The 72,089-nt window shown below is 31.3% G+C and overlaps 3 protein-coding genes, 4 non-coding genes and 1 pseudogene across 12 annotated transcripts in view; all 8 read right to left on the bottom strand.

The window, feature by feature from the left end:
• Positions 1-5,780, bottom strand: part of LOC105125878 (ATP-dependent Clp protease ATP-binding subunit clpX-like, mitochondrial) — a 7,423-nt gene extending 1,643 nt beyond the window's left edge. Inside the window, exons 1-11 of one of the 3 annotated variants that reach the window (XR_842307.1) lie at positions 4,818-5,780; positions 4,231-4,292; positions 3,215-3,333; positions 2,558-2,637; positions 2,037-2,087; positions 1,382-1,456; positions 1,195-1,272; positions 922-978; positions 654-724; positions 449-548; positions 208-312 (exon numbers count right to left, since the gene is read on the bottom strand). Coding sequence is in view for 2 of the 3 variants with exons in the window: in XM_011026531.1 (XP_011024833.1) it covers positions 208-312; positions 449-548; positions 654-724; positions 922-978; positions 1,195-1,272; positions 1,382-1,456; positions 2,037-2,087; positions 2,558-2,637; positions 3,215-3,333; positions 4,231-4,292; positions 4,818-5,351 (1,332 nt within the window). In the remaining variant the exon portion in view is untranslated. The remainder of the gene's footprint in view (positions 1-207; positions 313-448; positions 549-653; positions 725-921; positions 979-1,194; positions 1,273-1,381; positions 1,457-2,036; positions 2,088-2,557; positions 2,638-3,214; positions 3,334-4,230; positions 4,293-4,817) is intronic. The other 2 variants (XM_011026532.1, XM_011026531.1) reach the window with 2 other exon arrangements.
• Positions 5,781-19,826: 14,046 nt separating this feature from the next.
• LOC105125879 (uncharacterized) lies at positions 19,827-24,646 on the bottom strand (annotated as a pseudogene).
• A 1,656-nt stretch (positions 24,647-26,302) lies between these two features.
• On the bottom strand, positions 26,303-26,373 carry TRNAG-GCC (transfer RNA glycine (anticodon GCC)). Its single transcript has one exon. It is a non-coding gene; the product is annotated as a tRNA-Gly (tRNA).
• A 2,935-nt stretch (positions 26,374-29,308) lies between these two features.
• Positions 29,309-29,379, bottom strand: TRNAG-GCC (transfer RNA glycine (anticodon GCC)). The gene has a single exon. It is a non-coding gene; the product is annotated as a tRNA-Gly (tRNA).
• Positions 29,380-29,607: 228 nt separating this feature from the next.
• TRNAG-GCC (transfer RNA glycine (anticodon GCC)) lies at positions 29,608-29,678 on the bottom strand. Its single transcript has one exon. It is a non-coding gene; the product is annotated as a tRNA-Gly (tRNA).
• A 1,704-nt stretch (positions 29,679-31,382) lies between these two features.
• Positions 31,383-31,453, bottom strand: TRNAG-GCC (transfer RNA glycine (anticodon GCC)). Its single transcript has one exon. It is a non-coding gene; the product is annotated as a tRNA-Gly (tRNA).
• A 177-nt stretch (positions 31,454-31,630) lies between these two features.
• Positions 31,631-38,143, bottom strand: LOC105125880 (protein DEFECTIVE IN MERISTEM SILENCING 3). Its single transcript, XM_011026533.1, has 8 exons — positions 37,984-38,143; positions 36,561-36,677; positions 36,048-36,162; positions 35,282-35,519; positions 34,451-34,642; positions 34,046-34,366; positions 32,734-32,959; positions 31,631-32,204 (listed from the first exon to the last, which is right to left on the bottom strand). The coding sequence occupies exons 1-8, from the start codon at positions 38,008-38,010 to the stop codon at positions 32,178-32,180; spliced, it is 1,263 nt and encodes a 420-aa protein (XP_011024835.1). The 5' UTR covers positions 38,011-38,143; the 3' UTR covers positions 31,631-32,177.
• An 861-nt stretch (positions 38,144-39,004) lies between these two features.
• Positions 39,005-58,374, bottom strand: GMI1 (gamma-irradiation and mitomycin c induced 1). 4 transcript variants are annotated; one of them, XM_011026535.1, is made up of 37 exons: positions 58,091-58,370; positions 56,971-57,395; positions 56,816-56,848; positions 56,625-56,711; positions 56,477-56,532; positions 55,962-56,045; positions 55,179-55,251; positions 54,768-54,823; positions 54,572-54,677; positions 54,389-54,457; positions 54,186-54,272; positions 52,827-52,877; positions 52,229-52,364; positions 51,958-52,019; positions 51,759-51,887; positions 50,246-50,336; positions 50,082-50,116; positions 47,875-47,950; positions 47,598-47,777; positions 47,233-47,391; positions 47,062-47,083; positions 46,821-46,935; positions 46,576-46,692; positions 46,092-46,415; positions 45,888-45,994; positions 45,519-45,696; positions 45,297-45,405; positions 45,090-45,184; positions 43,784-43,882; positions 42,425-42,491; positions 41,667-41,752; positions 41,153-41,575; positions 40,818-40,932; positions 40,407-40,617; positions 40,195-40,320; positions 39,702-40,028; positions 39,005-39,361 (listed from the first exon to the last, which is right to left on the bottom strand). In XM_011026535.1, exons 1-37 carry the CDS (start codon positions 58,137-58,139, stop codon positions 39,118-39,120), a joined length of 4,809 nt encoding a protein of 1,602 aa, XP_011024837.1. In that variant the 5' UTR covers positions 58,140-58,370; the 3' UTR covers positions 39,005-39,117. The 4 variants fall into 4 exon arrangements, with proteins under 4 accessions (XP_011024837.1, XP_011024838.1, XP_011024839.1 ...); XM_011026536.1 differs by having other exon boundaries at positions 58,022-58,369; XM_011026537.1 differs by having other exon boundaries at positions 57,883-58,369.
• Between the last annotated feature and the right edge of the window lie 13,715 nt (positions 58,375-72,089).

Below are 72,089 nucleotides of genomic sequence, written 5' to 3' on the forward strand. Positions count from 1 at the left end.
GAGCATATGTAGACCAAAGTGCATCAATTACTTTGTTTCCACCAAACCACTGTAAATGTGGGAAATGGAAAAGAGCAAGTCTAAGCTTCTTATCCATGATATCAAACAATTTCAAACCTCTCCATGATTCCAACAGAAACCTAGCATCATTAAAGAGAACAAACATGTGTTGATTTATTAGACAAGGAACATTTCAACAATATATACCTGGACAAGTTGATCCTCAGTGAGAGCTGATAAACTGACGAGGATAGGAAATCTTCCAACAAATTCAGGTATCAAACCATATGAAACAAGATCACTGCTTTCAGCCTGGCAAAGATTTCAGTTCAAACAATATGCAAGTATCTAAAAGCAGTTAGTAGCAAACACAAACAGTGGCAGTTGCATAAGAGACAAAAGGGGGGCCATCAAAGCTGTTGCTAATTGAAGACCAGTTTTCACTTACAGTCTCCAATAAAGATGATGTCAAGGCAGCGCTCGTAACACCACCTGTCCTCATGTTTGCACGTACTGGTGCACCGAACCCAATCGATGAATCTTGGCGCCTGCAAGGATGTCATAAATATTTACTTACATTTCCCTTTTCAAAAAAAGGATTCATATTTTACCACATGAAGATAGAGGAGGGGGGGGGTGTATGGATGTAAAACCTTTCAGATATGGTCTTCTCCAAATCAATGAAGGCACCCCCACATATGAAAAGAATATCCTTTGTGTCGATCTATTAAAAAAATTGATCATAAGAGATTAAGAAAAATTGCAATTGCAGCAGCTGACTTTTCATGGTCACACTACGACTTGACTGTGTCCATAGTTGTCAGGAAATTTTGAGAATAGCAAAACATGTCCATGGATATTATTATGCGGATAATTTGCAAGCCAGTTAGAAGCATGTGTTACAAACCACATAGTATCTACCTGAATGTTGTCTCCCCTAGGATGCTTTCGAGCTTCCTTATCTGGAACATTGACTACCTAGATCAGGAAAAAAAAAACATGGCTGTAAACATATGGTTGGAAAAAAATAACCAAATAGAAGTTAACAATTCAATAAGCTAATCCTTCCGTGCATAACTAAGGGTACAGATGGATCATCTAGCTATGTCAGTAGCAATGGTAATAGAATTTAGCCAGCAGAGATATTAAGTAATTCATAATCATTCTTCTCCAACAACTTTTGGCAGCACTTACTGTTCCTTCAAGCATTTTCAATAATGCTTGCTGTACACCCTCCCCCGACACATCTCTACTGATGTTAACACTCTCAGCCTGCATATTGAAAAGACAGGAGATGCAGAGATAATGTTAGAAGGGGAATGCAATTTTTGAAGAAAAGAAATAAAGATGAAAGTAGTGATGGTAAAATGGTGGACATAACCTTTTTTGTGATCTTGTCAACTTCATCAATGTAAATGATGCCTTGCTGAGCAGCTGCCACGTTATGGTCAGCAGCCTGAGATACACAGAAAAGAAGGGAAAAGTTGAGGCTTGTTCATTCACAATAGGCAAGATAATAATTCAGTGTCCAACTTGTGCAGCAGAACCATGATTATTGGTACAGCGGCCCCACTGAAAATTGGAACAAGCCAAGCCAAAAGAGTTTATAATTGTCACATGTCAACTATATCCTAATGTGCATTTATAAGTTCTAAGCAGAATTTTTAGTTGCCAGGGATCTAAGGACCATAAACAATGAAATGATTGCTCATATGAACACTGCTCAATTTTTCCCTCTCCCTATGAAGAAAAAAACCAGTTAATAAACGAAAATAAACTCAGTCTCTGTCTCAGGCAAAACCAAAACCATATACCGCAACAGCTTATCATATATCACACTAAATCAGGAAATCATAAGATACCAGTTCATAAGTTTTGAGAGAATAGGCTAAGAATCTAAGACAAGCTATGGAAGCAACAAGTTAATGAATGACAATTAAAATGGCACTGGATATATATCATAGAGAAGAGTAAGAGCTTTTCCCATGTAGAAAAGTGCTTGAAGCAGAATATAAATAAGATTTGTGAGAACTCACTGTCAGTAGTTTGTATAAAATGGACTCCACATCTTCCCCAACATATCCTGCCTGCACATAAAATTTCATGGTAACTTAAAATCAGCTTCCCTAACAACATTTTCTAACATGCATACATCAGAAACCAAAATTTACCGAAGAATTGCAGTGATAAAACATATCAATTAATCACATTCCAATTTCTTTTTTCTTAAAAAAAGAGGAAGAGGGGGGGGCATCTAAGAAGAGAAACCCATGTGCAAGCATCTTATTTCAGATGCAATATGATCATCTTTGTCCCTCTCAAGAAACGTGGCCATTTGATTTCAAACCATCAATATCAACGTGATTTTTTGCATCTTTACCAATCCATAAAAGTAAATGCTGAGGCAAAATACACAGCAGTGCACAACTAATATAGATGCGAGTTGGGTAAATGAATTGACTTTTAAATAAAATCCAATTGAAGGTGAGAGAAAACAATAAGCGATAAAGTTCATAATAGGTCAACAACAATAAAGTAATGAAAATCACCAACTTGCCTGAGTCAAAGTAGTTGCATCTGCAATAACAAAAGGAACATTCACAAACCGTGCCAAGGTTTTGGCAAGTAATGTCTTCCCTGTCCTTGAAATGACATAAGAAACAGTGAAGTGAGAACAGTAACTAACAGTTTCTAAAACAATCAATTTAACAGATATTCTATTCCACACCAAAATTTATATTTAGGATGAAAAAAGACCAAAAGAACGTTGAAGGAAGCAGTACTAATTCTTCTGCAATAAGAGAGGAGTGGGGAAAGAGGCCATAGAAGCATCAATTTTTTCTAATGTCCACAGTCAAGTCTTTGGCGTAAATTGAAATAAAAATTAAAACATCACAAAGATTAGCACAAGTAAAACTTTGACACAAGGTTCCATGACCAGACTAATCATCACTAGCTATTCTATCAAAACAAAATCATCAACAACTAGGGACGTTTATCCATGCATGAGGGACCAACATCTGTAACAGATTATCAGTCAATTCAACACAGCATATTAAGAGAAGAAGCATCTAAAGAAGAACGCTGAAAAAAAATAATATCATAGCATAAGGACAACTCTAGAGAGCTAGGTTATTCTTGGGACCTTGTTACTAGTACCATTTAAAAGTAACTACATCATCGAACAATCAGAAAAAGGACAATGAAAAATTACCTGAACCTGTTGGACCCATTAGAAGAATGTTACTTTTCTCAAGTTCAACTTCCTCCTCATCCATGGTTTCTGCTTTTTCATTGCCTGAATCTATGTTGCACCTAGCTTCCCAAGTTGTACTAAGCATGTTAAAACAGACAACTCTCACAATAAGCATAATGAATAACAGCATTGCAACTCATGCCTGCACAAAACATGAACTAGCTATTGAATATTGACCCCATGATCCAGTAGACTTTCCAGCAATCTCTGAGAAACAAAACAATGTCCCCAAAGAGGATAATCAAGTTTACTAGCTTATTATATGGCGAAGGGTACGGTGCATTCCATGCCCAATGGACAAGAGAAGTACAGACAAACCATTACTGTGACTGGGAAAGGGAAGAAAGGATTCACCAATGCCACTTCTTTTGAGTGAATAGAAAAGAAGAAAGACAAGAAAAGGTACCAAAAGAAAGTCACTCAATCGACAATATTAATAAGACATGTTGAATACTCTAGCAGTTTGCATGCACACTGATATATTAACCTTATCAGCAGGACATCCAAAAAAAAAGGAAAACGAAAGAAAAAGGTTGTACTTTCATATCGAATAATTCCTTTCCATTCTCCCTCCTTTCTCAAACAAAAAAGAGGAAAAAGAAAAAAGAAAAAGAAAAGGGTGTATTTTCAATCGAATAAAAAACCTCTGCTGTAATTACAGTTCAATGCTATTCACTGGCTCTGGAGCTAAGTATGAAACTAAGGCCAAAATATTATGTGGTTTCAAAGACATCAAAAGAAACACTTTTGCAGCTATAAATATGGTGAACCACCAGAACATTTAGCCAGAGATGAAGTTCCATGGCATGACTGTGATTTGTGTTCAATTGCTTATTAGTAAATCAAAAGCCATTGCATTTTTGAATGGGCAATTAGTGCCTGACATATGATCAATAGGTTTTCTTTTCAAGTTATGCATATGGAAAAGGAAGAAAACAATGGAACAACATTTACTACTAAGGAATAAAACTGACCATTTTTTAACAGACTGTACATAGATCCTCTTGTAGTGATTGTAAACAGCAACAGAGAGCACCTGTTCACGATACAAAATTAGAAAAAATGAGTAGAAAGGCAGATAGACAACACTAATATGAAACAAGATGACAAGCAAGCAAAACAGAGCATAAGGATTGTCCATGTATGGCTGCATGCCTAAACTCCTATGAAAAATAAAGAAAACTCAAAATAAAGACAGTTTTTCTTTCTTCACTTCAAAAAGATACGCCAATTATGAATACATTATGCTTCTATAGCCATCCTCCGATAAAAGGCCATATCAAAAAATTCCATTAAAGCAATGAAGCATGTCCATTGTTTTGTTTTTCTTCAGCATCTAATAATATTACAAAATATTACATTCAAAACAAGAATTATGAACAATTTAGGCAATCTAAAGACAGCCTCTTCCTTCTGAAACTGATCCAAATTATAATGCTGGCCACGATAACCAAAACTATGATGACACTAATTGGTAAGCTACTTCCATTGCATCTAAAAGCAAAAATCACTCTAAACACAATAAGTAGCCAAATGCCAAACCACAATAAACAAACCCCACCTTCTTAGCTCTCTGTTGTCCAATGACAAACTTATCAAGTGCCTTACAAATGTCCTTAGGCGTTGGAAAGCTACTCCCCAAATTTGATCCACCCCAAGACCCATCCTTTGAACCAGACCCACCTCTACTCCCTACCTTAAAATTCACTCCTCCATCAGTCACCCTTAATTTTGCAACACCATCACCAGGTGGTTCCCGCACCTCTGGTGGGTCGCCATAACCAGACCCATCACCACCATTATATCTCACTTTCTGATTCCAATTCCTATCAAAGTCTTTACTTGAATTACCGCTACTTCTCATATTTTCCAACAATTGAGTACCCTTTTCAACAAACTCCCCGCAAAGCGAAACAGGCTTGAAAGAAGAGAAGTGATGAGGAGTATTTGCAAAATGGTCATCCCATTTTGTAGTTTTGCTAGCACAGTGAGCACTAGACAAGCGACTTCCCACATGCATGTAATTGAACATAAAGTATCTGAATTGAGAAGCAGTTTCTTTGGTGGGTTTGCCTCTAACTGCAGCAACGGCCATGGTGGTCGAATTTCCCCAGGAAAGCGAGGGAAATTTAAGCTAAAGAGAGTGGAAAAGGTTTAGGGTTCATGAATCAAGATTGAAAATTTGCAGATGGATGTTGGATAATTGGGTATGAATTGAAGTGTGTATGTTTTAGATTTTCAAGTTATCAAGCATTTTTGGAGGATTTTGTTGAAGAGAGAAATTAAGGGAGACAGGGAGAGGAAAATTAGGGTTTGTAGAGTGGTAAGGATTGGAAATTGAAAGAGGTTTTTGGATAATTTGGTGTGAATTAAAATGGGTATGTCTAAGATCTTTTGGGTATCTTGTCTCGTTGGAGATTTTTATTTTCACTTTTATTGAGAATTATAGGTGGAGAATTTTTGTAGTAATATAAAGGAATTGAAAGAGAAATAGAGAATTTTAAGGAAATATCTGGTGAGACCAAAAAGTTTCAAGAAAATCCACAGTTTCAACCTTAACAAAGAAAAAAGAAAAATCTTCAAATTCAAGGATAGGGTATAGATTTGGAGATTGGCCCACTGGGCGTCCGGTTCAACCACAGGAGAATACGCATTGAAGATTGTTATCTTCTGCATTAGAGGACTTGCATACAGCGAACTTCCCTTTACAAATGATGCCTTTGGGCTCTCATGTCTGTGTTTGATGAGCTGCCCTCTCATTCTTTATACCAGTTGGCCTCATTGTTTTCTCACCAGCATCATTACCGTAAATGGCTTAGCCAAGCAATCCTTGATTACTACTACCTGCAAGACTTTTCTTGCTCTCTGACCCCTTTGGATTGCCTGGCTTGTGTTTTGGAACAATCCCCTCTCGACTAAGGCCGGTGGCCTCGCCATTTTCACCTTCATTTCCATGCATAACTTTACCAGGCAATGCTTCGTTACCATCTGCAAGATTTTTCTTCCTGTTATCACCTTTGGTTGGACACGCCTAGACTTTATTCGCCTCTCCACTGCGGCCAGTGGCTTCAAAGGGAATATTTGATCTTCTTCACCTGATAGAGCAGTCACCCTATTTTCTGAACCCATCACTATACTAGTAGGCCTCGGTGTTCTCTATCAGCATCTTTAGCATGCAAGGTTTCTCCAGGCAATCCCTGACTACCACCAGCAAGAGTATTTTTGCTCTTTGCTCCCTTTGGATTGCCTGGCTTATGTTTTGGAACAATCCCCTCTCCACTACGGCCAGTGGCCTCACCAGTCAATGCTTTATCTTTTTCTTCGAAAAGAGCAGCTACTGCATTTACTAAACCCAACAACCCAACAGCATTCTCACCATGATTGGCATGCATAACCTCACCAGGCAAAGCCTGATTGCCACCTCCAGGATTTTTCTTCTTGTACACCGAGCCCTTTGGTTGGCCACACCTGGACCTTGTGATATCATTTGCCTCTCCACTATGGCCAGTAGCCTCACCAGGCAATACTTGATCCTCTTCAGCTGAAAGATCAATCACCCTATTTTCTGAACCCATTAGACTAACAATATCCTTGCCATCATTACCATTCATAACTTCACCAGGAAATTCCTGGTAACCACCAGCAGGATTTTTCTTCTCCACTGAGCTCTATGGTCGGCCAAGTGGCCTAGGCTTTTCTAATTTCATTCCCCTCTCCGCTATGGCCTGTGACCTCAATGAACAATAACCTTTCTTCTTCACGTAAAGGAGCAGCCATCCTATCATCTAAAATCACCTGCCTAGTTATGTTGTCAACATTTTTGTTTCTATCCACAACATCACCAGGCAATTCCTGACAATCACCTGTTGGCTTGTTTTTCGAGCCCTTTGGTCGGCCAAGCCTAGGCTTTACAATTTCCTTCCCCTCTCCACTAACACCGGTGGCTTCACTAGGAAATTTCTTATCCTTTCACCCAAAAGAGCAGCTATCACGTTCCCTAAATCCATCAGCCTAGTTTTGTTGCCCGCACCTCCATAGCTCCTGGCAATATTGCCAGCAATGTCCATACTATCAACATTAAGATTTTTTTTCTTGTTGTTCCTCAATCCCTTCACGGTGCTGTGCTTGTCCTTGGGCTTTATAAGTGAGTTCCTCTCTTCACCACTATTAGTGGTCTTACTACACGATGCCCTACCTCCGTCAAAAAGAGCATGCAGTTGTCCCATTCTCCAAACCCATCAGCCTAAGTACATCATCAGCCCCTTCATTGCTACCCATGATGTCACCGGGAAATTGTTGGATATTACCAGCAAGATCTTTCTGCTTATTTTGAGTCCTTTAGTCACCCTTGATTATGCTTAGGGTTTTTTCATCATTCAGTCAATATTCTCATCAAGCATTGCCCTTGCCCCGTTATTTTTCATACGCATTGAACCAGTAGTCTTGTTGCCACTATCAATAACACATTGATTTGTCCTCTGCGCTTCTGCGAGAGCTGTCCTCTCATTCTCCAAACCCATTGGTCTTGTAGTTAATAAACCACTAACAATAGAACCTTTGGTTTCACCAGTCATTTCTCTTTTCTCACCTGGAACATCTCTATGGTTCCCTTTTCTTTTCTTTTCTTTTTTTGGATCCCTTTGGTCTCCCGCGCCTTTTTGGTGTAACAGCTTCAGTTCCACCCTTGTTACCAGCAGAAGTTTCGGCGTCCTCCGCACCTGCAAGAGTAGTTCTCTCGCTCTCCAATGCTACAGGGGTAGCAACCCCAATGCCAGCATCATTATTGCCAAGAAATCACCAGTCAAGCTCTGATTTGCTTCAGGGGCAACATCTCTTTGCTTCCCTGAGCCGTTTGGTCGACCCCGCTTTGCCTTTGGCTGAACAATCTCATTTCCAGCTGATCCCTCAAAACGATGTCCATTGAAACCAGTGGCCTCACTGGACATCTCCTTTTTTCAATCATCCCAACATCACTACTATTGATTATCACAATATCACCACCTGGGTATGTCTTAGATTTTTGGGTTATCTTGTCTCGGTGGAGATTTTTATTTTCACATTTCTTGAGAATTATAGGTGGAGAATTTTAGCAGTAATATAAAGTGATTAAAAGAGGAAATAGAGAATCTTAAGGAAATATCTGGTGAGACCAAAAGTTTCAAGAAAATCCAACGTTTCAACCTTAACAAAGAGAAAAGAAAAATCTTCAAATTCAAGGATGGGGTATAGATATGGAGATTGGCCCGCTGGGCGTCCGGTTCAACCACAGAGTTTGGATGCAATTTATTATCAACTTTATGCTAAAAGAGTGGCAAATAATCTGTAAATATTATTTGCATGATCTCTTGCTTGTTAACAACAAAACAAAATCCGTGTAGATTACAATGTACAAGGACACTTGCATTTCGACAGTGAATGCTAGCAAACAATGGAGCACCTAGTTTTAGGGCAGTGTTGGTCTGGTGACCTGGTCCTGACTCCAGAGTCCAAACACTGCTTGCTGTCTGAACTGTGAGGTGACAAAACATACACCAATACAATCCCTGACTATACTTTTCTTCTGGTTAAGACCAAAAGATCAATTTATCCAGGTGAGTGGCTCGGTGAACGCTGTTGTAAGGTGTAACAGTAATAGTTTGCTGCATCTGTGCAGATCATGTGGCGTGTTTGTTTATATACGTGTGTGTATTTGCGTGCACGCATGACAAATGGTTCCATGGTCTAGTGATCAGGACATTGGACTCGATACGAGAGAACTCAATATAACCTCCATCAACTTATCCTGATAAAACATTCTATTTAGTTTCCTTAAACCATGGGAAAACAGTGAAGCAAACCAGAGTTTACACAAAAATTCTTTCTGGGAAGGAAAACGCATACTGTCAATGCTGTTATCGTATATAACTTTAAGACTCTGTTAATATTTACCTTTTCATGAATAGAGACTAAATATTAGAAATGAGTTGGATTCCATTTATAACAAATACTTCCATGCGTGTATGTGTGTGTGTGTGTGTATGAACATAACAAATACTTCCATGCGTGTGTGTGTGTATGAATTGATGGGACAGGTTCCAAAACAAAGTTCTTTGTATCTGTTTTCTCTACGTTTTCTAAGTATCTTGACATGGTATCAAGAGCATGTTACTAGATTATATGTCCTTCACGATTTTTTTTTCTCCTACTCGGGAGAGCTTCCTTGTGGGTTCTTTATACTCGGTACTATCTTAGTCAATTTTTGGAGACCCTGCTTTTCAGTTCAGCAACCAGGATTTCGTCAACTTCCGTGCCGTTTTTGGGTTCTATTCTTATTTCAGTGGCTTTTGGATTTCTGCATTTTTTTTTATGGTTCAGATGGGCTGTTTCAGCTCATTTTTTTTTATGGTTGGGTATCACTTTCCAGTACGATCTGTTCAGCATTCTGATTAAGGGTGAATAAAGAAATAAAAAATAGATTAAATCGAAAAAACAAAAAAAAAATAACTAAAAAAATTGAACCGTAAAAAAAATTTGATTAAACAGATTAAAATTTTTTAAAATCCATCGGTTCGGTATAAGCTTGAAACCAAAAAAATCGAACCGAACCGAACCAATTCAATTTAAAAAAAATATTATAAAAACCCCTACTAAATTTTTAACCCTAACACTCCCTCTCTTTTTACATCGCACCCGCCACCCCTCCCCCCCCCCCCCCCCCCCCCCCCCACCACTATTATTATTATTGTTGTTGTTTTTGTTGTTTTTGTTGTATTATTGTTATCCACACAACTCTCAAATCTCAATCTCTCATACCCTTGTCTATCACTAATGATCAGATCTAGACTTCTAGCTATCTAACAAAACTTCAACAAAGCTTCAATCTTGATCTTCAAATTTAACAACTCAGGGATTAGTTTAGTGTATGCTTCAAATCTTCATCTTCAAGGCTTCAATGTTTGTTTTCTCTCATCGCGGTTTTGTGTCCTTTTTTTTTTAAGGTTGACGCATCTCTTGCTGTAATTCCTGCTAAGGCTGAGAAGAAAGATTAAAGCTTTGTACATCATGAGTTACTGTGCTCCGTTGTTTACATAGAGCTCTTTACTTTAAAAGTCTATTTTTTGTTTAACTTTTATGTTGATCGTATGTTAGATGGGCAGGGTTCAAGCACACTGATTTTGACACCCCATGGTCCTTCATATTAGCTTTAGTTGCAGTTGTTCTACTCGTCCTCATTATGATACAAGCCTTATTTGCTTTCTATGGATGTTACCGTCCTCCTAAGCAATAATCATATTATGTTGTTCTAACTTGCAAATTGTATAATTGGAATGCACTGAGCGATGAGAAACCATTCTCCTTGCAACTCTTTGCTGTCTTACTAGAACTCTATAGTCTGCAGTCCCATAATAGTTTTCATGAAGCTTATGGTGACAGATTTGTTGTTTATTGAGTAATTAGGCTTTTGAAATTGTGGGGTTTGTAGGGAAGAACAAGAGGGAAGCTGGAGAAGCTATAGAGAAGATTGTTAAAAAAAACCCGGTCGGTTTAAATATAGGTTTTTCCGGTTTTTATGTTAAAAAACCGAACCAAAACCGATCGGTTTTAACAGATTCCGGTTCAAATTTTTTAGTTTTTCAAAATTTTATTTTGGTTATTTTTTCAGGTAAAAGCTGAACCGAACCGAAAATAATCACCCCTAATTTCGATAAGTTATTTCCTTTTGGCATTGTCATGACCCGAATCCCGGGTCTGTGACCGGCAACGCAGAAGCAGTGTCCAAAAGGACACCTCACCTACGCTAAGTCTTAGAACAGACATATCAAAAGAACAAGTTATTCAAAAATACATAGCATTTCATAATCTTCAGAAATATTATATTATTCAAAACTAATGAAACCAAAGGATAGTTCAAAACTCTTCATCAGTAATTAAAACAAAAACAATAATCTATAATACTTATTACATTATCAAAATCCAAACTTAATTAAAACAGAGTAATAGTGGAGTGTCTAGACATCGAATCAAAACTAAAAGGAAAGCTTCACAAAATAAGCAAGGCATACCGACCAAAACTAAAGAAGTAGGAACACCCAGCACCACTTGCTATCATAAACTAAGAACCTGAGATAATATTAAGAATGAAGGGTGAGTTCAACCAGCCCAGTGAGGGAATAATATTTAATATATATTTTAGATATTTGAGATATTAATAGTTTACAAGACGATATATCTTGATACACACACACACACACACACTAAACATATTATCATAACGTAGTGGAATATATGTCAGAGATCAGATGATACTTGAAGGTGACCACTGTAGGATGATCAGTTGCCATAAACTGATGCCTCTCTCACCAAATAATTATATAGAATACTATATGTACATAGACTAACTACTCTCCATTAACATGGAGTTACTGATAAGTTCTATATCAAAGCATAATAGATATTCAAAGAATCATCAACAAAACGTATATCATAGCGAATAGAATTTAGTTTGACAGATTGTGAGTGCAAATGCAAGAATAAATGAGTTTTGGGAAATAAAGTAACATATATAAATATTCAAGAGATTAAGTAATCGTACTCATCATATAATCAATATACATATTTATTTATATTATATGCATATTAAAGATTATCTCACTCACCCGGAAGAATATAGATTAAAAGGAATATCAGATGAAAGACCCGAAAGACCTATTAAGGATCACTAGAGGAACCTATAATAAATATATGAAATATACTCAAAAGCAACTCAAAACAACACAAATAAAATATTCCAATGCATAACATAAAACCAGGTTTAATCTCCTAGGTTTAGGGACTAAAACGACAATTATCCAAAATATGGACCAAAATAAAATTTGATCATCTTCAACTTCAAGACCATTCTATCTGGATTTTCCAACAAGGTTAAAATGAATTTCTTAACCTATAAAAATTAATTTAAACAAATCAACTCATAAATCCTTATTTTCAACAACATATTAATTAATCACCTAATATCAAACCCTTAATAATCATAAATCAATCTTAATAATATAAACTTTCAATCCTTATAAACCCTAATATCTTCTATAATCATTTCATAAACAAATTATAATCTAAAATAATATGAAAGAGAACCACTTACTTGCTACTTCCACCTTTCTTGAACTAAAAACTCAAGATAAAAAAAACTAAACTCTTTGGTTTGAGAAGGGAAGGGTCACGACGGCTACAGGAATTAGAAGAGAGGAAAGAAACTCTCTTGTAACTCTTTCTTAAATACTTAGGTTAACTTAGGTTGGGTTTGGGCTAACTTGGACTTAGGTTTGGGCCAACAGTTTGGGTCTTACAGGCACCTCTATTGTTATTCTCGTGTGTGATTGTTTTCCTTCACTACATCATTATGTCATATGATAAAGTTGACTTATTTCATATTCGGTTTCATATTCGATTTACTAGTAAAAACTATTCTGCTAAGAAGTTTCAATTTAAATTATTTGTTAAAGACAAAGAATTGTAGGGTTATATTGATGGGAGTACTCCCACATCTTAAGAGATTGAGGCTTTTTCTAAATGGAAAATCAAGGATGCTCAGGTTATGGCTTGGATTCTTAGCTCAGTTGAGCCTCACCTTATTTTCAATCTGAGGCATTATACAACTGCTGCCATCATGTGGAATTATCTAAATCAAGTTTGCAATCAAGACAACACGACTTGGCATTTCAATTAGAGTATGAGATAACAAATTTTACATAAAAAAGTCTCTCCATTAAGGAATATTTTTCTAGTTTTTAAAATCTTTGGGTTGATTATTCAGACATTAGTTATGCCATTGTTCTCGTTGCAGCTCTATCAATTATTTAAGCAGTGCATGACATAAGCAAGAGAGATCAATTTTTGATGAAGCTTTGTTCTGATTTTGAAACTACACGTTCTAATCTGATAAATTATCATCATGTACCATCTCTGGATACCTGTTTAAGTGAACTACTTCATGAGGAGCAGCGTATTGTCACTCAAACTGTCATGGAACATCAGATTAATGTTAATGTTGAAGATTATGAAGAAATCAAGGCAGATTTGAATTTGATCTGAATATGATTTATGAGAAATGAATATAGAAAGCCATATTTCTTTCCCATAAATCAGGTCTAAATAATAACACCTATTTATGTGTAGTTAATAGCCTTCCTAATATAGATTTGTAGATGTTGTATATAATCAGGAATATATTCTGAAATAAGATACAGAAGTAAGAATTCAACAGTTCTCCATATGGTATCAGAGCTCTAATCTGAGCCTATTCTTTTTTTTTCTTTTCTGAACCTATCTCTCTCTAGATTTGGAATTTTTTATCTTATCTTTCAATTTATTATGAAAATCCTAGTAGCAAACTTGTCCAGATCTGAAAAAAAACATGTTTGAAAACACTACAAAAAAAACCATATCAGGTGAATTCCAGAATTTACAGTCATCCTACCGACTGAATGGAAGAAACTAGCTGAAGTGGTCACAGATAGTAAAAACCTTTCTCAAAAGAAAGGGGAAGATTAATAATTTGATGGACAATCCTCTTAGTCTAAAAAACCCAAAGTTTACACTATAGGATGAAAAAAACTCCATAATTATATCATGGTTATGAAACTCTATTATGCTAGAAGTCTATGGGCTTTATATGTTTCTGGTTACAGCAAAAGATAAATGGGATGCAGTGAGACAGACCTACTCTAAAGTGAAGGATGTTGCGTTAAGCTATGAGATTAAGATGAAGTTTTCAATGACCAAACAAGGTAATATGATGGCTATTGAATAGTACAATACCATGAAAAATTTTTTTTCTAGCTGGAGTTGGACTATTATTAGGATTTTAAGATACAGTGTAGTGATAATGTTGTGATTTTAAAGAATTATGTAGAAAAAAAAAAGGATCTTTGAATTTCTTGCAAGACTTAATATAGAATTTGATCAAATGCGAGTCCAAATACTTGGAAAGGAATCTTTACCCTCACTCAATGAGGTATTCTCAGTAATAAGGGCTGAAGAAGGAAGGAGAACTATGATGTTAGATGCACTAAATACTAAAGGATCTGTCATATTGATAACTAATAGCAGAAACATGGGTGATGTCATCAATGGTGCAGAAGTTGGGAAGATTGAAGGAAAAAAATTCCCTAAAGATGATTTGTTTTGTAACTATTGCAAGAAGACAGGTCATACAAAGGTGACTTGCTAGAAACTCCATGAAAAACCACTAAAGATAGGGCGTAATGGAGGATACAAATGGAATCAATCAAGAGGACATGCATATTTAACAAATTCAGATGAGACAACCTATGAGTCTAGCATCTTAGAAGTGGGGGGATTCAACAAAGAAGAGATTAAGCGCCTAAGAACCCTACTCAACACCATAGAGAAACTATATGGGTCATGCTCTCTTGCTAAAAATAGTAAAATTCTAATTTCTCATGCATTTAGTGCCTTAATCAAGGACCATTCCAATATCTTGGTCATAGACTCAGGTGCAACAGACCATATGACTCATTCTGCAGGTTCATTCAAATCATATCAACTTTGTCCTAGCAGCAAGAAAATCACAGTTATTGATGGATCTCTAATCATGATAGCAAGACAGGGAACAATCCCTCTTAATCACTTATTGAACCTTAAACAAATGTTACATGTACTTAACTTTACTACAAATCTGTTATCCATTCAAAAACTAATCAAAGACATAAATTATAGTATAATTTTCTTCCTTAATCACTGCATATTTCAGGACTTAGCTACGGGGAAGATGATTGGGCAAGCTAGAGTCAAGGATGGGTTGTACATGCTTGGAATGCAAGGCAATAGTAGTAACTCTCACCCTCTATCATTTATTTCTGTCAATTCTAATAAAGATGATGTTTGGAACCATCATCATCGTTTAGGACATCTTTCATTTAAGACTCTTAGTCACATGTTTCCATCCTTATTTAAAAATCTTAATGTGGAACAATTTCATTGTGAAATTTGTGAGTTTGCAAAGCATCATAGAGTTTCTTTTCCTATAAGTGATTCAAGATCTATGTCTCCATTCCATATAATTCATTCTGACATATGGGGTTCATATAATGTTCCTAATATTTCAGGAGCAAAGGGATTTGTAACATTTATTGATGATTGTACCCGAATGACTTGAGTTTATCTTCTTAAAAGAAAAACTCATGTAAGTCACATCTCTCCAAACTTTACCAAAATGATAAAGAATTAATTTGGGGTTAGCATTAAGGGGATTAGAACTAATAATGCTAGGGCTATGGACTATTTTAATAAGATCCTATCACAATACTTTGAAAAGGAAGGGATTATTCATCAATCATCTTGTGTTAATACTCCTCAACAAAATGGGTTAGCTGGAAGAAAAAACAGACATCTTCTCAAAACTACTCGAGCATTACTTTTTCAACATCAAGTTCCAAAACACTATTGGGGAGAAGTTGTTTTAACATCTATATATTTGATAAATAGAATACCTTCAAGAGTTATTGGTTTCAAAAGTCCTTTAAACTATTTACCAGAATTATTTCCAAAGAATAATTTTTATTCTAAAATTCCCCCAAAAATTTTTAATTCTAAAATTCCCCCAAGAATTTTTAGGTGTGTCTCCTATGTTCACATTCATAAACATCACCGAGACAAACTTGATGTTAGAGCTCTTAAGTGTGTTTTCATAGGGTATTCTATCACACAAAAGGGTTGCAAATGCTATCATCCACCTTCAAAACGATTTCTTATGTCAAAAGATGTCATTTTTAATGAAAACTAATCTTTCTTCAACAAAACTTATCTCAGGAGGACAACACAGACATAAAAGATAAGAATACAAATGTTTTTGACATTTTTTCCTTCCAAATCCCATCTCGGCAGCAATCATCTTTAAATTCACTGCCCACTAAGTCTTCAACTAAGTCTTCAAACCTTACAAGAGAAATTCTACAAGGTGAAACTACTACTACTGACCGACCTCTTCAGGTATATAAAAGAAGGGTATAACCTGTTTAAAATCTCATGCAAGCCCAAAAATCTGAACTAGAGCAAGGTAATGAAACTTCTTATCCATCTTTATCTATTCTTAATACTAATGATCGTGATCAGCCAATTGTAATCAGAAAAGGGATAAGAGAATACACTAAGAATCCCTTATATCATATACCTAAATTTATGTCATTTGAAAAGTTTTTACCATAACACATAACTTTCTCTCAAAAATAAACATCATACCTATCCCAAAAACCTTGCATAAGGTTCTAAGTAATGAGAAATGAAAAACTGTCATGAGAGAAGAGATGAATGCTCTAGAGAGAAATTAAACATAGGAAATAGTTGAGTTACCAAAAGAGAAGATACCAGTAGGGTGTAAATGGGTCTATACTCTGAAATATAAAGTTGATGGCAGTCTAGAAAGGTATAAAGCCAGGCTAGTTATAAAAGGGTATACACAAACTTTTGGGATAGACTATCAATACACATTTGCTCTAGTTGCTAAGATGAACACCATTCAAATTTTGTTTTCTCTATCTGCCAATCTTGGATGGTGTATACAGCAATATGATGTAAAAAATGCTTTCTTACATAGGGAGTTGGAAGAAGAGGTGTTTATAGATCCACCACGAGGGTTCAGTCACTCTCTACTTCCCAACCAGGTCTGTAGACTAAAGAAGGCACTCTATGGACTAAAATAGTCACCTAGAGCCTGGTTTGAAAGGTTCACACAAGTTATTGTGTCAATAGGATATTGAAAAGAGATCATACTTTGTTCATAAAACACTTCATTTCAGAGGGAGTTGTTATTCTAATTATTTATGTTGATGATATTATAATAACATGTGATGATCTTATAGAAATGGATATATTGAGAAGAAGACTTTCTACAGAATTTAAAATCAAAGAGATGGGGAAGCTAAAATATTTTTTTGGCATAGAAGTAGCACATTCAACAAAAGGGATTTTTATCTCTCAACAGAAGTATATTCTAGACCTTCTAAAAGAGACAAAAATGGTAAACTGGAAACTATGTGAAATACCTAATGACCTAAAGCACAAACTTAACAATGATGAGGAAGGAGTCACAACTAATAAGGGACAATACCAAAGGCTAGTTGTTAAGCTAATTTACTTAGCCCACACTCGTCCAGACATTGCCTATGCAGTGAGTGTGGTGAGCCAATTCATACATAACCCAAAAGATTCACACCTACAAGCAGTTTATAGACTTCTTAAATACTTAAAGTCTACTCATGTGAAAAGAATCTTGTATAAAAAATATGAGAATCTGAAACTTGAATGCTACACAAATGTTGATTATGCTGGTGACTTAACAGATAGAAGGTTAACATCAAGTGATTATCTGCTAGGGTGAAATCTTGTGACATGGAGATGCAAAAAATAAAATATTATTTCAAAATCAAGTGCAGAAGTAGAATTCAGATCAACGACACTTGGAATTTATGAGTTACTATAAATAAAGATTATCCTAGAATATTTAAAAATCAAATAGGAAAAACCAATGAGATTGTACTGTGACAATAAACCTATCATTGGAATAGCACACAATCTAGTGCAACATGATAAAACTAAACATGTGGAAGTGGACAAACACTTCATCAAAGAAAAAATAGAAAGTGAACTAATTTGCATACCTTATGTGCCTACTAGGGAACAACTTGCTGATATACTTACTAAAGGTGTATAGAATCCTTCATTTAAAGGTATCTTAGATAAGCTAGGAATGAAGAATCTCTATCATCCAGCTTAAGGGGGAGTGTTGAAGATTCTGAAGAAATCAAGGTAGATTTGAATTTGATCTGAACATGATTTATGGGAAATGAATATAGAAAGCCAGATTTCTTTCCCATAAATTAGGTCTAAAAAATAACACCTATTTTTGTGTAGTTAATAGCCTTCCTAATATAGATTTGTAGAAGTAAGAATTCAAGAATTCTCCACAGTTAATGTAATTGTTTTTGTGGCTTCTGCAGCATAGGGGAGGAATAAGGGTAGAGACTTGCGTATTGTCCAGTGCTTTAGTTGTAAAGTGTTTGGTCATATTGCTCGGAATTGTCCTAAAAAGTTCTGTAATTACTGCAAAAAACAAGGACATATCATCTCTGCTTGTCCCATTCGACCTGAACGAAAACAGGGTACTACTTATCATGCCTTCACTAGTGCTCTAGTTCTGTTGCATTGCCTGTTGCCTCGCCAACTGTTCTTATTCCTACTCCTATAGCTTTAGCAAACCTGAACACACTCATTCTTAAAATGGTACATTAGATGATCCTTTTTGATTTTTTTGTTTTTGGGCTCTCAAGTGATCATAAACTTTCTTCTAAGCCATGGCATCTTAATTTTGATGCCTCAAGCCATATGAATAAGGTCGTTGTTCCTCTTTTCAATGTTAGAAATTATAAGGGCAGTCTAAAAATTAACATTGTTAATGGAAACTCTGTTTATTAGTGTTGTTGGTGATTTTTCCTCTTTCTTAACCAATGTTTTTATGTCTTCTGACCTCTCTACAAATCTTACTTAAGTTGTTTAATTAGCTAACAATGATTGTGATGTCCATTTCTCTCGTTTTGGTTATGTTGTGCAGGATCACATGTCAGGGAAGATGATCGTGAAGCGGCCTAAAGTGGCCCGACTTTTTCCTTTTTTACATTTCTCCTTCCACTAGTTTCCCTTTACTTTGCTTTGCATGTAATGTTATTGGTTCTGAAAATAAGATATGACATAGACATCTAGGCCACCTAAACTCTGATGTACTTTGTACTTTGATTAATTTTGGATTATTAGGAAATAAAGCATGTTCTTTTCTTAATCTTTCTTTTGATTGTACATCATGCAAACTTGGTAAAAGGAAAGTTCTATCTTTTCCTCATTATGCATCTCATGCCTCACAATATTTTGATATTATTTATAGTGATGTTTGAGGTATTGCACCCGTTGTTTCTCATGTGCATTACAAGTACTTTATTACTTTTATTGATAACTTTAGTCGTTTTACTTGGGCTTTCTCAGACTACTTCTACTCCTCTTCATACACTTTATTACTTTTATTGATAACTTTAGTTGTTTTAACACTAGTGCTATTCAGATTGCCACCAATCTTGTTTTTCATAAATGTACCAAGCATATTGAGGTTGATTGTCATTCTATTTGAGACAAGTTGGAAAGTCAAGTGATATCTCTTCTTTACATCTCTTCTGATCTCTAAGTTGCTGATATCTTCACCAAAGCTATGACTCGATAACAACATCAATTTTTTATTGAAAAATTATTACTAGTTGACTTACCAGCATCAATTTGAAGGGGGATGTTATTGTATATAACTTTAGGACTTTGTTAATATTTACATTTCCATGAATAGCGACTAAATATTAGGAATGATTTGGATTCCATTTATAACACATACTTCCATTTGTATATAAAGAAGAGTGGAACTGACGAGACAGATTCCAAAACAAAGTTCTTTGTTTTTGTTTTTTTTAGGTTTTCTAAGTATCTTGACAAAGACAACTCTTTTTGACAACAACTACCACAAAAGCAGCTTGAAAATAGAAACAGCATTGAATTGGAAATTATTTATTTATTTATTTTTGTCTTCTCCCTTCATCTTCTTCTCCCACCTACATTTCTTGTATGCCAGTAATATTCCTGGCATTTGCTCCATTAGCTTGGCAGTATTCACCCGTCTCTCCGCAACAATCCTATCACACTTGTGTCCTTTCATCTTGGTTCTCATTTCCTTCCTTTCTGGATTATATAACCAGTCTTCTCTTGTGATGAGGACTTCCTTGCGAAGTCTAGCCCACCAACGAGCACTAATATGGAGCGGCGTCTATGTCCCCAGCTTCCAGTAACCCCACACAGCTTTGGACAGCTCATTCTTGTGGAGTGCCAACTTCTCTTTCCATGGGTACTGGTGCTCTGAAATGGCTTTTGCAACAGTTTTCATAGCTTTGCTTGCCATTCTTCAGGTCCTCTAGCTTACTGCCACAAAATAAGAAACACGTGGTACTTAATAGATGTATACATTGCTCTAAGATACAACAATGAAAAAAGGAATAGGGCAAAAATTGTGCAACATCCACAAAGAAAGTGAAGTCTCTTTATTAGTTCTAAAAGTCAGTCCATTCATCAAATCTCAAATTAATACTTGTAATAAAAAAAGAAGTTAGTTTTGTCCTCAAGTTTCACTCTCGTCCCAATCAGAAATTTAAAGGAAAAATACAATTAAGGTAAACAAATATCACTTCATCAAAAAGAAGATTTTTTACTCCGCCTAGAAGCGGCTATAATGGCAAATGGATTAGTTTCACAAGACATCTTACTTGTAGCCTAGCAAAATCCATCCCAAAATTTTAATCAACAAAGACTAATTTTATTATAGGATGAATGAGAAATTATATCCCCTTATAATAACAAGAAAGGCTGAATGAGATTTATATTTCTTTGCAACAACAAGAACTTGGGAAAAGACCGAGCTCATTTAGCATTAAAAAATTTATATCACCTAACATTTAATATAGTTTTACCTAGTTAATTAGTTGTAGCTAACATATGGATTAACTATTCGTTTGCTTTCACAAGGGCCGAGTAGCTTCTATCTAAAAACTACTCTCAACAATGATTACTTCAAGCAAGAATCTCAAGCTCTACAAAAACTTCTTTGTAACTACAAATACTCTTAAAAATCATCTTTTTTTTTAAATTAAGGCATCATTGCCATAAAAGTTGAAATACAGCGTGTACCTACTTTTCCTTAGTTACCCGAATACAAACAAAACTACTTATCACTAATAAAACTCAATAACAAAATCAACACTCTTTCCCATATAAACAATTGAATTAACAAGTTGATTTTGTAATCATCTCTTTGAAAAATCAAAACTTTATCATTTATACAACACCCTAAATCAGTCCTTACAAACAATTGAATTAACAAGTTGATTTTGTAATCATCTATCTGAAAAATCAAAACTTTATCAATTATACAGCACCCTAAACCAATCCTTATACAAAAATTATATTCCTTTATGCTAGAAATGGTTGAAATGAAACCCTTTAAGTCATTGGCTACATCAATTTCAGAAACCAAAGAAAGAATTTTTTTTTTTAAAAAGTAGTTAAATCCAAGCATTAAGTAAAAATATAAAGCAAACTTGTTTTAGAGGAGACAAAACTCATGTCAATATACTCATCGAATATACAAAACTTAATCAATAGAAAAAAGGCTAGAGAGAGCTTACAATTGAGGAGCTGCAAAGTAAAGGAGTTAGTGATTGACTTTGTTTTGGAATGTCACTCTTCCATTCCAGTTCTGGTTAGATAGAGCTGAAGTGGTCAGGCCCATACAACTCCAACAATAGAAATTGTTATAAGACCGACCCGAATAATGATCCCACTCAAACATCATGTCATGAGCTAAACAATTGGGTTAAACTGTGTTTATTGTTTTGTTTTTTTCCCAAAACATGATTTTATAAAATTGTTTTTAAAATTATTTTTTTCCAAAACGTGATTTTATAAAAAGAAATTATATCAGAAAAAAACCCAAACGATTTTGTTTTTGTTTTGAAAAAAAAAATTAAAAACCACTTCAAAACTTAATTTTACTAGATCATATAAGTCACAAATTAATAGATAAAAGAGGTATTATGAAGTGTGGTAGTGGTTGTTTTTCAAAGTAATTTTTGCTTAGGAATACATTAAAATAATATTTTTTATTTTTTTAAAATTATTTTTAATACTACCAGATTCAAAAATATAAGAAAAATTAATTTTAAACAAAAATAATTTTAAATTTAATGAAATCCCGTGTAAACCAAAGTCACCTAAATTTGATTGATCATTTCTATAAATAATTTACTTTTGAGATCACATGTATAAAAAACACAAGACATATCTTATTTGTTGCTTCAACTGTCTTTTTGAAAAAAAAAATATGATTTTTAAATGCTTGTCAATAGTTGTGATAATATTAAAAATATAAAAAATATTATTTCAAAAAATATTATATATGGTATTACTGAACAAACATGAGCTAGACTGTATTAGAATGACACGAGCTCAAAAATGAAATTGGGCTCCTTTTTTTAACCGGATAAGGAGTCCCCAACCCATGGAATTTTGCGAGAAATAGCTAAACTTGTCTAGGTTTCAACTAGTTCATCTTCTTCTTCTGTTTTTCTTTTTCCTCTTAGAATTATCGTCTCTATTCCTTGATCATGAGATAATGATTGGAGAAAAAACCTTTAATAAAGGTATGGAACTTGATTGTTAAAATCGTATATTTCATTCCTTAGCTTCCTGCATTTAAACAAGGGTGGAAACATGGATAATTTTCTCACCTCACGAATTTAAACAAGGTGTATAAAGAACTTCTAAAGCTTTTTAGCTAAGAAAACTGTTTGTTTGAGAGCAGCAACTTAGTCTGCCTGATCTGATGTGGTATTTGTCCCTTCTTCCAACTCTGTCACTCCCTCTTTTCAACAACAGTAAAGGGCTAAGAGCCGACCACAGAGCAGAGCTTCTAACAGCCGGGAAAGCCAGTTCCCGTCCCTTCGAGTTTCTTCCTCCTTAACCGAACTTTCCTCTCAAATGATGGTTTTCATCCTCTCATTCACTCATTATTCATCTAAGTATGATTAAGTAAGGACATGTAAGACTTTTGGTGAGGAAATTTCAAGAAGAATGAGGGTATTTTTGCTAACTATGGCCGGCCCTGGAGGGAAGAGGAAGAGTCATTCTCCTTTTTGGCTCAAAGCATTTATACCCCCTCAATTAATCCCAGGTCATGTTTGGTTGTATGCCAACTTGTATCCCAGCATTTTTGTACTGTTGAAGGACTGAATTTATAGTTTCTTACCCAAACATTTGGTGCAAGTATTTATCACCATTAGTTTCCGAACTAGGAAGTCTGCAAGGTGAAGTTTCTGGCGCCCTAATTTCAAACCGGGAAACTAGTTATTTCCATTTATTCCTCAGTGTTTTTCTATCGTTTTGTGGCTGAATACTTAGCATTTCCAAGCTAACTTCGGGTATAAATGTTTTATCATTTATTTTTATTCATTCGATAACCACAAATATTTTTTATTTTCACTTTAATTTGTATAACGAAATCTCTATACATCAAAATTTTCATCATGTTTCTTGATTATCCTTGTTATAATAGTTATAATAAGGCAGGGTTTCACATCCCAAATGTTTTGAATATTTTGAAAATATATAAATGTAGTCATATGAATATTAGTTAATATTAATTTACTAGCAATTGATTTTAATATTTTATAATAAACATTCAATGTGAAATCATTTTTTATATAATATATTCAGTGATTAATACAATTAATTTTTATATATTTATAGTTAAGCAATGTTATTTTATAGATATCTTTGGTATTATAGTATATAATGCTTTTTGAGAGTGTATTTTTATTTAAAATTGAATCAAAATATTTTTATTTTTATTTGTTTAGATTGATATTTATATTTTCTTGCAACAACAAGAATTTCTGGAACAATCCAACTTATTTAGTATCAAGAAATTTATATCACGTAACATCTAATATAGTTTTACCTGCTTTATCTAGTTAATTAGTTGTAACCAAGAAGGCATAACAAGCAAGAATAACAAAACAATCATCAAAAATAAAATTTTTAATTCATCTAAAAACAATTATACAAACATATAGATTAACCATTCATTTATTTTTGGCAAAGCCATATAGCATCCATCCTAAAATTCCTATTAGCAATGACTACTTCAAGCAAGAATCTCAAGTTCTACAAAAACTTCTTTGTAACTACAAATACTCTTAAAAAATCATTCTTTTTGAAGATGAAGTCATCAATGCCACAAAAATTAAAATACAGCATATGTCTATTTTTTCTAAATTATCCAGTTACAAACAAAACTACTTATCATTAATAAAATTCAATGTCAAAATCAACATTTTTTTCCATATAAACAATTGAATCAACAAGTTGATTTTGTAATTCTCTCTTTGAAAAATCAAAACTTTATCAATTATGTAGCACCCTAAATCAATCCTTATAAAAAAATTATTTTCCTTTCCGCTAGATAAGGTTGAAATGAAACTTTTTAAGTCACTAGCTATATCAATTTCAGAAACCAGAGAAAGAAAATCAAAAGAAGCAACTAAATCCAAGCGGTAAGCAAAAATATGAAGCAAACTCGTTTTAGATGAGACAAAACTCATGTTAATAAACTCATCAAATACACAAAACTCAATCAATAAAAAAAAAATGAGAGAGACTTACAATAGAATAGCTGTAAAATGAGGGAGTGAGTGATTGGCTTTGTTTTGGAATGCCACTCTTTTCTTTTAGTTCCGAGTAGATAGAACTAAAGTGGTCGGGTACATACAATTTCATCGATAGAAATTATTATAGGCCCGGCCCGGATAATGATCTAGCCTAAACATCATGTCATAAGCTTTGCAAGTGGGTTAAAATGTGTCTAATGTTTCTTTTTTGTATGTTTTTTTTTTTTTTCAAAATGTGTTAATTGTTTTCAAGTTAAATATACTTAAAGTTTCAAACATAGAAACAATTATGTCATCTATTATTAATTTATAAAATATTTAGGTTGAATATCTAATTTATTGACTTAACGCTTCTCTCATGTTTCAAATAAGTTATGCATAAAAGATTTATTTTATCTTATTTTTTAATAAAAGATTATATAAAACAAAAAAATGAATCAAAGACAAACACTAGTTTTCTCTAAAACATAAATCAATTACACACATTTCTCTACATCTACATAGAAATATCAGAGTAGCCTATGATCTTGCTCCTTATTTTAGATTTATTTTTTATAAGATGATATATTATAATTTTCTTCATCTAAATATAAATTCCATCTACATAAAAAAAAATTATTTTAATGCATTTCCAAATGAAAGCTATAATATATTCAAATTTATTTTTGGTAAATATTTAATAATGTGATGTAAAGTTTTTTTATAAATGTATTTTTAAATTTAAAATAAATTAAAATATTTTTTATTTTTTATATCATTACATTAAAAATTATAAAAAAGCATATAAAAATAATTTAATACTTTTTAAAATAATTTTTTAAAAATAAAACATGTTAAATCACATTACCAAAAAGAAACATGAGAGTAATATATTTATGAGTAATTAAGAGTAATCTACCCCTTTATTTTATGATAATTAAAACACGATGAATTGTGATGGAAATAACCAACTCTTTAACTTATTATCATTTACGTAATTATTTATACACATGTTTCAATGCATATGTTCTCTATTATTAAGTGTTCTTGTTTTTTTTAAAATAATTTTTATTTAAAAATATATTTAAATAATATTTTTTTATTTTTTAAATTAATATTTTAAAAAAATTTAAAAATATAAAAAAACTTAAATTTTTTTAAATAAAATAATTTTAAAAGAACGCACAAACAATTCAAACTCTATAAAAGTTTATGTAACCAGCTTTCTAGAAAAAAAAGTAGCTGAGTCACAGCAATAAAGTTGGTACGAAATGGAGAATGATATTCTCTTTTTAGTTTTTTATTTATTTGATGATTAAAATATTATTTAACCAACTTGTATATTAATTTAGATAAAATATTATTTTCGGATGATTCTGAAGGACACACCTTTAATATTGATATTATGTATTTAAATATTTTTTTTTATGGATGCTAATCTTAAAATTTCATTTCATAAAAAAAAAAAACAGAGAAATTGGATATAAATCATTAATCTATCACTTTCTTTTTCCAAACGCTGAGGTGCATGTATTAACGTTAAATAATAATAATAAAAAAAAGATATCATAATGTAAGTAAAAAACAATTATAGATTTCAACACTTTAAAATCATTTTTCAGAAAATAAAATAAAATTCCCGGAATTGATCAATTTGAAAAAATAAAGCGCAGAGCTCAAGCAGAGCCACATGTCATCCCGGTGATAAGATGATTGCGATGGACCCTACCATCACTTAGGCTCGGCTTTCATCATTGCTCATCTCTGCACCAGCCGGGAATCGAACCCGGGTCTGTACCGTGGCAGGGTACTATTCTACCACTAGACCACTGGTGCTTGTTGACTGAATCCTGCATTTTAGTTTATAAGAATGACAAAACCGCATGTCTTGAAACCTGTGACCCAGAGCTAACTTGAGCGGGGTTTCAGGTTAAACTGCAAATTGGCTGATAAAACTCGATTGTTGTAGCTATATCCGCTTCAAGAATTTATTTCTTAAAAAAGTACGAGTCCATGTTATTTTATTTAAAATAATTTATTATTTAAGTTGACTCCATAATCCAGAATTGAGTACGACAATCTATGAGAAAAATTCAATAACATTCATTTTCTAGATATATATATCACACAGTTAGCGTAATTTTACTTGGTAAAACTTCAGAAAGAAATCACGCAATTTGCCGTTTTGTTGGTGAAGAAATGCCAAAAAAAAAAAGCCACATTCCATATGAATTTTCATTTTTGATATAACATATTCAGTGTTTAATACAATTGATTTTTATATATTCATAGTTATGTGATGTTATTTAATGTATGTCTTTGGTATTATAGTATATAATGTTTTTTAAGAGTATATTTTTATTTAAAAATAATTTAAAATAATTTTTTTAGATTTTTTTATTTTTATTATCAACACATTAGAATTACTAAAAAATACTGAATAAATTATTAATTTAATATATCTTCAAGTTAAATATAATCAAAGTTTCAAACACAGAAAAAATTATGTCATCTATTATTAATTTATAAAATATTTAGGTTGAATATCTAATTTTTTAACTTAACCCTTCTCTCAGTTACCTTTCTAATAAGTTATGCGTAAAAGATTATTTTTTTTTTAGTAAGAGATTATATAAAACAAAAGAAAAAAGATAATAAATCAAATAAATAGAACATCCCCTAGGGGGGGCAAACACTAGTTTTCACTGAAACATAATTAATTGCACACATTTCTCTACATCTACATAGAAATACCAAACTAGCCTATGATCTCTGCTCTTTTTCTTTCATACTAATTTGTTATTTTAGATTTATTTTTTATAAAATGATATATTATAATTTTCTTCATTTAAATCTAAATTCCATCTCAGGCTTTTGCTAAGGTCCGAACAAATAATTTTTACAAGAACCAAAAAAAATCAATATTAGGATATAAGATGAATCAATAAAAAAAAAAAAAAACCCAACTGATAGTAGATGTTGAATCAATAGTGATTCCAAGAGGTTACATAAAGAATGTTGAAAACAAAATGGTATGAAAGATATTTCTTTCAACTTAACATTGATCTGTAATCCAAGAATAGCACTATATAATATATGTTTTTTTCCACTCCTCTTTTCTAATCAATCATTAGGCATTAAAAAAAAAAACTTTAAAAAATATAATTTAACTGATTATACTCTACTTCATAAAAATTATCAATTCAACTTCTATAAATATAGATCACTAGAGACTTATATAAACATTAATTTTAAAATTTATAAAATTAATCAGGGTATATATAAATTGATCCGAATACTTATATTAATAATAAAAAAATAAAATAAAATAAACAAAAAATAATTCAATCAAAATAAATAACAACAAGTTACATAACTCAAAATTAGTTACAAAGGATGTAAACTCAAAAAACCAGTCCTTGAATCCCAACCTCGCTTAGGCACAACTTCTTGTATCTTTACAAGTAAGAAGTTATTAAATAATTTTTTGGAATAATTTTTTATTTTTAGATTTAAAAAAAAAATACTTTTATTCTGAAAAAAAAATAAATTGATGGATATTTTAGTATTTTTTGATATTTTTAATGTGTTGATGTTAAAATTTAAAAAATAAACGAACAAAAATTATTTAAATGCATCTTAAAGTGAAAGTCATGATATATTCAAATTTATTTTTAATGTGCGGTTGATAATGTCATATAAAGTATTTTTAAAAAAGCGTTTTGACAATGTAATATAAAGTGTTTTTGTAAAAATGTTTTGTAATAAAAAATAAATTATTTTTTTTAGATTCTTTATATTATTATATTATTATATTAAAATCATTAGAAAAATATATGTATGAATAATTTAATATTTTTTTAAATAAAAAGTTTTTTAAAAAATATGTTACTTGGCATTACAAAAGAAACATGAGAGTAATATATTGATGAGTAATTAAAAGTAATCTATCCCTGTATTTTATGATAATCAAAACATCATAGATTGGGATGGAAATAACTAGCTCATTAACTAATTAACATTTATATAATTATTTATACACATGTTTAAATGCTTTTACCATCTATTATTATTGATTGATGTTCTTTCTAAAGTGTTTTTTTTAATCTAAAATATAATAAAATATTTTTTTATTTTTAAAATTAACATTTCAAAATAATTTTAAAAAATATAAAAAAACTTGATGCTTTTTAAAAAATTAATAAATAATTTTAAAAACATTCACAAACAGACAGGCTTTATTTATTTAGATAGAATTTTATTTATGGGAGATTTTAAAGGGCACGCCTTTAATATTCATATTATTTATTTAGATAAATTTTCATAGATGCTAATCTGAAAATTTGGTTTCAAAAAAGAAAAAAATCGGATATAAATCATTAATCCATCACTCTCTTTTTCCAAATATTGATCTGCACATATTAATATTAAATAATAATAAAAAGATATTATAATGTAGATCAAAAAATTATAAATTTAAACACTTTAAAATCATTTTTCAAAAAAATCAAGATTCATGGAATTGATCAATTTACATAATTATCTTTTTTTATTAAATGTAAGTAATTTTATTTACTAAAAGCTTACAAAAAAAACACGCAATTTTCCTTTTTGTTGGTCAAGAAATGCAAAAAATTTAAAAAAACAAAACCCCAACATAGAAAAAAATTAAAAAACAGAGCTCAGCAGAGCCACATGTCACACCTGGTAATCAGATGATTGCGATGGACCCAACCTTCGCTTAGGCTCGGCTTTCATCATTGCCCTTCTCTGCACCAGCCGGGAATCGAACCCGGGTCTGTACCGTGGCAGGGTACTATTCTACCACTAGACCACTGGTGCTTGATGGCTGGTTCCTGCATTTGTTTATATAAGAATTATGAAACATCATGCCTTGTATTTTACACAATTTTTGTTGGTCAAGAAATGCAAAAAATTTTAAAAAACAAAACCCCAACATAGAAAAAAGGTAAACAACAGAGCTCAGCAGAGCCACATGTCACCTCGTAATCAGATGATTGCAGTGGACCCTACCATCGCTTAGGCTCGGCTTTCATCATTGCCCTTCTCTGCACCAGCCGGGAATCGAACCCGGGTCTGTGCCGTGGCAGGGTACTATTCTACCACTAGACCACTGGTTCTTTATGGCTGGTTCCTGCATTTGGTTATATAAGAATTATAAAACATCATGCCTTGTATTTTGCATGGAAACCTGTGCTCCAGACCTAATTTGAGCAGAGTTTTCAAGTTGACCTAGAAATTGATCGGGTAGAACTTGATTGTTCTACCTAGACCAACTTCAAGAATTTATTTCTTAAAAAAGCATAAAATGATATTATTTTATTTTAAAAAAATTATTATTTAAGTTGACTTGATAATCTAGAATTAAGTATAACGACCGTAAGAAAAATTCAATAACATTTATTTTTTAGATATATATAATTTTTTATGGATGCTATTCTTAAAATTTGATTTCAGAAAATAAAATACTAATAATAATGATGGATATGAATCATTAATCTATCACTTTTTTTAAAATGTTTATCTGCACATTTTAATGTTGAATAATATTTTAAAAAATATATCACAATACAAGTAAAAATCATTAATGCATGTTTTAGTATTTTTCTGATGTTTTTAATTTGTTAATGTCAAAATTAAAAAATCTAAAATTAATTATTTTAATGTATCTTAAAATAAAAGTCATGATATATTCAATTTTTTTTTAATGTGTGTTTGATAATATTTTTTTTTAATGCGTGTTTGAAAATGTAACATAAAGTGTTTTTGTGAAAGTTTTTTAATTAAAAATAAATTAAAATAATTTTTTATATTTTTTATACCATTATATTAAAATCATAAAAAAACACATAGAAAATAATGTAATATTTTTTAAAATAAAACGTTTTTTTTTTAATATGTTAAATCGCATCACATAAGAAACATGAGAGTTATATATTGATGAGTAATTAAAAGTAATCTACCCCTGTATTTTATGATAATTAAAATGGAAATAACTAAGTCATTAACTGATTAACATTTACATAATTATTTATACATCCTTTTTCCCTCTACCGTGGTTGATGTTTTTTAAAAGTACTTTTTATGTTAATGTTTTTTATTTTTAAAATTAACATTTCAAAACAATTCAAAAATATAAAAAAAATTCAAAACTTCAAAAAACAACTGAAATAATTTTAAAAGCATGCACAAACCTCTATAGCCAGCTTTCTGAAAAAAAAAACAAACAAACAAGTAGCTGAGTCATAGTAATAAAGATGGTATGAAATGAAGAATCTTTTTTATTTATTTGATGATTAGAATATTATTTAACCAGCTTGTTTATTAATTTAGATAAAATTTTATTTACAGATGATTTTGAAAGACACACCTTTAATATCGATATTATGTATTTAGATAATTTTTCATGGATGCTAATCTTAAAATTTAATTTTATAAAAAAAAAAACAGAGAGATTGGATATAAATCATTAATCTATCACTTTTTTTTTCCATACACTGAGCTGCACATATTAATATTAAATAATAATAAAAAGATATCACAATGTAATTAAAAAAATTATAATTCTAAGCACTTTAAAAAATTGATCAATTTATTTTTATTAAATAATTATTTATCTATTAAATGTAAGTAATTTTATTTACTAAAATCTTACAACAAAAAAAATCACGCAATTTGCCTTTTTGTTGGTAAAGAAATGCAAAAAAGAAAAAACCAAAAATAGAAAAACACAGAGCTCAGCAGAGCCACATGTCATCCGGTGATCAGATGATTGCGATGGACCCTACCATCGCTTAGGCTCGGCATTCATCATTGCCCCCTTCTGCACCAGCCGGGAATCGAACCCGGGTCTGTACCGTGGCAGGGTACTATTCTACCACTAGACCACTGGTGCTTGTTGATGCTTATCTCCTTTTAACTTTATAACGATTAAAAAACTTGAAATTTATTTTCGATGAGCTTTAACCATTGATGTAACCCATTCGAAATATAATGAGAACATGACAGTGTCGGTAGCAAAGAAACAACCATTTGTTCCATGGAGGAAAGACAAGATCAAAAGGAAACTTAATGCCAAAGTTTCCCTCTAAATAGAGAGAAATTTAAAAGGTTTTACTATAAAGAGAGAAGAATATCAACGCATTCACAATTGTCAGCAACATATCCATCCATTACTGTAAAGTTTGTTGTTCGAGAAACATTACAGCTCTAGATGGGCAAATGAACTAAACCGCACCATTATGTACATGTGCATACAACCTGGAGGAGATAAAACACACAACCGCCGGAAAGCTACCAATACAAGGTCACTGCTAATTGCACCTTTTCCTAGTACAAAAGATCTGCATCCTATGGACAATTGTGAACTAGAATTTTCCAACAAACAACCAAGGTACCAGAAGTGACTTGCAATCACTTGTGCTCCAGCACGGTAGAATTTGCAGAAGCGATTGCTCTTGGTGAATTGAAAACTACACAAGCTGTCATCCATTCAAGATAATCTTCGCCAGAGAATTGGGAAGGAAAATGTTTAATCTGAACACAAGCTCCAGAACATGTTCACCCTGAAGGGAATCCCATTTCCTCCATTGAGGTTTTAAATTTTGTCGATTAAAAAGTCATCTTGGAGTAAATCCTGTCTGCACCTGTTGATTCCATTGAAGACCATAATTCAGGTGTAACAATCACAACTACTCAAATATGAAATGACTATGACTGAAACAAATTCTTAGTAGTGATTACATTTTTCCTAGTAGAAAAGACCTAACATTATCAACATGACCGCATGATCATTGCCTCCAAAGTTTATTTGTCTGATGTTAATAGATAGAAGAACAAAATAGAATATGATTAACGGTCTACTTTTATTAATACAAAAATAGTAATTTCGTTAAAATGATAGTTAAGTGATAATACTAATTTCATTGTTTGTTTCTTTTGAAAGCAACTATTACATTGTTCTTGTTTTTCAGGAGGGGCATTTTAATGTGCAGTAGTAAACTTTATATCTTAGCATCAGACAAATAAATAGTGCATTTTGGTGTAAACTTTATATCTTAGCAAGCCACGTGGCTTCTGCACATACAAATGCACACACAAAATCAAAGCAACTGCATAAAAATGACTGAAAAGTAGACTGTCAATCATGAACAACGAGATATGTTCAAGCCTTACCCGAGTTGCATATGCTGAGCTTTGAGCCAGAAATTTAACAAACTCTTCCTTCTTTCTCTCAAAACTTTGCCTTGCAGTATCCAATAATGCTTGTTCTCTCTTTATATCCTCCAGCATTGTTTCCCTTTTCCATTTCATCTCCTTGAGATGCTTCTTGGTGTCAATGTAGTTGTCAGGTAGGGTTGATGTCACATAAGATTTTGGGAATCTTACATCCACATCATTCCTGGTGATCATGCAAGTATATAGCAAATATATATCAGATAATGAGAGTGGGGTTCTTATTGACCAAAGACATATCTAGAATAACAAATCTAAAACCCAGAAGATGGGTATGGTAAAAAAAAGGTCATCCACTTGTACAACGCATCGGATAATGAGAAGTTAAAAAAAAAATATACATATATTTTTCTGCACAAACACACCTGTCATCAATCATAAAAAAGAACAAAAAGATTCCATTTAAATCATTTTCAGTCAAAGTGACACCCTTTAAATAATGAGTAAAAAACAGGTTTAAAACTATTGATGCATTATCATTTAAGAGAACAGGAAAACATCAGAATGAGAGCACCTAAAGCTACAATATACCAAAGGAAATGAGTTCTAAAATGAAAGGATTTGATCTGGAATGATAAGACTCCACAACTTATAAAGATGTAGAAGTATCATGCACACATTGGTGCTCCCATAAATCATCAATTAACCACCTTTTGAAGGCCACAAATGAATGCGCCAGACTTCACAGCTAAGATGACATCATTCAATGATATGACATGATCCAGCATGATTGATGGGGAACCAATCAAGAATAATGGAATTAATATCAATTACCTGGGAACTTTAAGTGATATTTTAAGATATTTATTTTCTTTCCTATATAGTAGTTACTATAGTTCCGTTCTTTGTTTTATTAGTTATCTTTTTAATTTTAGCAAGGACTTCTCCTCCTCCTCCACTTCTTTTTGTGTGTTTGTGGGTTTGATTAGTGTTGGGCAACAGCTGAGAAACTGAACTTCAGGAACAACCATTATGGATAACTGACAATTGAGAAAGAAAATTTGACAAAGGACTTTTTCTCCTTCTGGGTTTCCTAATGTTTTTCCCTTTTCTTTTCATCTTGCTTTCCTTTTTTGTCCTCTTCAATTTCTTCTATCCTGTCCTATGTCAACAATCCAAAAAACATCCTCAGGCATTTGAGTTCCCTTCATATTACCATGATCTTTGGTGAAGAGAAGGTAAAATATGAAATTCACCATAAGATGAAATTAGTTAAAATTGTCAATTCAGGTAGAACAGCAGAACCACTTACCAATTACCTAGAGAAAAGACACCAGCACCCTTTATCATCCCACCATCCAGAGAAATGGCTCCATCACATATACAAGGAAGGGAGAACACCATGTCTTCCCTTGTTTTATAAACTTGCATGTGAGAGAACAGGTTATAAAATAGAGTCTCTCTAAGGCCATGTCCACTGCCTGTGAGAAGAAATAAATTTGTGAATTCCACATTGATCATATTTACAGCAAAGCCAATGAAACCAGGTGGGCACTCCCCATTGGGTAATTTTGGCTTTAGGAGATCAAGTCTCCTTTGTGGGTCATCCACCATGAATTCACCGCAAAAGGGCCTGCAAAAGGGAGAACAGGCTGTTTATGGAATTTTTACAGACTACAATACTGGATTGACAAAAGATGACATTCAAGATTCATGCCTTAGATTTTCAAGACATATGACAAGAAATCGACCATCCAGTTCCTTCCCAATAGAAGCACCAAGGGCATGAAAGCCAGAGCCTTTATTTATCTGGCCATCCTTGTCATATGTTTCAAGAGCTTTCACACCTTCATACGTTTTACAGACAATTGCCAGCATAGTCTCTGCACCTAAGTACTCGGAGAAAAGCCTGCATTCATTTTAAACACAAGAAAAGATAAACCAAGCATTGTGCATATTACTAAGGATTAAATTATCAGAAAGCCCTCAACTGAAAAGTAGAGAGGTCATTTTTGTTGAGAAAATAAATCAAGGCAGTATAATTTGGATTGAAATCAAATCAATACAATCACCGATTATGAAAGAAATCAAGTACCACATCAAAGGATGAAATCAAGGATTTTGAATAGCTGAATATAATAATTTGTTTCCATAATTGTTTGATTATATTCCTATTTACACCTTTTAACAGGTTGATTGTAATTTGTAATGATACATCCTATCAATAAGGTTTCTTATTTTTTTTTATCAATTTTAATGTCATTTAAACTCCCAACTAGTGATAGTTCTCCTGTAATTATGTAGAACCTAAATTCAAAGTCTACATCACATAACAGAAAGAGACTTATCCCAGCATGAAAACTGCAAACACAGATTCTTCTGAAATGACAGGTGATGATCCTATATCATTATACCAAATACTGATATGGGCTATTTTTCAAAATTACACAGTGCTATAAACATGAACCTCAGCTATCGTGATATAAATAGTGCACAATTCACAACCTGACAAAAAAACATAACAGATAGCAAGCAGAGTCCAACTGACCTGCTAAGATTATCATCATCTACCTTGCCAAGTGTAGCAACAACACCAAGTACATCTTTTGTCAATGACAGATGAGAAGTTTGAGTGTCATGGTGCATTTTCAGCTGGCACAAAATACCCGCAGCAGATTTTTCATGCTGTAGAATTTGTTTGGTCGTTTCCTCCTCACTCGGATTAGAGGAATGGGCATCATTTTCAGTGTTTGGCAGTGTTGAAGAATGATATTTGCCAAGGGTAACTGGGAGGGAAAAACACCTTCAGAGAAATTGCGACATAAAAAAAAAGGATAAATGTATGAAATGTGACAAACAGAGAACTGTAGTCCAAAATACTCCAGGATTGAACTTTGAATGAACTCCTTTTCTAAATTAGACAACCTGACCTGAAGTTCAAATTATTCTACTTGTATGCACGATTTTGGAGTTCACATAAACCATAAAATCTAATGAAATGAAATGCCATTTCCAGTATCCATTAACCAAACAAAACAAAATTAAAAACCATGAAGAAAACAGAGTACAAGAATGGCAGATCCCAAACATGTGTTAATGTTCAATCTAATATCTGGGACACAGGATTCACTCAGAAATTGGACTAGTTTTAAAAACAGAAATGATAAATATATGCTCAGATGAACCTTCATCCAAGTTAGTAGCATGATTCTGATAAATATGTTTAAGCCTCTTAATCAGTTTCCACTGTTTAAGATGGATTTTATATTTCATAATGCATGATGAGCATGTAGAAAATAAGAAATTAAGAATACCTTGAAGATCAAGAATGGAATCATCTAATTTGTTTTTGTGAATCTTCAGTAACTTAATGTTGTCTTCGTGATGCTTGATTTTCATCCCTAACACATGCAAATCATCTTGAAGTTTCTGCAGAGTTTAGGTTATCACAAAATGAGTACCTAGAACATTCTCAAATTACAAGTATCAAGAGTGAATGTGTATAAGCGAGCTTAAGAAACACAGAGAAGTGAGAAATCTTTTTTGTGACACCTTCCTTTGTAAGACACATATAAATACACAGACATATAAAAACAGTAGACAGATCCTAACCACAAGTAAAATTGAGCAAAAAGAGCATGATGATCAAATGAATGTTTCCAATTCTGTCACGATAGCTAATATGACATTACTGTTTCTCCTACACCAGTATTAGAACGGTTAAATACACTCACATCAAGACTCAAAAGACTTCAGAATTATTTCACTACTTCCATAGACAGTTGCAGCAAAGAATATTACAACATAATTAAATTTTACTTCAAAACCTTGGAATTGTAGATGATGGTTTGTGCTTGTGGAAATACTCCATTTTGCATCTCATCCCTGACAACCACACTAGGTTCTTTCGGATCCACTTGCATTAACACAGATGATGATGCATCCTAAAAAGAAGAAAGAAAAAAAGAAGCTGCCTTGGTATGAACCAAAATACTAATAAGAAAAATTATCTTGTATTGCACACATTGTAAGAAATTAGAGAATAGAATGGTCTGCCCATGAAAAGGCTTGTTTTTCTTCATGGAAAGGTTTACATAATGGCTAACTGTGGGGCATTAACATGCATCGCTCTAAAGAACAACAGAGGATGGAAGAAAAAAAAACAATTTTCTCCAATCAAGTAAATAAGAAAAATACAATTCTAGATGAATCCACTGGCGCTACTTTCTACAAGGATCTTCAAGCTAGAACAAGAAAATGCCCGAAATTTCTCACTGAACTGATTAAACTTCAGAATGGGGAAGAGTAAAATGATAATATACAATTGACAAATGAAAAAGCTTTAGCTCCATTCAATTTCCCTAAAAGTGCTCTATTTATTTGAAGGTTAAATAAGTTAAATGCCAAGGTAAAAAAAATCTTCTGGATTAATTGTATGCCATTCAGGGGATTTACAACATCGAAGAATGCAACATTCTTTCATCGTCTACTCCTCTCATCCCACAAAAACTTCCTTGAACCTAAATGATTTTTCTTGTTCCGAATTTATACATTCTTTTTCCTCCACCCAATAACTCGTCATCTAAGTGTTGTTTCCTGTTAAAAGAAAACATTAACAGCAAAACCAACTACAAACTCACTTTATGATGCTTTCTTACAACCTCAAACTCAGGTTCAAGTTCCCGCTACGAAAATTTCTTTTCCCTCCAAAAAAACATTACTATTGAGAAGCAGGCAATCCCATGATCATAAATAATATTTTTTTTTAAATCAATCAACCTAAATTTCACAACAAACTGTTTATTAAAAACCAGCAAGGCCCACATTGCAAAATTTCCACCTAAACACATTCCTAATAAGAAATTCCCACGATCATAACAAAAATCAGCAAGCTCACTGTTAAAATCTCCCTATAATAATACTACAAATTACAAGCTTTTTCAAGATTCCCGTACAAGGTTTCTTCTTTTCACTCAAGAAACTCATAAAATAAAATAGACATACAAAGAAGACTAACATGACACAGCAAGATTGTCTCTATGACTGTCAAATTTCTTAAAACACCAAAACAAGCCCATGCATGTGTAGAAACCCGAATGGTTTCTGTTTGGTTGCCAAGAAAATGTGGGAAAAAGAAGGGGAAAAAAAAGACTTGAACTTTACATTGAGAAATAAGAAAGTTCAAAACATCATTTAACTTTCTTACATTTTCTTGTGAAAAAAACAGAGAGTTTGAGAAGTGACGCAAACCTGAGGATGGTTGCTGGGTTGAAACATTTTTTTTCTTCAGAGTTGAACTCTGATGGCTCTGTCACTCTCTCTGTTCTTGTCTCTTTCCTCTCTAGTTTTTTTTATTATTATTATTATATTTGAAAGCAATAACGCTCTCTCTCTCTCTCTCTCTAGACTTTCAATCTTTATGGAAACATTTTGGGTCTCATACGAGAAATTAAAAAAATGTGGTTTATATTTTTTAAAATATTTTTATTTAAAAATATGTTAAAATAATATTATTTTTATTTTTTTAACATTATTTTTTATATTAACATATAAAAATGTTAATTTAAAATAAAAAATAAAAAAAAATTAAATTTTTTTAAAATATAAAAATAAACAGACAAGTTCATTTTTTGTACTCAAATTATAAAATTTATTTAAATAAATAAATAAATAATTTTAATTAAAAAATATTTTCATTCCATCTCAACTTAAATCTAAGATTAATTAATAAATTTTTAAAATGTTCATGCCACCATTATAATAACTTTTAATTGCGCAAATTATAACATTCCCTTTCAAAATCTATTGTAATTAAAAATAGATTTTTTTATTTTATTTTTTCGAGATTATACTATATGATGAATTCTTCATGTCACATATCAGATTGCATCAACGGAGTATCACCAAACAATCCCTTATGAAATTACAGAGAATAAATTAATTTTCCGGATGTAAACAGTAATATTATATAAAAAAATTCTAAATTAAAATATTAAATTTCACTGTTTGCTTCTTTTTTATTCTTTGTTTTCATTTTTATCCTCCATTAAAACTTCAATTGAGAATTAATTTTATAATTTTCAATTGATTGAATTTTTACCAAAATATAAAAATAAATAATGCTTTAAACGGAAATGTTTAGTTTTGTACCATGGTGAGATAAACAAGCAAAGTTTTGAAGCAAGCTTCAAAGATCATCCATACAAGAGGTTTCAGGTTGCGAAACTGGGTTCACCAGTATACTACGAAACCCTAACACTATACAATATGCTTACCAGCAACATATGAGGGAAGTGCATTCAGATATATAAGATGATCAGGCTTGTTTGTTATCAGCAAAATACCCTATAGGGTCAAATACCTATTATCTACAAAACACACCAACTACTTCCTATTACGCAGAGACTCCCCTGCCTCTACACGATCCATAAGTTTGATATAATTCTTGGATTTCTTCTTCAACTTCTTTAAAGCATTTTCACGGAGTGTGGTCATAAGCTCTATTTGTCCTGTTATATCTTGCAACATTTCCATGCCTGCTTCGAGTTGCATTTGGATTTTCATCCTCTCTGGAGCAAGACTCATCTCATTCTCCAAGGTCCCGACCGGAAAGCAAATTTCAGAATCCCTGAAGAAAACAGATAATTTAAACTTGGTTGAGTTTAACCATGCTTAGCCATCCTTTTCCTTTCTTACAACCCTGAATAAAATGCAAATCTCGTAAACTTTTGGATAAAACACATGAAGAGATAACTTATGAATGCACGCTCCTAGACATGCACACGAGCCCATCAAATTTCATCTAAGTTTATAGCACTCCTGATTGGTCCTAATTGATGCGGTGATAGAAGTAGCATTGCAAGAATGTATATAATACAACCAATCCAAGGAAGAAAAGTACAGTTATACAAATTATTAACCACATACATGTGCATGTTCACATGTGGCTGTGAAAGAGAGAAACATACCAGCATCCAAGAGACATAATTCCATTTTCAGTGACTCTAATGATCCCACCGTCTAAAGAAACAGCACCATGTTTGATACAAGCACCGGCTTCATTCATATGTTCTTTCGTGTCATAAACTTGGAGTTCTCCAAAAAGACGATAGAACAAAGTTTCTCGAAGACCATATCCAGATGCTGTGCTTATGTTCATATCTTGGGTATCTATATTAATCATATTGGCAGCATACCCAATGAAACCTGATGGCACGTTCCCACATTGTAATGTAGGATCTTGCAGCTTTAGTTTCCTCTGTGGGTCTCCACATTCAAGCTCCCCTGTGTAAGGCCTGTCAAAAAATCTCGAATCATGGGTACTGATTTATCCATTTCTGGTAAAACTAGTTAAAATCACATGGTTACCACTTAATACCCAAGGGTATGCAAGAGGAATCCCAAGTTTATAAGGTGCAGATCAAGAGGAATCAAAATGCAAGCAACAGCCTATTATAGTACCTTATATCCTCCAGGCATATAACAAGAAAACGACCACAAATAGATTTTCCAAAAGCACTTGCAGCTTCCTTGGATCTGCACACAACAGCAAGCATTTGGTCTTCACCCAAGAACTCAGCCAATATCCTGCAAATGATGATGTTAAAAGAAAATATTATACATAAGAAAGTGCTCATCTCATTAACAACAAGATAAAATAGATAGCTACATACCTGCTTAGCTTGTTGGTGCGAACAGTTCCAAGAAGGGCAACCAACCCGAATATACCCTCCATGAAATGGTTTTGTGGTACTTGCGATGATAAATCTCTATAACAATGGCAAAGAATTGATGCTGCAGAATGGTTCCTGCTTTCAATTTGTACCAGGATCTCCTCCTTAGTAAGCACATAGTTTGAATTGTTCAAGGTTGGTTCCAAGGAAGCTGGGAGCAAAGCCAACCATGCACCACATCATTGCTTTTGATTAGTAAGGCAAACAAATTTAACTCTATTTTACATGGCATGAAATTGAAGGCACACGCCAAAGTTTGGACAAATATCCAGAGACAACTATTGATCATCCAATTTTTCTTGCACTTGATATTTAATGTATGCTTAATGAAGTGTGAAACTTAATCCAAACCTTGCAGTCCAAACACGTACTCCTCAATTTCTGTCTTTTGTTCATTCAGGACTTTTAGTTGCCTTTCAGAATTTCCAATTCGCTCACCATATTTTTCAATGTCATCCACTAGTCCCTGTCAGGAATAGTCCAGGAAAGAAACTGAAAATCTTGACCTGATCTATTTTCTATATAACAAGCGCTACTTAAAGATACAACTCATAAAATCTCCTGACCCTCATGTTGGACAGGGGCACCCAAAACAAGTAAAAGAAACATAGCTGAACATTTACATTGAGAAAAACAAGGTTCCATGCTAATTCTTAAAATCGCATTTGCATCAGAGAAGTTTATACCTTTTCATTATTTTCAATGGGCGTCATTAGGCTTTCAGTATGCTCGAGGGATAGTGAGTCCCCAAGCAGTGGGACTTTTCTGCTTGAATATGGTGATAAAATCTCATCATACTCCACTACTGGGGCTTTCATGACTGGAAGTTTGACACTCAGCTGCAGCTCTGAGTAACATGAGTGAGCAGCAATAAAGCAAAAGCTTCCTTCAATTGGAGGGATTCGAATAGCTGGAATAGTGCAGCGACCATGCCTCAAAGTATACTGAATAGCATCCTGTAAATTAAATGAATCTGACTTTATAGTTAGTGAATGGCACTGGCCAGCTTTCTCTTCATTATGAATATGAGGATCAACATCACCCTGAGAATCGACAACTTCAAAAACTATATTTTCCAGATCAGATCCTGCTGTAAGAAACTCTGGTAGCTGAAAGGGGAAAAATAATGTAATTAGTTGAGAATTACTATAAGAAGACACATATCAATGACAATAAAAAGCAAAAACTCACATAACTCACCTTTGATGCAATTCTCAGCTCCCTCTTCTCAGTTTGAAGCTCTTGCTTAAAAACAACTTTGTCTTGATATGAAACAGAGTATGATACTGGATAAAAGGAAGAAGAATCTAATTAATATTTGCAACATATCAATAGAGCTGAAGTACTAGCCAGCCTCATATTGTCAAGTTCTTAGTTCTTGCTACAGAAATACAGAATAATGTTTGTCAAAATCTAAGTCAATGAGTTCTTATGCCGGATCATTCAGAATTGTGTCTTAAGGCCAGGAATGCAAATTACCAGAACCTGATTTACTAGAAACCAGTGGAGCTGGAGATTGATTGTATTTTACAAGTTTCAAGTGCTTTCTGGAGCAATAATGCCTATAATTTTAGAAACCAGACTACTGAGTTCATATTAGGAAAAGATCAAGGAACACTATTACTGACTACACAGTTAATCAAAGTTTGAGAAGTCAGTATAATATGATTAAAAAACTAGAAAGTTAGTAGTGATTATATGGTACATATAAAGCAGACAACGTTTCTTAAGACATAAACATATTCATACAACTAACAGCATCCCATAGGACAGACAAGAAAATATTTTCTTGGCCGTGATAATAAGGTTTAGACAAAGATCACAATTCATCTTTTAACCATTTTTATGTTTGACTTTCTTCTTTTGTAGTCTTTCAGCCTTGTGATAATCTGAAAGAGTTGTACAATGACAAGAAAAAAAATCAAGGGATTACAAGCTATGTTACAATAACAGCATACCTATTCTTCCAAAACCAGCTGTTACCTTCAAGACACCACTGAGATCAATGCATCCATCCTTGTCCACCTTAAATTGAAAAAGTTCAAACTCAGCACTCATATCACACACAATGCTTAACGCTCAATTCCAACTATTGTTACATTTATGCTTGAGAATTAAGATCTCCAAATGAACCATATACTGTACTGTCTAGTTACATTCATGCTTAAGAATTATGATCTCCAAATGAAACATAAGAATTTGCATGCCATATAAGGTACTGTCTAATGTTTTAGGAGTTATGTATACAGAACTAGGCAGTTCACTTTCTGTTACACAAATTGCAAAAAATAATGAAAATATTCATTGAATATGTGAAGATATACCATAATTGCTGGCAGCAGGTGCGTGCATCATTCAACATCAAAGGAACAGAGAGAGAAAAAAAGACATCTCTGGTCAAGGAGTGCGTAACTACTACTTGAAACAAGTACCCACAGGGAGACCACGTTATACTAATGCAATGCCTCTAAATAAAAGTTTGCTTTTCAGTAGACCCAGGAAAAAAAAAGGCCTGTTAGTAAAAAGAAATTGTCCTCGGAGATGAAGGCTTTCTGTAACCAAATTCATTCACTTGTAAAATGAACAGATGAGAAGCCAGCCAAACCCCCATCTCTTTATCAGTAGGGATATGTTATGAATTTCCGAGAAGCTTAAATTAAAACATGCACGGGGACTAGCATCACTGATTACTGTGCATATTTATTAAAAAGGTATGAATGAAATCAATTCACCTGCATTGCCACCTTCCAACTGAAGAAGAGCACCGAACAGAAAATGCAAAGATGAGTAGAATGAAATTTTACAAAGGCTATATCTTCTACGCAAACTAACCTTTTTTTTATCAGTACATGGTCAGATATTATCAAAATCCTAGACTGCATTTGACATAGCTTACACAGATTCAAAACAACGGCAAATGTAATCTATTTTAAGGCCATGAAATAGACTGTCATCCATAGTTCACTATATGCATGATACTACCCTAACATATTGCTCCCCCACCCCCCACCTTCCTTCAAAAAAAAAAGAAAGAAAGAAAGAAAGAAAGGAAAGAAAGAAATTTTACAAAGGCTGTATCTTCAATGCAGACTAACCTTTTTTTATCAACACATGGTCAGATTCAATATCCTCAACTGTATTTGGCATTGCTTACACAGAGATTCAAAACAACAGCAAATGTGACATATTTTAAGGCCACGAAATAGACTGTCATTCACAGTTCACTGAATGCATGATACTAACCTAACATGAGCACACCCAAATGTTAACTACACAGCTCAATTATTATTGGAAATCAAGAATGTCGAGAACCAAACCTTACGATTTGAACCTTCTTTATCAAGGATATGAAACCCATCCACGTTCAACTGAACTTCCAAACCTTTTTTGATGTGGTTACCATGAGCATCAAGCATCTGGAAGGCATAAGTATAATAAGCATATCAATAAAGCCCATAAACAATTAGTCAATGATCTCATTCTCTTTCTGTTCCACTCAATTTGTGGACTGAGAATCTTATACATGCCTAAAAGATGATTCTGGTATCTATAATAAGATATTACTTTGATGCACCATAATGTCAAGTAAATTGGCTTATTTAGTCAAATCATGCTCGGTTCATTAAAATGTGACATCACTATGATCTAGCTAGCAAACAATACAGACTGAATTTTTAGTATTAATACTATTTTTCTTTCCATATCAAGTGCACTTGATAATTTAGTAAGATACAGATTTCACAAAACCTGTTACTCAAAGGGGGGAAAAAGAAGCATATAAGAAACATTAAAAGCAAAGGGATAGTAAGATTAAATACATAACAGTTTAATAACGTTTCTATTATATTGTAGTCACAGATTTTGCATTGATGAGGAAAGGAAATTTAAATGTCAATGCTCCGTTCACCAAGGTGTAAATGAATTTCTACAATCAAACATCAAATCCCTAAGCTTTTATCCTTGTATCACCTGAAGGATCACTGAACTGTATTGTTGAAGAATAATATAAATCATATCCTAGGGTCTCACCTAATAGCTTAAGCTTTTAGGTGAGATGGTTCTTTGACATGGTATCAGAGCCTTGATGACCAAACGGTCACGAGTTCAAATCCCACTATCCCTATTTATTTGATAAAAGTTAAGCACAAAGAAATGTGGGCCTGTGCAAGTTTTAAGCCCAAAGGGCTTTCACTTGAGGGGGTGTGTTAGAGAATAATATAAATCATATCCTAGGGCCTTTTAGGTGAAATGGTTCTTTGACATGTATTAGTTCTTTTAGTTCTGTAAATTAGATCCTGGCTAAACTTTAAGAAAGTGATAACTGGGTATATAAAGTATCGAAGGAAGCATGGGACTTAGAATGGTTAATGAACAATAACAATTTGGAAGTTGAAAATTCTCAAACGCAATATCTTCAGAAGCTGTGAAAGTGATCAGATTTAAGTATGTTTGTTTTTTGTGTGTGATTTTAACTCTAATTACGTTAGAAATAATCCACAACCCAATTTTTAATTTCATCTCAAAATACAGATTTGCAACAGCTCACATAAGCTCACGAAGAAACCATGACTTTCCACTTGTTCTTGAATACAAGATGCACCAGAAAATTTTAATAACAATTACCTTTAACACAAGTTCTTTCACCACGAAACCTGGAAGCAAGTGTTTTTCCTGTATTGGTGGTTGGCCTGTGATGTGCTGTACTGATCCAGGCATAACTGATACAAAACGAGGAACATAAATGAAGAATCCACTAGAACATCAAGATAGGGAATTAAACATCATGACTGCGCCATTATGAACAACACTGTTACATATGGATCGAAGTACCTTGACACGGAATAGAAACTGAAACCAACCCATCTACAGGGCATATCACCAAAGTGGCTTCATACTCTGGCTGTATTCTATCCAACTTGTCGCTCACAATTAGCATATTCTGAATTTAAAAAAAAAAAATCCAAATAAGGCATGATTGTGTAAGAGGCACATTTTGCCTAAGAAAAAAAAACAGACACCAGCATCTACAAAAGGGCCACGGTTAAAGAATACCTGAACTTTAAGGGCCAATTTATCAGAAGAAAGGCCTTTCTTAAATTTGTCTATTTCAGCAAGCACACCCACGATTGAATCTAGTCTCACAGTTATTTCTGGAACAGATTTAAATGGGATTTGATTGCCGTAGATGTCAAGACACCCAATAAAGAGTGATGGAAATCGTGAACCCACCCTAATTAGATGATTTTTAGCTTATAAGAAGAATGAAAACTTACAAATATTATATATAATAAAAGGATTGGAACAGTAATTCAAAAACCATTTTTTAATGAACTTGAAAGGATTTAAAATCAAGTCTTGCAGGTAACTGTAAACAATTTAATCCAAAGAAAGTCAATAAGTTAATCATGAAAAGCTACTTACCTCACACATGGTTTTCCCTGTATATCACCCAAAAGCTTCCACTTTCCAACCTCTCGAGATGCCTTGACCATCAATCTTTTTTCATATTTCTTACAATTATTATCACTCTACAGACAATTTTATTGCATTAGAACATGATCAGGAACATAAACTACACTATGACATATGAAAAATAAATTCATGATTAAGTAGTGCATCACTTACAAGAGTGAATAAAAAAGTGTAAACACCAGCCTCTTTAAATAAGTTGGGAAACTTGCAACCCAGTGAAAAAATATACAAGCCATCAAATCCTTTATGAGAAGAAGGACCTATGCGCGCTGAATATATATGCCCTACATTTTGGCATTCCTCTGCTGATTTTCTGATTTTAACCTCTATAGACATCTCTAAATTAGTTTTGACAATATACTTTTGGTCCAAAATCTTTGAATGACTGGAAGAAACATAACAGCCAGGCCGAACAACTGCCACTATTTCCATTGGAGGAGCGCATCCAGCTTCAACTGTAGATTCAGCAGGGAATCCCTAAATCATAGAGCATGATTATATAGATAGTTACACTTCCATAAACAGAAACCATAATGGGAAAAAATATGAACACCTAGTGATCACCATAATGGGAAAAAATGTGAATGGCTACTGCTCTTCAAAATAAGCAGATGAAAAACAGTTAGAATACACTGACCCCATCAATCTCCAACTCTTGACAATGTTTTCTTCCAAGCACTTCAATCATAGAGGGAGCTTTCTGACTTTGCTTCTGAAGTTGGCAATTCCACTCAGAACTTCCAATAGTTTGGCACTAATACAGTGGATCATGATTCCAAAAATTACTCAATCATACAGAACAGTTAAAAAAATATTGATAAAAATGTGCCATGTAGGTGTGTTCAAAGGAAAAGAAACATTAAATGTAAACATGAAACAAACCTTCCCAGAGTCGATCATACTAATAGGTACTGATATAGAGCTGCGAATATCAAATCTGGCAATCTCATCTTCAACTGAAAGCACACAGCCATTCTCCTCTGCAATGTCCAGTGGCCTTCCATATCCACATAAACAAATGAACATATATCATGAGAAAAATATCACAACAATAAGATATAAATATATATATATATATAACGGATAAAGAAATTCTGCAAACAAAATATAAAATACAGCAAACCTGCATATAATCCGAGCATCCCCTATTGAATAGAGACAAGAAAAGACAAGGTCAGGTTCATTGATTTCAACAAAAGGGCATTGATAGGAAAAAGTCATCCGTTCCATTTAAATTTAAAAAATGTTCAGGCCTCACGTTCAATGTCATAATGCTGCAAGAAATGTTTCTTACCACCAGCATCGCCTTGAACTCCTTCAATCAAAAAATGTTCCAATGTTAGGTAAACATTTTTATTATGGAACCCTGGGCCAGCTCCCTTTAAAACTTTTATTTTCTGACCACGTTTCCAAATTGTTCCCTTCCTCGTCAAAGTATCACGCACTCTCACAACTACAAGTTGAAAAGATAAAAATTATGTGATCAAATAGAATCAGATATAAAAAAACAATTAAACAACAGAAGTAAGACTTGAATGAACAAATTCTAAACTTAGAAATATTATGTGGTGGACTGCAGATGAGTTAAATATTTATACTGAAATCAAGATGTCAACCAACATGTTTCCCTCCAAAAAATTCAATGTTAATCGGCCCTACCATCAGATGAAATGCCAGGTATTTTGTTTGTGGGGCCAACAACAAGAACTCCATCATCCTCACCAGCACTGACTTCTGTATCATATTGAGAATGCATCTCAAGAATCCAATCTTCATACTCCTTTTCCAGATGTGAAGGACTTAACAATTTACCATTCCTTGAAATGTCAACATTAACTTCTACAACAATGAAATTATTAAATTAATAAGATCTAATGGACTAAACCAACTAAAACTATTTCCATATTTAAAACGGAAAATGAGATAAAAACACAACCTTTTTCTTTCTCAAGCATCTTATGGCTGAAGTTCTTCAAAGCAATTGTAAAAGGATTGCAGTGTGCTAGATCAGTCTGTAATTGCAGTTTATTTACATTAACAAGGTTCATTTAACTGTCCGCAACTACATTTACACTACAAGGTGTATTTATTGCCTAAACAATATCCCGAAGTGATTGAAGTTGGCTATTAGATGTGTGTGTGCGCTTATCCATTCCTCCAGCTGAAAATTAAAGCATCAACGTGTCACTAAGGTGCATGTGTGCACAAGAACACCTAAGAAGCTGTTCAAAAATAGAGCAACACTCCAATTTTCTAAAAAACAAGAGTCAGAAAAGCAAAGGCTAGAATTTACTGATCAGATGTAATATTTATCTATCCAAAAAACTACTTTTCCAAATTTATACGAGTTTGGAAAACATATTTTAGAGTTTCTACACAGTTTTCCAGTACAAATTTTTCATTGTCTTTCAAATGAAAAAACATGAAAAATATTATTATCTTTTCTTTTATAAACAAACACTTTTTAGCAATGTAAGAGATTAAAATTATTTTTTATATATTTTCATATTTAGTTGGTGTCATAAATTTAATTTTAATTATAAATCTAATATAAAGACTTTTTTTAGTTAACATTATAACTTTTAATTTGAATAAAATAAATTTAATATTCTACAATTATATTATCACAAATGACTATATATATTTGATTTTTATGAAAATATTTGTAATCTTGATGTTTTTTAATGGAAAAATTTGTCTTCAACAAATGAACAAGTTTTTCAAAACTGAAAAAGAAATGGTATACTGAACCAATCCTAAGTTTTGCCTTCTTGAACTTATTTTTCCTTCTAAAACCGATGCTAAAGAGTACTGATTTAGATGGTATAAGGAGAACAACGAAAAATCTAAGTGCAGAATACATATTGAATAAGAAATAATTGCTGACTTATTAGCCAAACAACTACTGATGCATTTCTAAGGTGACAGGAAATGTGTTATGATTGTTATTAGCATAGATATATATATATATATATATAATTTTTATTTTATTTTTTATTTATTTTTTTGTGCTGTAACCTATAAACTAAAGAAAAACCACTACTAGACAATTATTTTTATTAGCATATGGAGGTTGTGTTTGGTATGTTGAACAATATTGATTGAACTAAACAAATAATTGTCTTGTCTTGTATTTCACGTGCTTTAGACTGAATAATTTGTCTTATTTTATGTTTGATAGATATTGGATGGGATCTAGCTGACCCGAGGCTAAAATTGATCCAACCTGACCCTATCAAAAACTTAGGTCAACCTATGACTCAATCGGCCTAAGATAAAATATGGGTCAAAAATCCATCAACTTTTTTTTAGTTTCTTTTGTCAAAACAAGGTTGATTTGATTTTTTTTTTTAATTTTAGTCAATTCGGGTTGAGCCTCTCAAGCCTTGCCCAAGATCGATCCTCCAAGTCAAGTTTTAAAACTATGATAATAATCATTTTTATCCTTACATTGACTTGGTTCAATGATTAACCCGATCCATGACCCACGTCTTACCCTCGTTCGACCCCCAAGTTGGATTTGAAAACTATGATAATAACCATTTTTATTCTTACATGGATCCAGGTCAATGTTGAACCCAACTTGTGACCCGGGCTTTGCCCCGGATCAACACTCGAGTCAAATTTTAAAATTATGATAATAACTACTTTTATCATTATTTTGACCAAGGTCAATGGTCAACCCAGCTTGTGACCCGAACCTTGCCTCGAGTCAACCCTCGAGTCGGTTTTTTAAAACTATAATAATAATTATTTTTAATCCTTACATTGACCTAAATTAACCCGGGCTAACCCTTTTGCTAAGAATTGGACAAACTTGTCCTACCCTTGTTAGTGAAACAAATTTATCTACTAGAACAACCTTGGACAGGTTGTCGAAAGGAGCACCAAACATCTTCACAAAAAAAAATTATCATGTGACGTCCATCTTTATCCAACATACCAAACACTTACCTTAAAAAACAAATTTGCACAAATTAATGCTCCAAGTAAGAAGACATAACAAAGGAAGAAGAGTCGATCCAATGAAAGTAATTAGACTCATAGTCCATACCATGTAAAGAACTGCATATTAAGCACCAAGCTGTGGCAAATAACATTGTAAACATGTGTGCATTCTGTAAACTTCATCAAGTTCCTTACCTTTGAGGGTGTTGGATTGAAACCAGCATCAGTGTCTGCAAATACAACAGTTTCTGCTGAGTACTGATACTGCAGAAAAAAGTACACAACATATACAGAGATGCGAAAACTTTTACAAATGTGATATAAAAGATGAGAATATTTCCACAAAAAAGAAGAAATACCAATAAAACATTTAACTCTTAAGCAGCATCTCTTCAATATGTGAGCTTTATCTCCTTTTTTCTGCTTGAATTCCATAAAAGGAAGACATGCCTACAATGAAGCAGAATGACTGATATTAGGTGCAATAGTCACTGAGATGCAGATCAACCAGTAAAACAAAGGTTGAAGCACCAGAGACTTGTAAAAACAAATGCATGAAACTAGAGCACAAAATATTTTGTATTGTTTAATTCCTCCCTGGAACCTGATTTGCAACTACTTCAATTCCTTTTAATGTTTATCAGTGTTTATGCATGCACAAAAGGTAAAATTTAACCGACTCTCATAATCTGCAGTCCCAACAATTGAACGTGAGTGCAAAAGTTAACATCCCCTGGTAGTGTTTCACCTGAGTTCAATATTGAGGGATGCCCACTTTGAAGTTCCATTAACATGTCAATACAGGTTGCTTTCTCAAATCCTAGAAGTAATAATGGGTGGAATGAACCAGACATAACATGCAGCAGAAGGAAATTCTCACATCTAACAAGAAATTTCTATAGCATTGGACAGCAGCTCAGCAAACAGTCAACTTTAAGTCTGATTTCTTAGCTTGTAGTTCTCTAGCAATGTTAGAATCAATAAACAATGAAATCATTACAAACGTTTGATAATATAAGCAATTGTTTAGTTAACCCTATAATCCATACTCCCTAAGCAAATCATGTAACAGAGGCAGATGGGGCAACTAGTAGCTCCAGAAGGAGACAAACCAGAACATCTTCCAAGACTTGTATATTTAAGAGACTTGTCATCATGAACTTTCTGCCAAGATGATCACCATTACTTCATGCTTGAAGCAAACCAGAAGATATTTAGCATGAGCACTTCATTGGCCTAGATTTTTAAGCAAGTTACCTTTACACTACTTGACAAGTCACCAAGTCTAAATAATTCTGGAATTTCATGGTGCTTATTCATGTTTTTGCCAACAAGTTCCAAGTACTGCAGGAACCATTTGTTAAAATTCATTATCTAGTAATTGTCATACATATTAAATTTTCAATTCACCTTCTTGTGCTTAGATTTCTTATATCAGGATGGACTACAATCACCTAGTGCATCAATCTTCAAATACAGGAACTATGAACTCCGATGATAATAGAGGATGCTAAACAAATGGGTACTGGAGTTAATTTTGACCCACACTAAGAATCTAAGATTTAAACACTGTATCATTGATATAATGCATGCGCATATCAAAATCCACATGCAGCTTAGCTCTGTAAGTACAGCAACAGCAACGTAGGATGGTTCTGAGAATGCATAGCTAGCCTTGATAATTAGAATCGAAGTATTGAAACCTTGACTATATCTTGAACACAGCAGAACTTAGTCCTTTTTTTTTTATCAAATACTAAATTTCCCACTTCTAAATATTAAGAGCAGAGCTGGTATGATGCACAAAATGGCAGATAGTAGTTCATCTACCAATCAAATTAATTAGGATATATAGAAAGACAGATAACTAACCAAACGAGCATCTGGAAGTAGACGGCCAAGCCTCCGAATAGAGACACGTGTGAAGGTCTCAAAGCTTTCTCCATTTCCACACCTTTTATCTTCCAAATTCTCCAATATCTTTTCAATACTCTCTTTTCCCTTTAACAAGCAAATTCTCGAATCAAAAACTCTATTACAAGAAAGAAAATATTGCTAACTGTTTATGTACCTCAGAAATGGGGAAATAAACACATTTTATACGTGCATTTGCTTCTTGAGACGCCCTTGAACCTGAAATATCACTTTCTTAGAAACTAATTCTAGAAATGCTCAAAGCTGGCATATGCTAACAGCTCGCATGGCATCACTGGCCACAACTCAAAATAAGAACAAAGGAATTGAAAAGAACATACAAGCTAAAGAATATGAAAAGAGATGTTCATGATAATACCAGAAATTTAGCTTCATATATTTAACAAAGAGGAACAGAGTGTTTTCACCTGAGCTTCTGGTTGAGGCAACATCCTGTTTGATGGAAAAGCGAAGCTGAAAAACAAACTCGGGACCATTGCAAGAGTGCAAGTTGGTAATTGACACCTCCCCACCATCAATCTCAGCTAAATCAATACCATTAACCTGAACAGCCAGAATGTGGTGCTCTATGTTAAGGGCGTTGACCACTCACACAATCAGACAAGTGTAAATCTCAAGCACCTAGGCCTACAGTCATTAACAGAATTAAAAAGTTCGAGTATCCCATATGCTATTCCTGTTTTTGCTTATTTGCCGCTATTATTATTTACTTCTAAGATACATATTTTATTAGAAGATGTAAGAAGCTGCAGATAAGTAGCTCACATCTGCTATATCAACTCCATCAAACGTTTAAGTTCATAAAAATTCACCCAAAACCTAACTCTATCCAAAATAAAGGGAAATCTTTTTTCCTCCTTTGAAAATAAATGTAAAGTGCATGCAACATTGCGGTTACTAGGGAAAGTAACATATACCAAGGAATTATTCAAAATCAGGAACATCAACATATGCAAAAGCAGGAACAGCAACATATTCAAAAGCAAGAACAGCAACATATAAGACCTGAAATTCAACAGGTCTGGTAGTCTTCCCAGTTTTGGACACCTCATCACACTGCACATAAACAAAATAATTCAGAAATGTTAAATGCTGGACAGTAGAGAACAAAGCATAATAATGCACAAGAAAAACTTCTATCATATCATCTAGAGAAATCACTGATCTATGGTGCCTGTATGAATGATAGTTATGCTATAAAGTCTAGCATACATCCTCTTATTATCCTGACAAATGCACAATCTATTGTGAAGTATCAACTACTAAACTGTAATGAATGTTGAGTAGGTTTGGAATTTAAAAGGAAATGAGTGGGTTTAAATTGCCTTCAAGCATAAATACAAAAAAGAAAGAAAAACTATGAGCTATTTAAACGACATCATAGTTAATTATTTTCTTTGCTGGGGATTGTTCATTCAGCAGTGTGGAATTTATCACTGCACTTTTAAGTAACTGACTCTTTGTACAGCACTAGATAGAGTGACTTAATTTATTTTACATAAAAGAAAAAATATAAACACATGCATATTGAGGCGTGCATCTGTATAATGAAGCAGGATGAAAGACAAACTTACTGTTCTAGAGAAGCACATTTGATAAGAGCAAATCCATGCAGATAAAGAGAACAATGTTGCAAAACAAATAAGAACACAAAATGCCAATAAAATTAACTAAGAACTAAGTGCAATGTCACAAGCATGCATCATGCTCTATTGAGGATTATCAGTTCATAAGCTTGCACAAACTCAGTAATGTTAGAGCACCAACTTGTGAAGGTAGCAACTTAACATTTAGATGTCATGCAGTTCTTTTTTCTCTTTGGCCAGCTAGATTTTTACTTAGAATGCCTCAAAAGTTACTAGCAAAACAATATTTTCTGATAAACTTGATGTCATCAAGTGACATCATATTTAAACTAATTTTCATCAGAAGTCACCGTGTAAAAATGGATTAAGTATTCAGTGTGGTTCAACCATGAGATTCTGAAAGTATAAAATTTTCAGTTACTAACTGCAGAAAATAAGTAACACCTTTAAGATTACTCTCTTGAGCAAGGGTTCTTTTAAGTCATACATAAAACCTTCATTGCAAATTAAAAGGATAAAAATCCTTGTTCCAATTCAGAACAGAAGATATTGGTAAATGACAAAGACAGTATACTGACTAGGAACCAAATATTTTCACTACATAATCATAGAAAAACAAAATTGTATACATTTTCCAACCAAAACTTCGTTGCTTCCTCAAGAAAATGACAACCATAGATATTAGCAACAATACCAATTACAATGACAAAACATCTACTCTTTTGTAATTTGCATATGAGGAGAGTTCTTTTTTTGTTCTTTAATCTAGCAAGCACACCTGGATATAAGGAAAATATATGTCCTTCAGCTTGCATTGGAGTTGAAATTCGTCCAAGTCTCTTACTTTAGGCTCCAATATCTCAACCTGGTAATCAATTAGCAAAATTAGACATGTGAGCTCACTTTTAATTGCTATTCATAGTACAATTCACATACTCCAAGAGGATTTTAACAATGCTGCGAGAAGCAACAGATATTCACCTTTGTGAAACTTCCCTGAGGGGATTTTCCAATTTCATCTACTGAAGGATCCCTCATGCCTCCACTAGTCTAAAAATAAAACATAAAAATAACCTTAACTGAAATTTGATATATCATAAAACAAATAAAAAAAAAAGTTTACTATTAAAAGGAGAGAATAAATTGTTCACGGAATTTATTTACCTTCCAAGTTGGTTCAGAACCAGAACTGCGGAGCAGAGCCTCTCTCTCAAGATGTAGAGTATAGACTTTCTTTGATTCTTTTGTCTTGGAAGATACTAAAGCACGTCTATAATAGGAAAGAAAAATGAGCTGGACCAACATTCAAACTAACATGTTACTACACTAGAGCAACCACACAACAAGATGGTTTTTATACCTCCCTAAATGCATGGTTGCAATTGGTCCACCATATCCAAACATGCCAAAATAAGGCTGTATTGCAGAAAACAACATCATAAAAAATAGAGCAAAAATAGCGAAGTAAACGCAAAGTTCATTATCTTGAGAACAATCTCTGGTTAGTTTATGATGACAATTTTAAAGCTGTTGCAATACAAAAACAATAATAGCATCCCAGTATATGAAAGGCAAAGGTATCATTGGACCTTACATAAATCACTGCTCTGCATCTAACACCATCAATCTTGATTTGCATCGTATATAGATAATAGGATTTGTTCAACAGTTGATAAAATTTCAGAGCATTAATGTGCTTTGTACACAAAGCATACCACTCTACATCAGCACATATTAGACAGTAAAGCAGAAAGTTTGAACTAAAACATACTATCAAATAAGGAGGTTTGACCCCTATTGCTTTTGCCTTGAATGATCTATGCAGTGAGGCTCCCATCTTTCCCCTGAATAAGATAGAGAATAAAAAAGTTCAGGGGCAAAGAAGCAAGAGACAAAATGGTAGTCCAGAATACCTAGTTGCCATAATATCTACAGAAAACATGTCAAGCAAGGAACAAAAAACACAAGAGGCTGTATATTAAAAATCAATCATTATGTAAACAAAGTAAATATAAATTATACTCCTATGATTTCCGCTGGAAAAGATATTTAAATTCTTTCAAAATCATGTCTATGTTTAACCATCAATTACAGTTTTCAGAAATGCAAACATATTATAATTTTTTCCTTTACTTTCTAAAGAACTATTTTCTATACTGTTTAGTGAAAATTACATCTCGTACTGACTGCTTAAATGAGAAATGCTGTTCAAACATTTTTCTTCCAGTTTTATTAATTGAGAGATAATCTTTATGGAAAGAAAAATATTTCCACCTTTCTTCAGAGATCTGTCATCCTCTAGAACATGCAGTTATTCAAAGAACATGAAGAAAAGTCCCTCTGAAACAAATTGTTTCAGAACCTGTGATTCATAACCATAAGAAATATTTCTGTTTCTTCTATCCAGGAGATACCATTAAAAAAAACACAGTTTTGATGCCCTTCTAAACTAGTGCACTCCCCATTTGCTATTCTAGATGCACCCAAACTTCCACCTACCCATCAAGAAATAACCTTAACTATGAAGAGAATGAGAAAAGCTGCTGTGACATACCACTTCACTATAGAGTTTTCATCACTAGCATCCATTCCAGGACCAGTATCGAAAATTGAAATCTTATCCTTCATAATGTCCACACTGCAAAAGCACTAGATTAATGTAACAACATATCACTAAAGTTTAAAAATAAAACACCACACAGATGCAACTAAAAAACAGTCACACTTGTCCTTTTTACATGGTATTGTCATAAAATAGCTTTCTGTTCAGAAACAGAATTCTCTTATGCTATTGGAAAAACTCCAGAGCAATCACCACAGATACTTTAAATGATGGATTTAACAATCGATTAAAAGGTGGCTTTGCTATCATTTAACTGTCATCCCAGAGTTATTCATCAATACTGGTGAAAGCTTTTAAAATGACAACAATACTTTTTGAAAAGATTTGATTACTAGTCATTTGAGTCCGAACATAATTCCCATACAGAAGCAACTGAGGAGGTGCTTACTCAAATGATGGCATCCATTAAGAAAAAATAAAAATTAATAAATAACGAAATGGCATACCTGATCCGTTTACTCCCATTTTCACCTACAGACCATAATGCTTGCAAGGAATTATCCTAGTAAATGAAAAGCAGAGTCCATGTTCACGACTCAAAAAATCAGTAGCACAAGATCCAATTCATTCTCACAGTTATTCCACAAAACTTACAATTAAATCAGCAAGTGCGGTCTCAAAGGTATACTCTTCTGGCAACTCCCTAAGTAATTCGGTATCAGGAGTCAAATCCCACATGTTCTACAAAAGCCAACTTAAATCCATCATCACAAAACTAACCAGAACCCTTCCAAATTAAACCAATTACTTAAATAATCAAAACAAACGCCACATACACCACTAACCTCAAAAGTATCAGTAACCTCAGCCGATCCATCCTAATTTAACCAGGAAAAAAAAAAGGAAGCAAATCCATCATTAATTAACCACTAGTTCTTTCTTTCTTAGCAACAAAACAGAAGATGAATTAGCACTTCAATTAAACTACAATGTCACTCACGCGAAGCAAAAGGATGTGCCATTTATGCGGATTGAAAGACGTAAACTTAAGCCTCTCAATCATTAATTTACCATTTCCATCCTCCAGAAACCAACTTTCACTTTCCCAGTTCAAAGTTCTTTTCTTTTTCATCAAAGGTGATGAATCTCTTTGAGCTAAAGTATATTCTCGTTTAACCAAACCAATAAAGTCTTGCACCCACATTGGTTTCGGATCAGTCAGTCTCACAATCACAGTCATTCCATTCGGTAACAAAATCTTGAATTTGTAAACCACCCCCCCTTCACGTCCACCTCCTCCTCCTCCACCTCCTCCACCTCCTCCTCCTCCTCCTCCTCCTCCTCCACCTCCACCTCCACCCCCATCATGCGGCACCAATTCCAACTGTCTCTTTCTACTCGGCTTCATTTCCATCTTACCCAACTCTGTCCAAAAAAAAAAATCTCTGAGCAAATAACAAAAAATCTGTCCAAGAGAAAGAAAAATTCAAACAAAATCATGTTTACAAATCATTCTCTGTCTCTCTGTCTGTTTAAAAATCAATTTGTCAAAAAAAATTCAATCTTTGACTATTTTCTGCTATATCTACCATGAAACTCAAAAAAAAAAAAAACGAGACCCAAAATTATCCAAGAAAAAAGAAATTTTGAAAAAAAAATCAAATCTTTTATTGTTATTTACTATATCTAACATCTAACATGAAATTCAAAAAAAAAAAAAAACTAAACTAAACACACAAAAAGACCCATAATTGTCCAGGAAAAGGAAAAAAAAAATCAACCTTTGACTGTCATTTACTATATCTACCATTAAATTAAAAAAAAAAAAAAAACAAAAAAACCCAAAATTGTCCAAGAAAAAAAAAATTTAAAATCAAATATTGAAACCTTAAAAAAGCTACTACAAACCAACCTCTTTCTCTCTGTCTTCGTACGTTTGTAGCGTGACTGATAAGTTAAAGCACATACATGCATACATATATAAACCCACACATCATGCATACATACGTAGAAACTACTGATAAAATCATACATTCATCACACACACATACATGCGTAGAGGGAAGCAGAACGGAACGTTCAAGAAGCTAATAAAATTAACTAAAACAATTCTTTCTTTCTCTCCCTGTATCTACACTCCGTGCTAGTGTTCCTGAAGCTGTAAAGCATTAGCCATCGAGAAAGGAAGAGAAAGCAATGAAGAACGACAACGTTTCTATTATCTTTAAAGAGTCGAAAAACAGAGAGTGCTATACTCTCTTTGTGCCGTTAAGGCGAGGAGTAGAATATGGTCAGAGAATCTAGGTTTTTTTAGATTGAGAAACAGAAAATGCGTGTTAAAGAGGAGCTGAAGGGAGTGAGAGAGTAGAGAAGATACTTGTTGTGAGGAAGATGACGAGAAGAAGGTTGTGTTGGCTGTTTACACTGAAATTGAATTTTAAGAAATAAAAAATAAAATTATTATTTTAATGAAAAGTAAAAAGCAACTTTTATCGTATGTTAAAATATTAAAGAGGTGTTTGTTATTGTTATAATAATTTTTTTAAAAGTATTATTTTAATATATAAAAATAATTGATTTTTTTATTTTTAAAAAATTTATAATTAATATCAGCTTGTAAAAATAACGAAAAAATATTTCAAATAAAACATATTTAAAAATAAATAAATCATAATCACTTTACGAAACACACTCTAAAAACTAATAAGAAAAGAGGACATCTGTTTAGTAAAAAATAACTAGAGCGTGCTTAGAGTGTTAATCCCTTTAAATATCATGAGATAGAGAATAAGTCCTTAAACTATTAATTTTCTTAATAGATTTGATAAAATAATTAATTATATAGTTATAAATTCACGTTTGGCATCGTAAACTAACTCATAGACTTGCCGATCCAAAGCATTTATCGGACTAGATAAAAATTTTCATAAATTAAATTAACTCGTTGAATGACACTTTAAATTATCTAACCCGCAAATTACATCTTGGTCCAAATCGACCCGTAGGTGGAGTCTTACAAATTATAACCTATGCTTGATTATTTTTTACTGGTCCAATACTTAATTTCCTATTATTTTTTTCATGATATTTTGTAAAATATTTGACGTTATTGGTTTATAAAATATGAATTTTTTATGCTACAGTAGAATATTTTATTATCTTAAGAAACTTCAGAGACTCCAATATCGCAATTCATAGCTTTAGGGACTACTATGAAAACTAGTTCGTATTCGGGTCCTGTTTGGGCTTATGAGACAAAACTGCACTGTGAAGCCACGTGTGAAAAGGAGATTTGGAAAATGGATAGGACGATGGGCGCACAGTGCGTATGTTAGCAAAGAGGAAATCTTGGGAAAAAGGAAGATTAGCCGCCCTTTTATGAAAAAAACTGAACTTGCATGGCATTCAAGTCCTCCTAGGGATTTCATCAATGGTTAAATAAACATTTTTCTTTCTTTTTTAATTCCAAGTTTGTGTAATAATTCTGTGCACTTAGTCATGTCTTTCTCATATTTTTTAATTAATTTGAAGATATTTTATATTAATTTAAAAATAATTATCAATAATTACTTCTTCTAAGACGTATTAAGAAACAAGAGATATAAATATGAAAAAAATCACGTAAAACTCGGTGATTTTCTTATTATTCGTTGTTTTATATTCATCACTCTTTTATAACATAAAAGCAATTCAGGCCACTTATTTATGTGTGGTAGTATACTGTGGTGTGTTTTTAATAAAAAAATCCGTTTGAAATAATTTTAAAATATTTTTTTATTTTTAATATCAGTACATTAAATTATTAAAAAAATACTAAAAAAATATTAATTTAATATTCTTTTTAAGATAAACACATGTTTTTTTTTTAAATCCTCTGTAGCACTCTAACGGGGTAATGGAGCTGAAATATAAAATTGAACGGAAGAGACGTTTTTGTTGAGATTTTGTTTAAATTCCAATTTAAAAAAAATATTCCTAATAAATCTTCATTTTCTATTTGTCGGTAGTTGGCTTGGAGTTTTCCTTCCCCTCTAAGGAAGATTTTCTGTTTTCCAGAGTTTTCCAAAGCACGTACCCCTTTTTATCGTGGAGTGCTTCTTTCTTTCTTTTCTTTTCTTTTCTTTTCTTTTTTTTTTAAGCCTTGGCCAGTGAAAGAACCTGCCAGGGCAAACCTCAAAAAAGTTCATATTAGTGTTATGTTTATTTTTTAAATTGTTTTTTATTTAAAAAATATTAAAATATTTTTATTTTTATTTTTAAAAAAATATTTTTTAAATGTAAAAAAAAACATGGCCCACACCTAAATCTCAATTAAATCTCAGAACTAATTTTTATCTCAATTAGGTCATAGATGTATAGATTAATTTTGAATAATTTACTAATAGGGTGGTTAAGTAGCTATGCAGACATCACGTGATTTCTTTTTTTTCTCGTTAAAAAAATATGAATTTACTGGATATTCAGCTTCACAATTATTCTATGAATTTACTGGATATTCAGCTTCACAGTTAAAAAAAAAAAAAACCATAAAGAATTGTGTTTCTTTAAATAGTTTAATCTATCATGTGGGTTTTATATTATTCAAATCATAAATTAAAAAAAAATAGTTTTTATGAGAAATGAAAAATTATGTGAACTTAATCGTTTTGTTAATAAATAAACTATTTGGGAATGCAATGTAAATTGTGTTTTAAAAAAATTTAAATAAATTTTTATATATTTTAAGTTGTTTTAGTATGCTCATTTTAAAAATAATTTTTAAAAAATTAAAAAAATATATATTATTTTGATATAAAATTTACTTTAAAAAACCAAAAAAAAATCAGGGAGACGATGAGCGCCTCATTCAAATAAGGAATCCATTTGTTTCTGCAATGTGAAGCCGCCCGTGTTTTGCCTTAATTGCAAATTTAAAAATATCTAATTAATTAATACATCGTAGTTTTGTGTCAACGCACGCGGGAAAATGGATTGATAACCCAATCAAACGCTCTTAAAGACAGGTTATTGGTGGAAATTTGACTAAGGTTTTGCGGCCTACCGCGTGTTTCAGGGGTAATTTGGTATCGTGGTTAAAATGTTATTTACTCAAAATTTATAGTTTTTTATTTAAAATTATTTTTTATAATATTTTTATTGTGCTCAAATGCTGACATAAAAAATAAATTTTAAAAAATAAAAAACATATCTTTTATCTCACATGTTTAAAAATATCTAATTAATTAATATATCATAGTTTTGTATTAATCTTACTAAAAACCAGGACATGTTAAAAGTATTTATTTAAAATTTTAAATTTATTTTAATTTTTTATTTACTTTAAATTTTTTATGTTTTAAAATTATTTTGATGCTCTGATTTTAAAAATACTTTTTTAAAAATATAAATATATTATTTTAATATATATTTAAATATTTTAAAAAACAACTATAACTACACGCTAAATAAAAATTACCATACTTTAAAAAACAACTATAACTACACTTTGAGTAAAAATCATCAAAAATAAATTGTTAATCCAATCTAACAACCTTTAAAAATAAATTATTGGTAAAACTTTAACTAAATTTATTCAACCTCCCATGTGATTTAAAGTTAAAGATAAGTTATTGTCGGAACTTTAACTAAATTTATACGGCCTCTCATGTGATTTAAAGGGTGTTTGATGTCGTGGTTAAAATATTATTTGCTTGAAATTTAAAGTTATTTTTATTTTAAATTAATTCTTTTTAGTAATTTTAAATTATTTCAAAGTAATAATATAAAACATAAATTTAAAAAGAATCGAATGTGAAACGTTATCTTAGTGTCAACACAAGAGTTAATGGTGGGACTTTAACTAAATTTATAATTGTGAGATTCTCCATCGTTCAAAAAATATGATTGATGGTAAAGTTACACTTATGAATGTTTTGAACGGATAAAGGATAAAGTTGACATTGACATTTGTGGGCTCACATTGCAGGTCATTTTCAACGTATTGATATTCATGGAAATCTCAAATCTGCATGTTTTTTTATGTTTTTTTCTTTAAGTGTTTTTCTTTTAATATATTAAAATAATTTCTAAAATTTATTTTTAATATTAACACTTTAAAATAATATAAAACAATATAAACCAATAAATTTTTAAAAAAACATGATTACGCTGCTTAAACAAACACCTTTTTAATCCCAAACTTTATATAATCATTCTCAATTAGATCTAGAAACTATATATTTTTAACAATTAATTCCGCACAATTATTATATTTTTTATATTTTTAAGGGTATTTAAAAGTACAATGATGATTATTTTAAAAATATTTTTTATTTAAAAACATATAAAAATAATATTTTTTTAAATATTTATAATATTAATATATCAAAATAATTTTAAAATATAAAAAAATTAATTTAAAGTTTTTTTAAAAAAAATATTGCGTATCTTTCATCAATTTTTACTAATGTTTTCAGTAGCATCTCTCTCCCCAAAGTACATCCCTCACCGTGATTTGTGTTTTTGTTAGCCATGGCCTCCCAAAAAATTTATAGAAAACCCAAAAATTGTCTATTTTTTTTTAGATTAATGTAGGTGTTTAGGTTAGCTTGCGCGTATTATGACTAATCCCATGAGTCCTGAAATTAATAACCATGTAAGCTTCCAGTAGCCATCATATGAGCAACCAAGAACTCGAACCTGAAACCACAGAAAATTGTCCACCCTTGATGTTCATGGTAGTTGTTATTTTTAATAATGGTTTTTTATTTATAAATATATTAAAAAATTTTTAATATAAACACATTGAAATAAAAAAATCTTTTAAAAAATCTTTTTAAATAAAAAAATTTTAATTTTATCTAATATCTATTAAAGCGCAATAACAGAAGGGTATCTTTCTTATCTCCAGAGTACATGCCTCTTTTTATCGTGATTTGCCTTTTCTTTTGTTAACAATGGCCTCCCGGGAACTTGTTAGGGCAAACCCCGAAAATGTCCTCAGACCCCGAACCTATCTTTTTTTATCGCTGATGCATCAATTAATTCTCAATAGAATCCTTTTTTCAGTTTAAATTAATATAATGATTAAATGATCAAGGCTTGGTTATTTTTTGTGGTTAAAATAGTGTTTTGTGATTTTTTAAAAATTGATTGAAATTATTTTTTTATTTTTTAAATCATTTTGATGTACTGTTATGAAAAATAATTTTAAAAAATAATAAAAAATATTTTTATGTATTTCATAATGAAAAGTATTTTAAAAAATAATTTTTACTATACTCTTAAATATTATCTAAATAATTATAAGAAAAATATATAATTCCTCTCCATCCCGATAAAAATTCATGAATTTACTAAATTTTTCGCTCCACAGCCATTGCAAAAATGTAAGTGGTTGTGTTTTTGTTACATGTTTCATATTATTCAGAGAAAATATTTCAAAAAATTATTGTTTTCTTTTTAGAAAAAAAAATATGTAAGCTTCACCTGACTACTTAACAGTTTTGTTGACTAAAAACAAAGAAATGTTTTGATTAATAATTCATTGACATGATTAAGTTATGATGAAGATAAAAGAAAAAAAAAATTAAGGATCCAATCGTGACTTCTTTTAAAGATTTTAAACTTTCGTAAAGTTAATCAAGTTATGATTAGTGTGTTTAGTATTATAACAGTGTTGATTTTTTTAAAAAAATTTATTTATAAATATATTAAAATAATATTTTTTAAAAAATAATATTTTTAATTTTATTATGTTAAAAAATCCGACAATACTAAAAAATTATAAATATTTTTTAACAAATAATAATTTAGTCTGAATACCAAACAATTCTATATATCTTACCACATGTTTTATTCTGAATACAAGCTTTGTGTTTTAAAAATATTTTAAAAAAAATTAAATTTTTTTATTAATTTCAAATCAATATATGTTTAGTGTTTTCAAATTATTTTGATGTACTAATATTAAAAATAATTTTTAAAAAATAAAAAAATCATTGACATGTATTTTAACACGAAAAACTATTTAAAAAATAACAACAACTACACTTTTAAATAGTCACAAGCTAAAGCTAAGAGTGTTTAATTTGAAAATAATTTTAGTTTTTTTAAGGCTTACGTAAAAAAACATATGTATTTTTAGTTTTTAAAAATGTAGTTTATACTTTAAAAAACTATACCTTAAAAGAAAATCTACACTAACTTTAACAAAGGCTATCATATAGATTTCCTTCGATTTCAAACATATAATTGACAAATGAATGTAAATGCAGACATTGGGCAAACTCTACGCCGACATTAACTTTTTGTGGGCTCACATTGGTGGTCATTTTCAATGCATTTATATATTTTTTTAAATCTCAACTTAGTCCCTAGCTTTGTATAGAACCTGTATATTTTATCAATTAGGTCTTGGACAATTACTACATTCCTCAACGAGTTTTTCTCATCAATTTGTTAGTGTTTTCCATCTGATGTTGTGTAAAGTTTCATGCAAGAAAACGATGTAGTATTGAGAAATTTGAATGAAAAAGCCATTGAATATTTAAAACATGTTTGAAAAGTTTGGGACCAAATTGATAAAAAATTTATTCCATTTCAAAAGAAAAGATGACTATTTAAGGTTGTGTTGGTATTTTGAAAAGTAATTTAAAAGAAAAATCACTTCTTAAATTTTCTTTGTTTGTTTGATAATAAAAAAGTTAATTGATGAAAAAAAAATTAATAAAAAAAAAATTGATTTGGTTTTTAGAAAAGTATTTTTTTAAAAAAATTTGGATAGAAAACACTTTCTAGGAATTGTATAAAATTTAGAAATGTCATATTATTTACTGATTATATCAAATTTGATTCTCAAATTTTTTACTTCTATATATATTTCGTTTTAAGTATTTATTTTTCAATTTCATCTCTTAAAATTTAATTTTTATATTAATTTTTATTTTTATTTTTATAATAATTATTTATTTTCTCCTCGTCATTTTTTTCATCAATTTGTTAGTGTTTCATGCAAGAAAATGATGTAGTATTGAGAAATTCGAATGAAAAAGCCATTGAATATTTACAAAGTTTTGGACCAAGTGAAAACAATTTTAAGTCTATAAAACAACGGAGAATGAGTGTACAAATCGAGGACAACTGAACTGAGGTTTCCCTGATTTTTAATTTTATATGATGATTAAATCCATTGATTTCTTATTGCTTGTCTGGCAGTGCAGTAAATATTATATTTCAAAGTATTTTTTATTTAAAGATATATTAAATTATTACTATTATTATAAATTTATTTTTTATATTACTGCATGCAACGATTAAAAAAATACTATAATAATAATAATTTTAAATAAAAAAATTAAATTCTAGACAAATAACATTTTAACCAAACCACGCCCTCCATCCTGCCATGGGATCACAATTTCAGACATGGGCCTTATCATCAACCGGCAAGGATGCCTTGTCAAGGGACGCATCGCGCTATCGGTTAATTTTTTTTTTTAAAAAAAAGTAAAAAATATGTTAATGCTGAAAATTTAATAACTTAAAAAACTAAAATTTAAATATATATTTAATTGAAATAATCTTCTAAAAAAAGTATAATGCATCCACAAACATATATTTAAAGTCCATTTGTTTCTGAAATAGTTTTTATAATTATAATTTTAAAAAATAAATTTAATAAAAATATAGTTAGGTGTAATTAGTTGGATTTAGCCATGTATATATGTAGTAAAAATTGTGATAGGAGTTTATATACAACAAAAAATATATATAAAATGTTTGGTTATAATTGTTTTTTTCCAAATATTTTTTACTTAAAAATATATTAAAATAATTTTTTTATTTTAAAAAATTATTTTTGATATCAGCACATCAAAATGATCTGAAAATATAAAAAAAATAATTTAAAATAAAAAAATTAAAAAAATTAAATTTTTTTAAAAAGTACTTTTGAAATGCAAAAATAAATAGTTTTACGAAACACAATTAAAAAATATATAAAAATTATTTCACAAAAACTATATTTTAAACTCAATTTTTTAATAAACTTCACAATATAAAATATAGTTTAATATATTATCCAACATCTAACTATATTTTTTACACCAAAAATATAGAAACAAGTGTAAAACGAACGGCCCTAAATTCAATAAATGGTGGCAGTGAAAATGACTACTGGATTAGATTACAAGAATAATATAAGTGAAAATGACAAAGTGTTTGCGGGTAGGAAGAGAAAGGACTGGACACTAGTGATAGATTGTGGGCTCATACTTGCCTGCCTTATCTCCATGATTTCTTCAATTATTATTATGAAGAAAAGTTAAAAAATTAAGTTGATTTTTATGATTTCAAAGTAATAAATATCATAGCAATAATTCTACATGAAAGCGAAGAAGAGAGTTCTTGTTAAAAGCAAATAAAAATTTAGTTAAAAATAAAATAAAGGTCTGATAAGTAGGGTTGTGTCATAAGACTTTATAATAATTGTAAAAATTCTTGTACCCTTAATAAAGGCCCACGGTAAGTATTTTTAAGTTAAGCCAATACCTTCCTCATCAGAGGGTGGGAGTACATTACTTTCACCTGTTTATTTTTATATTTAAAAAATATTTTAAATTAAGTTCATATTAATATTTGTATTTTTATCATGTTTATTGTAACCTAATTTTAACTAATTTATTTTTAATTTAATTTTTATAAAGTTTAAAATATAAAATTAAGAAATCAGATATTTATTTTGATGAAAAATATGATTTATCAACTTACATAAAAACTAGAGATTTCAATATATTTTTGTCATTTTATCTTTATTTTTAAGATAATTCTTACTTTCAAAATAATAATAGTTGTTTGCTTTCGAATTCGATTTTAATTCAAATTTTTTTTAAAAAAAATTTGATTGAAACTTTATATCTTGCAGACGCTGAGACTTTTGATAAAGAGAGAGGATGATTAGAGATAAATCCTAAAAGAAAAGATTTTAAAAGAAAAACATTACCAGAAACTCTGAAAAAAAAACATAAAAAAAGGGTGTCGAATCCTATACCAGTTGCCGCTCCACTCAACTTTTTTTTTAGTCTAGTCTCCTTCAACTCTGTCTTCAATAGACGCATGCTAAGTAAGTTTCCTTCCTTTATTTAAAATAATTAATTGGTTATTGTTGCATGCATGCATGAACTTTTTGATGCATAAATGCTCTAGATTTAGCCCAAAAAGAAAAAAATGGATCAAATTTGGGTTTTAGGTCTAGCCGACCCAATTGTGTTTGTTAAGGGTATATTTGGCAAAACACATTTTTATGTCTTAATCATAATTTTTATGCCCTATCTAATTTGATACTTGATCAAACGAATCTCTTTTTGATAATAAAAAAATTCAAAAATATTTGGGGCATTCATTGATTTATTTGTAGGCTCCTCACATCTTGTTTTATTTTTTCTTTGTATTTGTATTTTTGTAAACAATAATAATCCGTGGATTATTACTGTTAAATACAAATATATTGTATAATGTTTTTTCTATTTTCATCTAAAAATGGCAAATAATAATAAAGGATAAATAAGAAAAAATGACATAAAAAATTTATTCTTTATTTTTTTTTAGAAATATTAACTAACACTAGAGTCAGAAATATTGTATTTCTTGGATTTGTGTGATATTTACCAACATCAAAATTAAAAATATTTGTATGAATTGTTTATTGATGCCAGAGTCAAGAACATTAAAGGAGGAATAAAAAAAGAGGAAAGAGGAGAACAAATTTGTAATAATTTTAGATAAAATCAGTAAGGTAACATGCCTTAGATAGACTGTTTAAGGTGTGATAGTATCTTCTCTTTTGCATAACTAGTTTCGTGTCATAGAATCTCTAGTGACTAATTAGGATTCCTAATGACCATAATATTAGATGATGACTTCTTGAATAAGATATTTTCCCACCAAAAAACAAGATAGCAGATATTTATTTTATTTCTAATCAAGAAATATATTTTTAATTAGTAGTCGTGGTTCGGATGTGACAACACTAAAATTAAAAGTATTTTTTTAAAAATAAAAAATATATTAAAAAATAATTATAACTATATTTTCAAACAGAATCTATCTCTCCTAATAATTACAATTATATTTTTAAACGCAATCTGTTACTGCTGCCGACTATAATAGCAGGAGATTAGAGAAGATGAACAAAGTGATGACATTGTATCTCTGCAGTACTTACATTCTATCTTTTGTAGTCTCCTGCCAAATAATAGCCTCAACCATTGATATATCATTTAAAATCATGATAAATAAAAAAATAAATAAAAAAGGACTTAATTGCATGTAACAAAAGTACAATGTCCAATCCTGAGAAGAGAAAAAAGCACAAGGACTAAATTAAAGAAAAAGGTAGCTTAAAAATCTGGGAACCCAAAGGTCGAATTTTGCCCCCTGTCGTGGACCATGGGCCAGTCATGAGCAAGAGGCTTGGTCATGAAGAGCTTGGGCTTTCCTTAAGTTTGCATTTTTGAGAGTTGGCTCAGAAGGGGCCCTCCAAAACAATGTTATTTTTCTCTTCCTTTTTCAAGTATTGGATCTGGAAAATGAAGCATGCTACATGCCATGGTTAATTAAAAATTTGTCCTTGATTATTACTCGAGCATGGTCCTATCCATGGCAATTCATGCCACAAATTACTGTTTGCTTTCGATCATAATTGTTAAACTTGCTAGTTTAACGTTAATTTGGTGACTTGTTCGCCTATAATTAGCTTATAATTAGTTGAGATTGAGTTTATCATTAAATTAAATAGAAGTTCGCCTCGTGAAGCTTGATTCATCGATCAAAATTCTATTATGTATGTTTTTTTAAAATAATATTAATTTATTTTTTAAAATAAATATTAAAATGATATTAATTTGAATTAATTTATCCAACTCATGATTTAGATTTAGAATTAGATTATGAGTTGTGTTGAAATTAATAACTTTATTTTCAATTTCTTTTGAAAAAATAGTTTTTTTTAAGTATTGTTTACTTTACATTGATGTTTTATTTAAATTTTAATTAATACCCTCTCTCTAATCTTTTATTTTTTATTAATCTTTTTTAAATAGTAGTTATTGATTTTTTAATTATTTATATGTTTATAATATTTCAAAGAGATTATTCTATTTTATCTTTATTTTTTTGTTTTATATTTGATACAAATAGAATTTATTTGCATGATGTATTTACAAAAATAAAAATCATTCATTCTTAATAAGAAAAAATTAACCTTTAATATAAAAATACATAAATTTAAAATAGAATTTTCCATTTAAATGCTTAATTAACATTAATAACTCTTTCACAGTCTAGCAATTGAGTTTAAATCCAACCCGCATCATAAACATGTTTACGGGGATAACATATTTGCATTTCTAAATTAAAATGTTCTTGATATTTTCATATAGGTATGATTTAAACTTGATAGGAACATGTTTCTGAAAACGTAAAGAAAAAAAAAAGAGGAATATGTTAAACTTAATATATAACTTTACTTTAAATATTATTTTATATATGTATATAAAAAATAGAGTATTTTTTAGTAATGACTAAAACCAACTCCTATTGAATCAGGGCACCAACTCTTACTGAATCAGGGCAGATCATTCAAAGATTTGTTTTTTTTTACTTACAACAATTTTTTATTTGAGAAATTAATAAATCCAATTATCTAAGCTCTCAGCTAACCTAAATTAGTCGAGGGCAACCAATAAGGTGAGAAGAGTGATTCAATGATGAATAATCATTACTTTGCAATATCGTGGATTTAAAGTGTAGAAATAAAAGCGGAAAATTTTATGAAATACTCCTATATATTCATAACAATGAAGGAATCACGAGAAGATGTTATATCATATAATTATAATTATAATTATAATTTTATTCATTATAATATTTTAATCGATTATTGTTTTATATTTTTAGAGCTATGATAACAAGAGGTTTTCTCATATAGAATAACAAATAGCTTAATAAGATGATTAAAAATAACAATAATGTAACATTATTATTTCTTTTATATATGATAAAAAAATGCTCACACTTCTTGAATTTCTTGAAAAGAAGACAGGCTTGTTTTAGAGTATAATTGCGGTTATTTTTCAAAATGTTTTTCATGTTGAAATGCATCAAAATAATATATTTTTTTATTTTTAAAAAATTATTTTTAAAATCAACGCATCAAAACGATCTAAAACATATAAAAAATTTAATTTTTAACAATTTTTTAAAATTACTTGGTTTCCAAATGCTCACTAACACATGTCCTTTTTGGTGATTTTACTATAAAAAATCCTTTTAGACAACAATAATTTGAATTACAGTTTTAACTATATATATTTTTTATTATACAACACAACAAAAAATGATTTTTTTAAAATTTATATTTTTACCAAGAATAATAATAAAAAACCACCACTTCTTCAAACACACTTTTAAATATATTTTTATATTATTAACAATATTATTTAAAAAAAGTAAAAATATTTTTTCTTCTTACAAATACAGACTGACCTAACTATTCAATCTAGAATCTAAACTAATTCGGGTCAGAGAAAAAAGAAGAAGAAATTGACGTGAATTAATTCAATAAAAAACTAGAATTGTTTTGTGACTCACTAATTCAAATAAAATCTAATTAAATTTTTTTTTTCTTATTAATATTATCATTATATTTTATTTTTAAATAAATTTGATTGATCCTTTCCTGATATTCATGGATTAAGTTATAAAACAATGGTAGTTTTAAGTTAAGCTAATATATTCCTCTCGAGAGGGTGGGAGTACATTACTTTATTATTTTTTTTATTAACGTGAGTGTTCGGGCCAGTTTGCGCGCATCACAACTAATCTCACGGACCCTAAAGTTAACGACTATCTAAACCTTTAGTGGCCATTATATGAGTAACTAAAAACTCAAATTTGAAACTACAAAAAAAACAAACCCTTTAATTCTAAATCCTTACTATTTGAACACCATCTAAATAATTACATTACTTCATTTTTTTTAAATTAGAGATTGTCACGCTGGCATGAATCTTTAAAATTAATGTAGCATAACTTAATATTTTGATGTACTGATATAAAAATAATTTTAAAAAATAATAAAAAATATTATTTTTATGTATTTCATAATAAAAAATACTTTAAAAAATATTTTTTATTATACTTTTAAATACTATCTAAATAATTATAAGAAAAATATATAATTCCTCTCCATCCCGATAAAAATTCATGAATTTACTAAATTTTTCGCTCCACAGCCATTGCAAAAATGTAAGTGGTTGTGTTTTTGTTACATGTTTCATATTATTCAGAGAAAATATTTCAAAAAATTATTGTTTTCTTTTTAGAAAAAAAAATATGTAAGCTTCACCTGACTACTTAACAGTTTTGTTGACTAAAAACAAACAAATGTTTTGATTAATAATTCATTGATATGATTAAGCTATGATGAAGATAAAAGAAAAAAAATTAAGGATCCAATCATGACTTCTTTTAAATATTTTAAACTTTTATAAGGTTAATCAAGTTGTTATTAGTGTGTTTAGTATTATAACAGTGGTGATTTTTTAGAGATTTTTTATTTATAAATATATTAAAATAATATTTTTAATTTTACTATATTAAAAAATTTTACAATACTAAAAAATTATAAATATTTCTTAACAAATAATTATTTAGCCTTGATACCAAACAATTCTATATATTCTATCACATGTTTTATTCCGGACATAGGCTCTACTTATTTTTATATTTCAAAAGTATTTTAAAAAAAATTTAAAATTTTTTATTAACTTCAAATTAATACATGTTTAGTGTTTTTAAATTATTTTGATATATTAATATCAAAAATAATTTTTAAGGAATAAAAAAAATTATTAACATGTATTTTGACATGAAAAATTATTTGAAAAGTAATAACAACTACATTTTCAAATTGACTTGCAAGCTATGAGTGTTTAATTTGAAAGTGATTTTGGTTTTTTTTTAGGGTTTAGGTAGAAAAACATATGTATTTTTAGTTTTTAAAAATGTAATTTATACTTTAAAAAACTATAACTTAAAAAAAAACCTCATAACCTCCGAGCCAAACCTACACTAACTTTA

The sequence above is a fragment of the Populus euphratica genome, unplaced genomic scaffold (genome assembly GCF_000495115.2).
Source record: "Populus euphratica unplaced genomic scaffold, PopEup_1.0 scaffold44.1, whole genome shotgun sequence".
Taxonomy (NCBI): Eukaryota; Viridiplantae; Streptophyta; class Magnoliopsida; order Malpighiales; family Salicaceae; genus Populus; species Populus euphratica.

Bases quoted from the DNA above. Each gene is read 5' to 3' on its own strand.
- LOC105125880 (XM_011026533.1), bottom strand. From the start codon at position 38,010: ATGTTTCAACCCAGCAACCATCCTCAG. The intron at 32,960-34,045 runs GTAAGTGGTTCT...CATGATCACCAG, and splicing joins GTCTTTTCTCTAGGTAATTG to GAATGATGTGGATGTAAGAT. The intron at 32,205-32,733 runs GTAAGGCTTGAA...TGGAATCAACAG, and splicing joins GCTCAGCATATGCAACTCGG to GTGCAGACAGGATTTACTCC.
- GMI1 (XM_011026535.1), bottom strand. From the start codon at position 58,139: ATGCTTTACAGCTTCAGGAACACTAGCACGGAGTGTAGATACAGGGAG. The intron at 47,778-47,874 runs GTTGTGTTTTTA...TCATTGTTGTAG, and splicing joins GATGCTTGAGAAAGAAAAAG to AAGTTAATGTTGACATTTCA. The intron at 40,618-40,817 runs GTTTGGATTAAG...CTTTGCTCCCAG, and splicing joins GTACGTGTTTGGACTGCAAG to CTTCCTTGGAACCAACCTTG.